Genomic DNA, 72089 nt, shown 5'->3' with positions numbered 1-72089 from the left:
TGGGGGAATCCCCGAGAGAGGCTCAAAGTGGCAGTTGGAGTCTGCCCCATGATTTTATGGTGCGTGGGGGGAAAGGAAGAAAGGAGAGCCTCCAAGGCATCCAGAATAGATAGACCTTGTTGTCGGGGAAAGGGAGATGAATTTAAGATCAGCCCTACGAATGGGCTCAAATGGGGACTTCATGAGTTGTGCCAACACAATGTTCAGATGCCAAGGAGGAGGCGGGCGTCGAATTGGAGGGAACATCCGAAATAAGCCTTTGAAAAATTGTTGAATAATTCTTGAAGAATAAAGAGAATTGGAGCCATCCTGCCGGAATCTGTAGATTGCGGCCTGAAAAACATTCAGGGTAGAGTGAGCGAGGCCAGATTTTTCTCATTGTAAGAAAAAAGGCAGAAGCTGCTCTGGCGTAGAGTGAACGGGGTGAACATTTGAAGCTTCGCACCAAAGACAACCGTTTCCACTTGAGTTTGTAGGTTTTGATAGTGGAGGGTGCTCTAGAGTTAGTGAGGACCACCCTGCAGTCGGAGGAATAATCCAATCGGCAAACTCATAGTGTTCAGGCACCAGGCTGCCACTCGCAGAGAAGTTGGATCCAGATGGCAGATCAGGCCGTGGTTCATAGTAAGAAGATTCGAAATTGGGCGCAGCCAAATTGGATTGCACTCCGACAGGAGGAGGAGCTCTGTAAACCAGAACTGGCGAGGCCATCTGGGGGCTATGAGACAAATGCGGCAGGGTTCTTTTGCATTTTCCAAAGTACCCTAGGGACTAAAGGAGCCGGTGGAAAAGCGTAAGTATACATTTTTGACCAGTTCCTAAAAAATGCATTCCCGCACGATTCTGGGTGGGGAAGCCAACTTGCATAGAATGGGCATTTGCGCTTCAGGTTGGTCACAAATAAATCCAGATTGGGGCGTCTGCAAAGCTGAAAGATGCGGTCCAGCGTCAGCTAATGAAGTTCCCACTCGTGGTTTGATGAGACCGACCAGCTCAGGAAGTCCGCTAGAAGGTTGGACACTCCCGGAACTTGGACTGCTGTTAAAGTGATCTGATGTTGAATCACCCTATCCCAAATTTGCTGAGCTTGTAGGGATATCATTCACTCCACACTTTCTACCACTGACCGTACGTCATACTTTCCTCTAAGATCACCACTTTTGGGAACACCCTGCTACTTCACTTACTGCCCCTCTTTAATCTCTTTGCTAAACACTCTCACTTTAATTCTTTTTTTTTTCACCTAGCCTGCATAGAACCCATTTCAATTTTAAAATCAGCCAATCCATCTTCCACACAATCTGACCTCTTCATGGGCATGAATGTTAAACACCATTTTGGATACATTTCGCGGCTGAACCGCACTACTAAATCTCTCCAGCTTAACTAATATCTATTCACTGCTTCAAAACTGCTATTGTATTATCCCTTCTCAAAATCTTACTTGTGACGGTTTGTCACATGGCTCAGTTAGGCCCAGGGAGAAACGCTGCCGTTTTAACATGGACACGTTCGACAAAGTTGGCTTTTCTTTCACATGATGACTTTTGAAGCATTTGCATATGTGAAAGTGAAGGATTAGTTTCCATGAAACTACTTTGCTTACGAATTTCACTTCGTAAGAACATTATCACTACACCTTGACCAACTCATAAGGTCTGAACATACATTGTGCAGATGAGACGGTTTGTTATTCGTCCATGAGGCGAAGCAGCTATCAATAGATCATGAACAAGGGCGGCCTGAGTAAGGTCTCAGCCTGGAAACAAGAATGCTTTTTGCTATATATAAATAAACAAGCATTTCTCGGTTGGGGCAGAGGAGCACTTGCTATCGTTGCAAGGTCACTCCCTGCTAAAACCTCAACTCAGCTGCTTGCCAATCACTCTGCGAGGAGGGATGTCCAACCTGTGAGCAAGACGGGTGTCAGGAAGCCCCTGTAGTACACAATGGGATAGAGGATAAGGAGTGCCATGCCATCTCTTCATATATTTCTCCCCTCCTATATTCACAGTCCCCTGTTACCAGTTGGCCGCTTTGCTGCCAGCAAGAAGTGGAGAGAGGGGAATCGGCAGGAGGCCCCTTTAAGCCGGTAATGAGGACAGACTTCACACGATACACGATTCAAGAAGGCGGGACGGAGAGCACGTCAGGTTGGTCAGTAGTTGGTCCAGCTACACGCAGCAAGGGAGCGCGAGGTGGAGAAACCAGACGGAGAAGACCTAACAGCCTTCCGAGAGAGAGAACCGGAGCCCAGGGGAGGTCACAGCTTGTCTGCGAACAGAACACCCGAACCCGGCGGAGGAGGAAAAGCCGAAGAAGGAGACCAGACCTCAATGAAGGACGCATAGTCACTAAGCCACGGGCCCAGAGGGACGTGTGACTTACAGCTGCATGGGCGTCTAAAGGGGTTTTGGAAAGGGGCTGAGTCAGAGAGGGACGGGAGGGGAGGAGGAGGGGTGAAAGGGACCCAGGGAAAAGGAAATAAGTGAGACGGAAAAGAAAGGCAAGAGAAGAAATCATTGGCTATGCTTTTTATTTTTTGTTACTCCAACCTCTACCCCCTCCCTTCACATGAATGCATAGATATTATTTATCCCTCACATCCTCCCTTGTCTAAATCATGAAGCAAAAACACTTACCTGAGTCTTTTCCTTCTGTCCGAGGGACGACGGCGGCCGAGGCTCACCTAAGGGACTGAAGTGAAAGACCCTGTGGGAAAGAAGTATAAAAAAGAGACAATCAATCATTGTGATTTCCTGTAATACTAAAAAAAAGTGCACACCAAGAAATTATTCAATGCAGTGAGCTCCTTCTTGACCGACTCTTTTAAATACTTGGTGTAGAATGTGGGCATAATTCCATTAGTCCAAGATAATGGAAGGCCTAATACAACAACTAATTTGTGGTCAAGAAAAATTGGAATGGGCCAGAGAGACAGATGACGACGGCCCAAGCGGACAGGGAAATGTTCAAGGCTTCGCTCACCCAGCAGGTTCAATGCATACATAAGGTTGCTGACGGTCAAATACGCTAAACCATGAGTCAACAGAGCCACCATGGGGTACATGCAGGGCACCCCAACATATCCCTCTAGAAATATCAACCGGGAGAGGACCCGGATGCCTTCCTTACGAATTTCGAAAGGGCTGCCCAAGCTGTGGGTGGCCGGGGGGGGAAGTGGCCTTTCTTTTTAGCACTGCTATTGACAGGGGAGGCCCAGGCTGGGTAGCAAGTGGCTAACCCCACAGGAAACACTCCTTACAAGGACATTAAGACTGTCATCTTGGACCATTTGGGAATGGATTCAAAAGCATATCGGTCAAGATTCTGAAAGGAACGAGGTAACCCTGGAGATACCCCAAAGACAATATTTTTAAAGTTAAAGGCGGCTGCGAATAAATGGTTAAGACCCACAGAGAACAGCAAGGAACACATATTGGTGGTCATTTATCTGTAGCAGTTTCTTGAGGCCTTACCAACACCCACCCAGAGGTGGTTATTTCAACAGCCACATCTCTCTGTGGATCAACCTGTGGAGATGGCAACGTCTTTTGCTCGGGCACAACCAAAGACACTAGCTTTTGAACCTGATAGGTCCTCATGGTATGCCACAGGATGCATGCAAAATGAGAAGACAACCGTCAGGCCACCCCAGGAGCCTCTGAAAGGCAAGCCCTCTAGAGGTGAGGCTGCTCCGTTCCAGGGACCCCAATGCTACGAGTGTTGGGAGTGTGGGTATATAGCTAGGACCTGTCCTCCAAAAAAGTCAACGGAAGAACCGATGGATGTCAGTTGTATACCCAAAACCATTGTATATACAGAAGAAATGGGTTCTGGCTTCTACGTTAGTCTTACACTCAATGGAAAAAATGTGATAGCCTTACTGGATTCGGGTTGTAGGCAGTCCGTCGTACAGAGCACACTGGTGAAAGACTTTCAGATTTGCCCAGAGCAGTGCTTAATTTGTAAAATATTAGGTGCAAGTGCCCACATTTTTTTAGGAGGCCACACCCACCCCTGCCCCGCCCTTTCCTCAGTGGCCCCACCTACTTCACTTATTAGCCCCACCCACACCCATAAGCCTCAACATATCAGAGCCGCCTCCTCACCTCTTGAGTTCCGCAAGAAGCTGAAACCCTGGCTCTTCACATAAGTACCTTCGGGGGCCTCACACCTTCACACCTGTCCAAGCGCCTGGATACCCTCTTGAGTGATTAATGCATTATGCAAATCAATATAACATAATATCATTATATGCGAACGAGGCTGCAGTGCACCTGGTTCTGTGTATAACCGATGGTTGAGTTGTGTGGGAAGATTGTTTGATGGATAAGTGACCGCCAACCTACCGCCAAGGAGTCTTCAGCGGTGATGGAGGCTGGCGTGGCTGCCAGGATGTAAACACAAAACCTGCTGTGTATCTTTCTTGAAACATGCTAACACTTAGCAAATATTAAAGCCAAGATATGGCACCAATGCTTCTATTGATGAAATATTAACTTCTATACTCAGCTTCTTAAAGATATATATTTTTTTAAGTTTTGAGTTGCGGTCTTAGTGGTTACAAAAAGCTAGTGATTATGATTTTGTGTGTCAAGCCAGGTGTGAAGTCACACCTAAGTGTTTATTTATTGAAATGGCCAGAATGTCAACTTAGTTTTTGCCTAATACGCACAAACTGTACTCCGTCCTTTTCGCTTTCTTTTGACAATGCATTGTGTATTTTGTAAAGGAACATAGCTGGTAAGGTTTCAAAAAAATCAACGTCTGTGAGGTTAACTTTTTTTCTCTTGCCATGATTGGTCATTCTTCTGTTCTTGTGTCCAAATTACGCAGTTTGGTACTGATGCAATAGAGTTTTCCTCTACCATGTCTATAGATTGCCCACAGTGTAATCAATATCTTTTGAACCTGTTAACCATTGCAAACTTCAATTTTCACACATCATTCAGTAAATAGCTGTTTTTGCATATCAGGCAGAAGTGAAAATGTCGGTGCAAAATGGTACAGCAGGAGAGCAAAGTGTATGAATCCTGACCATGGCAAACAGAAGTGGGACACAGAGGTTGAGTAGCTTGATCAGGGTACTATCTTTTTGGAATAGGAAGCCAAGATTTGATTTTAAAACATTTTGTTCCAATAGCGTAGCCAGTGTGTCATGGGCCCTAGTGCAAAGCAGAAAATGCCCCTACCCACACCCCACTCCTAGCTGCTGTTTGGATTGTAAACAACAGCAGTAGGCCAACTGAATGAGCCTCAGTGCTACTGCACCTGTTGCACCAATGGAAACAACGTTCCTGATTAATTCGAAACCAAGAAAAGTAGTCCTAAGATCAGCCCCTGCAAGTAAAATCCTAAATAAATACTCTGTTAGGTCCTTTGATAAAACTGAGACACATACATCCCTCCGTGTCACCACAACAGAATCATAACTCTGTACGAGCTCCTCGCTGAGGAGTCACTGGACCTAGGAGGTAAGAGTGTGATTGAGAGGGTGGGCTGTGCCTGTGTGGAGCTTGTTCCAGAGTGTAACACTGCTCTCTGTGGGATGCACATTTCTGTGGTGGCCATGGTGGTGTGTTAATAATGCTCGTCATTGCAGCATGAATGACTGGCCGTGCACTCATGGCACTGTCCTGTGAAGCCCGGGTTCTGCAGCGCCCCCGTGTGCACAGAGCATAAGCGATAGTGAAAGGTAGACTGGAGTCCTTGGCACACGACATTTGCCTCCGCCAGCGCCAAGCACCATCTCTGACTGAGCACGCAGCACATTGGGCCTAAGGGCAAACTGCCCCTTCGGAGAATGACTGGAATGACTAGCTGGGGGTGGCGGTTAGAAACGCTGGGCTTGGACTGGTCTGTGTGCACCTTTTTCCTTTTATAAAATTCAGAAACAGATCTTTTGGGGGAACAACAGGCTCCAATATTAGTTAAGATCTGGCAAGAGGACTTTTTTCCCTTTTGCTCAAGAAAACACACCCCCCTATCTCCCAACACTCTTTCCATCCCTGCCTCTTTGCAACATTTTTTCCTAATGCGTACACAAAATATGGCATTTGACAGAAATCATTGGCTACTCTTTTTCTTTTGGTTACTCCAACCTCTAGCCCCTCCCTTCACATTTATGCATAGCTATTATTTATTCCTCACATCCTCCCTTGACTAAACCATAAAGCAAAAACACTTACCTGAGCCTTTTCCTTCTGACCAAGGGATGACAGCGGCCTAGGTTCACCTAAGGGACTGAAGTGGAAGACCCTGTGGGAAAGAAGAATACAAAAGAGACAATCAATCATTGTGATTTCCTGTAATACTAATTAAAAGTGCATACCAAGAAATTGTTCATGGCAGTGAGCGCCTTCTTGACTGACTCGTCTACAATGGGGAGCTACAAACTCTCCCCCCAGGGAATGGGGGACAGAGACACACACACACATACACACACACAGGAAAGCATCGTAGGAAAACACCGGATACAGTTTTTATATGCTGGCATATGTACATTGTTTTAGAAAGATGGTGGAACTATTAATTTTGTTCAATGTGCTTATACTGCTAATTACTTTTATCACCTCTTTCCTTATCCGGCAGAACCCAGAGAGTCCGCCTCCCCCTTTCCGATCCAAAGCCACCACGATCACCTGCGGCGTAACCCAAGGATCATCCCTCAGCCCTACCCTTTTCAATATCTACATGGCACCGCTCGCTAACATCATCCGAGCACACCACCTCAACATCATCTCATACACCGACGATACCCAGCGGATCCTCTCCCTCACCAAGGACCTAGCCACCGCCAAATCCAACCGCGAAAGGGAATGAAGGCTGTTGTAGACTGGATGAAGATTAGCCGGCTGAAACTTAACTCGGACAAGACAGGAGGTCCTCATCCTCAGATCCATCCCCTCCGCATGGACGACTCCTGGTGGCCGGCTATGCTGGAAGCTGCCCTGATACCCACCAACATCACATGCAACCTGGGGTTCATTGTGGACTCCACGCTCTCTATGGCCAAGCAAGTTAATGCTGTTTCCTCTTCCTGCTTCAACACCCTCCGCATGCTCTGAAAGATCTACAGATGGATCCTCACCAAAACCAGAAGGACGGTCACACAAGCAATCGTCAGCAGCAAGCTGGACTATGGCACCGCCCTCTAGCAGGAACCACGGCCACACTCCAGAAGAGACTCCAACGCCTACAAAACGCCTCGGCACGCCTCATCCTCGGACGCCCTCGCAACAGCCATATCACCACCCACCTGAGAAACCTGCATTTGCTCCTGGTCAACAAGAGAATCACCTTCAAGCTCCTCACCCACTGTACAGCAGCACTCTGCAGCACCACTGTACAGCAGCACTCTGCAGCACCACTTTACAGCACCACTCTGGAGCACCACTCTACAGCACCACTCTACAGCACCAATCTAAACCACCACTCTGCAGCACCACTGTACAGCACCACTCTTCAGCACCACTCTGCAGCACCAATCTAAACCACCACTCTGCAGCACCACTCTACAGCACCACACTGCAGCATCACTCTGCAGCATCACTCTGCAGCATCACTCTGCAGTACCCCTTTACAACACCAATATAAACCACCACTCTGTAGCACCCCTATGCAGCACCACTGTACAGCACCACTGTGCATCACCACTCTACAGCACCACTCTGCAGCACCACTCTACAGTACCCCTGTGGTTGTGTGTGGTTGAGTGTGTGTGTGGTTGTGTGTGTATTTTGGTTGTGTGTGTGTGTGTGGTTGTGTGTGTGGTTGTGTGGTTGTGTGGTTGTGTGTGGGTGTGGTTGGGTGTGTATGGTTGAGTGTGGTTGTGTGTGGATGTGGTTATATGTGGTTGTGTGTGAGGTGTGTGAGCATTTGTGGTTGTGTGTGTGGTTGTGTGTGGTTGTGGTTGTGTGTGGTTGTGTGTGGTTGTGGGTGTGGTTGGGTGTGGCTGTGGCTGTGGTTGTGTGTGTGGTTGTGTGTGTGTGTGTGTGTGCATGGTTGTGATTGTGTAAGGTTGTGGGTATGGTTGTGTGTTGATGTGGTTGTGTGTGTATGTGTGTGTGGTTGTTTGTGTGGTTGTGTGTGGTTGTGTGTGTGGTTGTGTGATTGTGAGTGTGGTTGTGTGTGTGGTTGTGTGTGATTGTAGTTGTGTGTGGTTGTGTAAGATTGTGGGTATGATTTTGTGTGTGGGGTTGTGGGTGTGTGGTTGTGTGTGTGTGTGTGGTTGTCATTGTGTAAGGTTGTGGGTGTGGTTGTGTGTGGGTATGGTTGTGTGTGTGGGTGTGGTTGTGTGTGTGAGTGTGGTTAAGGGTGTGGATGTGTGAGTGTAGTTGTGTGTGTGAGTGTGGTTGTGTGTGTGTGGTTGTGTGTGGTTGTGTGTGTGTGGTTGTGGTTGTGTGGTTGTGGGTGTGTGTGGTAGTGGTTGTGTGTTTGTGTGGCTGTGTGTGTGGGTATGTGGGTGTGTGTGTTGTGTGTTTATGTGTCGGTTGTGACGAAAGGCTAGGCAGGGAAGGGGGTTCGAACAGAGGAGGAGGGCTGCGTGGGAGGGGATGGAGGAGCATGCTGTAAGGCGTACTGATCCATGAAAGAAAGGAACAAGCAACTTAATGACTCGTGACTGAGGAGACAGATGGCGGCTGCAGCGTGTGCATGCTCGTGTGAACGCAAGGCTGTAGCCAGTCTGTAGCATTTTCAAAGCTCACTTACTAAAGCCTCTCCGAGCAGCGCATGCACGCTGACTCAGCGAGACCTAAAAACACACTGACATTTTTAATTGGGCCATTCCAGTTTGGACCCAGCCATATGCAAAGCAATCTTGACCCTGCACCCAATGGGAACAGTCCAACCAGAACAGCCAGGGCAGGCCCTCCCTGAACTGGAAATAAGCATCCTAGGACCGTTTCCGGTTTTCAGCCCTCATCAGCCAGGATAGCTTGACTCCAGTGGCATGGATAGTGTGGGAACCACGTCTGGGCATACCTGACACACTCGAGGTGACAAATGCAAAACAAGCCTTGCCATAGCCAATAGGTCTCGCTTTTGGGACCTTATAACTATTTAGTTATGCAGCACAATATCCTTGGTGCAATAACATCAAAGTCCCAAAGGCGAGACCTATTGGCTATGCCAATGCTTGTTAATGTATGTTGAATATCTAATTAACTGTAGTACACTGTAAACAAGCATTGGTAAATGCATTAGGTTTCTCCTATCTAATCTGTATGTCTTGTGTGACGTAATTCATTTATGGCAGGCTTAATTTTCCCAGATCATTGAGAGTGCACTATGGCGCTGCGGGGACTGTACGGATCGATTTGAATGCACTTTCTTTTCTTAAGTCACAAATGTATGAAACAGTTCAGAGTCTTGAAAGCACTATACAGTCACCCTAGTTGCATCAGATAAAAAGCAACGACTATGGCTTGAGTGTTTAGAATATTGAAAATGCTTCACTTCTGAAATGACGAGACTGTGAAAGAACTGTAAGGAGTCTCTTTGAATTGACATACATAGTGAAGGGTGGTCCTGCTAGATAGAGACCTGTCCCACTTAAAGCCCTGCGTGTGACACTATGAAAGAAGCATTCTGAACAGATACAAATACTATTCCTCTGTAGAAAGCACGCATGTTTACCTGCTAATAAACACAAAGCATCATTTCTTCACGGTGCTTACATCAAATGAAATTAATGCTTGCCCTGAATCTCTGCTTTAAACCCACCGACTTGTAAACTTGTGATGCACACTGTGGCTGCAGAGCATCCTTTCTGTCACCAGGCTGAACTCACGTTCACAAATGCTGCAATCCTATTATTAATAACCCTCCTGCCCAGAGGCTCCTTGCGGCCTCTGTTGTCTTGTGAATGTGCCTCCAAGCGCTTTCTGGTTTGAATCAAACCTTTGCTTCCTCGGATACCTCTGAGTTCAGTCTCTCTTCGGTGGTTGTTGTTATTCCGGGTTAAGCGCAGCTGATTCAGGGCTTGACTCCATCTACGCACGCGAACAAACATGGCGTCTCATGGCTGCGCACGCGCAGCACTGCACGTCACAGCTGCGCACGTGCGGGGCGAAGACACTACTTCCTATCGCCGAGATAGGACCTTGCACGGAATGCAGCCTGTGCCCTCTGAACTGCCCTGGACAGATATCTCAGTTTCAGTGCGCCTGCGCATGGGAAAGAAACTTACCCCCCCCCCTCCACATAGAGGAGCCAACCTGAGGACCTTTGCACGTAAATCTCAGCATGTGCTGTGGCGCGAGGCGCCTCGTGCTCCGTGGCGGGCGGCAGTGTCTGTCCTCCGCGCATGCGCAGTTAACCCCGCGCTCATGGTTCAGTCCTGGCCTCAGTCTCAGCAGGGCCAGCGGAGGACGCCCAAGCACAGCAGGGAGCACAGGCCCGTATGAAACTCCAGGTGAGGTCATGACCCACAGCAGGGAGCACAGACCCCGTATGAAACCCCAGGTGAGGCCATGAGATACAAAGATTGTCTGGTGCTTGGAGGGTTTCAAGCCTGCTGTACGAGATTCATGTTTGTTGTTGTTGTCTGCATCGATCGATGATTATTCTATATCAACAATGCTCATTGACCCTCATTGGTGGAGTTGGGTCACTCTTTTGAAGGCCTCAGCAAACGTTGACATTTTTTTCACCTGAAAAGTCTGTGTGATGAGAAGATTGACTTGAATTCCGTTTTTGGCTTTCACCAGAGTAAAGGTGGGCAGCCCCGTCAATTGAAAGTGAAAGAACGCACTCCCAGCCAGCACCGACTGCGCCTCATTGCACCTAGGCTGGGCATGCACAGCATCATCTGATGAGGCTAAAACTCCCCCAAATATGTCTCAACCTCACTAGGGCCTCAGTAACCAGGTAGTGGTCAGCCAATGCCCATCAGGTAAACAAGCATTGGCATCGCCAGTAGGTCTCGCCTCTGGGACCTTATAAGTGTTTAGTTATCCAGCACAATATCCTTGGTGCAACAACATCAACTGTTGCATGGCTAAACACTTATAAGGTCCCAAAGGCAAGACCTATTGGCTATGCCAATGCTTGTTATCATTGCTTCCTGTTCGTGCCTTTTAGAGATGCATGCTTCTGTTTCGTCCTCGTGTCAAACTACTTCCGCCTTTTGTTGATCTAGGTCACGGGTACTCATAAACATTTTCTCGGGGGCCGCAAAGTTTGGTCTATGATGTGACCGAGGGCCGCCCTGATGCCAGCGGGGTGTAAAGTCGGGGTAGGAAAACAAAGCATGTATATCTAGGGGCTGCCTTTAAGAATGAAGGTGTTCCTAAAGTTAAAGGCCTAGTTACCTCCTTTTCCTAACTGCAATTAACCTGTAAATAAGTGTTTGCTGTATATGTACGTTTCTTTTTCATGTTAGTGCTGAGTCGAGTAAACGGCAGTCCAGTGCTGCTGCTGCCCGGGGGTCCGCAAGTAAAGACCTGAAGGGCCTTATGCGGCCCCCGGGCCGTACTTAGAGTATCACTGATCTAGATCCTCCCGGCGACCACCCCAGCTACATGTGTATTTCCATGTTCTTCAAAAAGGGGTCGGGTTGAGCCGGGGTCGCTGTATCTCCTTTGCTCTCGGTGGTCCCATGGGAGTAAAAGCTGCTCATTCTGCTAATCCTTCCCTAACTTTCCGGAAGTGCCAGAGCAGACAGGCTCGTCAAGTCTTCAAGGAAGTGTGAGTGTGACGAGGCTGGTGTATTTATTCACCACTTATCTAATCAGTCTCCTGCACCTCCGTCCTCACTTAAGCCACAATTTGTGACACATTTGCTATTTTAAGGCTTGTAATAACATCACTTTTGTATATTTAAGTCTATACAGATACTGAAAACAGCAAACCACAAGTACGAGAATGCAGAGTACAGGGGGTACGAGCCCTAAACAAAACAGAAAATAGGTTTTAGAGGGGCAGGGTTTGCAAAGTAGCATAGGCAGTGTGCAGTAATGTCACAGAGAGGGACATTGCAAGTTTATTATACCTCTCTTTAATGGTAATGAACCATGATTCACGTATTATAAGCACGCCCATGAGCAGTGTATGCTCTCATGTACATAAATAAAGAAGGCTTAAATGTATTTTGGCACAACAATGTGGGAGAGTTTTAATGAAACGTGGGGAAACATGTTAACATTGACTTTTATTGAGCAGAGCAAGTTTCCAGTGGGAGAAAGCTAAAATATTGTAATGCATGATATAGAATGAATATAGTGCTCTCTAAATCTGACTTGCATATCTATGTACTTTTTTTTTTAATGCATTGCACAGATATTCTACGCAGTAGTCTATTATTAATTTCCTTTTGCATGATAGCTGTGCATTATAGTTAGCTTATAGATGCCACTTCTTCAGCTATTTAATTCAGTAATGGTGAGCATTTTTATTTGGGTGCCGGTAAATATTCTTTATCTCAGTGCGACTCTGATAGTGGGCAGCCCACTAGCGATTCATTTGATATTCACTAAATACCAGGCAGTTGGGGTATACCTGCTACTAGCTACCAAATGGGTAGTTGTTGTGTATATGTGGCAGACAATTCACCTTCTGTGTATGACGCTATTTCTAAATTGCACAAAATTGCTGCTGAAATATATCCGAAAAGGGTACATGGACATTTTCTAGCTGGTTTTGGACTTTGCTTAGTACTTGGGGTTGGAAGCTATTAACGATCCTATATGTGATTATTGGAATACTTTTCTTCTTTTGCTTATGTATTCAATGTAGCCCTACCTTATGTTCTATATGTATTACTGCATGCATTCCATCCAAACGAGCTATTGTTAAAAATGAGAAAATAATTAACAAAGAGATAGCAAATTTGATGCTGATAAATATTGATGACGAATATCCTGATTATTTTCATTATGAGGTAGCTTTAGCTAAATGCTAAAAGGGCCGTCTGTCGTAATTTGGCAGCACCTGAGTTAGCATTTAGCTCAGCTACACAAACTTTCTTATCTAACTTGACCAAAACGTGCGGGAGCCATTTTTGGATTCCCTGGCTTCCATTTTGTATGAACATGCTGCCTCGTGGTCAGCATGCCCTTTTGTCCTTTCTCTGTACCAATGACCATTTACCTTGCCCAGCAACAGACTATTTTTAGAACTGGTCAATCTTGCGCATGCGTACTCGCATGTTTAGACTACCGAGCGGTCATCTCTTAGGAATGTTCTCTTTCACTGACCAGTGGTACTATACTCCTCCCACATGTTGGCTGTGCTCCAAAAATGCCCTTATATGTACCTAAACTGTTGAAAAGTATACCGCCTACCTTTTTCTAACTGTTAAAACTGTATAAAAGAGGTCGCACATCGATGTTCGGTGTGATACTTCTTGCATTACCGAAGGGTGCTGTAGGATTGCACCACCACCCCATGGGGTCTTAATAAACTTGTCTTTTGCATTTCCAGTTTCCGTGCCAACTTCTATTCTAAGGTGTTCGAGAGTTTTGCAGATATGTAGGTCTGTTGAACCCGATACGACACTAGGAGTGCTCCATATATGACAGTGAGGACATTTAAAAGCATTGATGCATAGTGGGTAGAAAGAACATGTGGATTTCTTTCATGCAACTGCCAATGTGCGAAGAAAAGTTCATCAACAGTATCATGGGTCAGCTAAAGGTCATAGTGGAATAGCTTGCAGGGGTTATTTGATATTCTTATGCCACTTACATTTGGTATTATTTTCCCACCTTTCTGTTATCTGAAGATTCTGAAACCTAAGGGAGGCTCCTGACCAAATATATATGAGACCATTTTCATGAGGAGACATGTGGTTCACCATCAGACCTAGTAAATTCTTATTTTATCCTAAATCACGATGAGGACATTTAAGATATGTTTTAAAGACTTAATTAGGGGACTATCATCAAAATGATAAGGCTTAATCAGCTAACGGCAGACCCAGAATTCCAAACTGGGACTCACTTGTTGCAAACTACGGATTGCTTAAACATTCATGGTGTCAAGTTCATTGCAAACCACCATTTAATTGAACTTCACTTTGTTGCAACCCATCCCCCATTAGACTTCACAGTGACGGCAATCATGGCATCCGTTATGGTTCGATGTCAATCAGGGTTCCATCATGGGTCTCATATAAGACTCTGGTCTTCATTCCATTATGGGCATAGCATTAATAGCATTGATATTTCATCCTGTCTTTAACATAAACTCTTCTTTATAGCTGTTTATTTACCTTTACTCTTTTTACAGCACCATTCTTAATGAAAACTCAACCAATAGCTATCCATAAAAAGACAGATCCACAGTAGATGCAGCAGTGTCAACTAAAGTTTATTAATGCATTCAATGTAAAGTACAAAGCAGGTGTGTACATTTATGCTATGAGTTTTGCTACAGCACAAAGCAGATCAATCCCAGGATTACAGAGTGCATTAACATCGGGGCCATAAACTCATAAGTCTGTGGTAGATCTTGTCTATGATCTGATATTCGAAGAGGTGATCACCTCCAAGGTTAAGAAAGAGGAATAACGCAGGACTGTCCAGGAGCACATAGTAAGGTCTCACTAACAGAAGCTAGTTAGATAGTTGGGAGTCTCCTGTGAGTGGTCACTGATGGTCTTCAATGTGGAGAAGAAGAAGGATGAACTCAAGGAAAGCCACAATGGATAATTATTAATATCTTGATCCAAAACTTCCAACTGCTTCGCAGAAGGGAGGGTAAACCTTTTCTATCTGGTTCTGGTACAGATTCACTTATAATCGAGCTGCGCTTACTGGTGGAAAGGAAGTTATAAAACTGTAGGAATTCAAAAATCAACCAGACTTTGAGCACGCAGCCGTGTGTTGTACTCTCTGAGTATCCCACATCAACACAGGGAGTTGATATGTAATCTGCATTTATATTTATTGGCAGGATATGCATAGACAAAACCATCATAATTCAGTTATGTTATTTCAAAATGGAGAGAGAACAGTTGAAACCAGTTTTCTTCAAGGTTACAAATTAAGCTAGCATTAGTATCCTATCAGAAGGAGCATCTTATCTGATCCCAAGCCATTCCCTTGGGTGGTTGCAGTACGAGGGCTTTAGTCTCTCAATGCACCAAGGAGAGTATTCCTTCTTAGGTGCCCGGGCACTATAAATGGCTGAATATAGAGGCCGGTGGTACATAAACAACATGGCAGCATAAACAGTACTACACACATTGCTTCCTGGTATTCGGTGTCCCAGGGTGGCTGACATGAGTTCTTCTGCTTCATTCTTACATTGTTCCTCTTCATGGCAGGTACTGGCAGAGCTTCGGGAATATTTCTACTGACTATTACTAAGCCGGGGTGAGACAGCATCAGAGGTGTGAATAATGGCCTCACAGCTTCTTGGCAGGTACACACAGTGATTCATCAACAAAGACTTGGGTCGCCACTTGGTCGAATATTTCACAGAAATCTGGAGTAGCACATCCTTTCATGCCAAATGGTGTCAAAGTGTAACCTATGAAAAAAACACACACACAATATTCAGTCATTAGCAATGGTACTACATAAATATGTGCTCCATCTAGTGAAGAAATCATGCCCATCCTGGCCCAAAGTTCCTAAGATCTCAGATTGGTCACTCACATACACACAATGATAGTTGTTCCAGGCTCTTGGATTCCAGGCCGAATTGTGACTGTCACAAAAGGTTTATAATTGTCCTTATGGTGGGAATCAAGAGCACTGCATGGAACAAGTACACGGTCGGCCAGACTGATAAGTATTAATTTCAACTGTAGATTGCCAACAATAAATATGAATCGCCTACATTATTTTACAGAGATTATCGATGAATCATTGAATTTGTATTACTGTTTTTGAAATCTTTGTTTACTTTTTTCTTTTACACTAAATATTGGACATGTTACATTAATTCAACTGATTTTCAAAACCCAAGAATGTTCACTTGTTTTTTCTGCAAATGTTGTAATGATTTGTACCTCAGTCCTAACTAAATAATACAACTATTTTATTTTTATATCTTTTTATGCTACCTCACCTTGGTGATTAACCTATTAGTGTGAGTTCACAAAAAGATCCATCCTTGTGGTTCATCATGCTGTTATCCTCTAGGCTACCAGCGTTGCAAAGTGTGAATAAACATGAACCATCTTTCTTTCTGCGGGGGGTATAGCAAGAACAACACACTCCTGTTGTCACTGTGGCTCCAACATGAACATTATTTGGAGACTGGCTGAACTTTGCAACCTAGAAAAGTTGCACAGCCTGCCCTACATGTATGGAATCACCTGGGAGAACTTGTCCTCTAAAATAGCTGAGACACACAAACAATGACTATGTAGGCATTGGTTATGTTCTTGGTGTTGCTGCTGGCTGTCCATTGAGTCTGTGTCCAGTGGTGAAATACAGAACCTACCATTGTTAGTATGTAGCTCTCTGTGCTCACAAGAGTGGACCATTGGTATTAGGAAAGCTGTGTTATCCCCATCCTGATCACCTGCCACATACTTTGTACTATAGCGTCCCATTATTTAGAAAATTATTGATTTTGCGTGGTGTATTCCTTTGGCATGTACTGCATGATGGACATTTATTCACAGCAGAAAAGTTGGCATTGCAGAGACAGAAAGAATCTTATAGTGTTCCGTGTACTTTTTTATCTTATCATCTATTTCCTCAACAGGCAGGACAACAAAAAATTATATGAAAAGCATTTCTCTGGATTTATATTGATTAGGTGGGACTGATTAGCTCTACAGTCATAGGTTGGAGAACTACATGGTCCCTCCTTCTACACCTAGCCATTCCTGCTCACTCCCCCAGTGGGAACATGCCTCACGGACATCTGTGCATGCTAGGAGCCATATCAAATGCTCCAACAACCTCCTCAGCTACAGTGGCCCTGAAGCCTTAATACACTACACGGTACTACAACCCCTTCTCTCCATCCGGGCCTGCTAGGCATCTATGGCTAATGCCTGTGCCTCCCAAATACATCACAAAATGCTGGTTGGAGCTGATTGGAGCTGGCAGGACTAATGTCTCCAGGGCCCATCACAGAGGACCTTTGCTGTCCTGCCAGGTCCACGCTGCTGGACTATCCCCCTCGGCTTCAGCAGTGTCTACCACAAGTGAGCCATACAATTCAATGCTAGGGGCACCTTTGAGGGACACAATTCTTATCATCACAGTGGAGCAGCTCAAATATCAGAACAATGGTGCAACCATGATTTCTATGGGCCTTGTTGAAGTTAAGCCAATACCCCTACTATTTGCTTAGGCATTTTTTCAAAAGGCCCTCCACACGAACTCAGCCCCAGTCTACAGGTTTCCCCCCATACCTTCCAGAGACAAAAGGACCTTGGACACTCACAGCAGTGACTGAATCCCCTGCACCTGGATGGTATTCAGTCACTGCTGTGAGTGACCCTCCTGCTCCTTTTCTATGGGCCCTGGTCTATAGGTTTTCCCCCAATGCCTCACAGAGATTGTTGGCCCTCAGACATTCTCACCAATGACTAGATCACCTGCCAATGGATGATATTAAACAGAGTTCATTGTTCGTCTTCCTCCTGTCCCTTTTTTATGGGTCAATCCACTTGAGTATCAGGACCTGAGATGATACACCTTTATTTATTGATGCTACTGCACTATTAGTCTTGGCCTGGCCGATTCACACTTTCCTGCAGTGAAGACCTACTGGGCAGCTACACTATCTAACCCCACCTGAACTGGACAGTGATTGCTTTCTCTCACCTGTCTCACATCCCTGTGCACCTGGACCTTGCCTTCTTTACTTCTGTTACTAAACCCGGATCCTAGTACAATATTCTCATTTAAATCGTCTCACCAGCTACTCTTCAAAGGTGTAGTGGGGGTGGCAATAAGAAATCAGCCTCTGCATCACCATCACTGAAAAAAACAGACACCATCCTCAAGAAACTTACCTCCTCCAGCTATCTTTCATAGGCCTGAAGATATTGCATGATGATGTCATCACAACCACATAGGACAGCATAAGCGTTATTCAAGCCCGAGTGGACATAGTTGCTGGTGGCTAGTCAACACAGAAGCCTGATTGGGGCACCTGGAGGTGCTGGAACTGGACAACCATCTCCCAATTATAAGTTGACCTTGAAGACCGGTCGCTTAACCTAAACATCTGCTATTATGGAATTCCAGAATGTCTAGAATGAAATGACACCCACATGTTCCTCTTGGATCTTATCTCATGCACCACTGGTCTGTCCTGTAGCCCCAACTGGAAATTCAGAGGGCCATTGAATGTGGTCTTATACTACTCACTCCTCTACTGTTTGTTTCAATAGACCTCCTCTGCTGATTGCCTATTTTCTACTCATGCCCATACCCATTTTATTAAACAGGATGCACATCACAGTGGACTTTTCATCAGAGACCAGCACTAAAAGGAATGTGTTTCTAGCCATGTGCCCGCAGCTTAAAATTGGGATATGAAATATGGCTTTCTTGAACTGGACACCATGTGCATTACTTTGGATCGCCGCGCCAGAGATTTCCTTGACTCCACCAAACTGGCCCATTTCATGGACTGCCTGTCCCTGTATGCCATGGACACCACCACCACTATCTCAACAAGAGGATGGGGCTGCACATGCATTCTACCAGACTAATCACAGAGGAGCTCTTCTGAATGTAGCTGTAGCAGAACTAGCTCAGACAGATTTGAAGGAAAAACTTGTGTTCACATGCTCCGAGTGTATCTGACCACGGCAGGCCATGACGAGTAGCATAATGAGAAACATGCAATATGTCCCTTCAACTATGAAATGGTTTTACATCACATCTACCTACTGTGCCCCTTTCTGGCATGATACTCTCTGCATGGTCTGTTCTACATGTTATGGCAGACAGTACATTTCCTGATCCCCATGGGATGTCGGTTTGTGGACTTGAGACCTACTAGTGGACCACGATGTTGATGTTAATGTTGATGCTGATGCTCCTGTTTGTGGTACTTTTTGTGGCCACGGTTCTGGTAGTGTTGCTATACTTGCTCACATCTGTTCTTGTAACAGTTCACCTCCCTAAGGCTGGGCACCCTCCTCTCCTTCCCCATCTTTCTGAATGGCCTCTGTACATCATCATACATTGACATTTTCTCATCCGTCATCTGTATTGTTGACTTAGCGACATATCCCATGGAAGGTCTGCTCTCTCACCATTTACTGCCCTGCCCCCAAACAGTTGCAAAGACTCTAGCTTGCCATGCCCCCTTGGCACCCATTGTATCATTTTCTCTCCTCTCTTCCCCAGTCGTAGCACCATGACCATACTTATCTCTTAAGAGTATGACTATCATGAATACTCCATACCATCCTTTGTCTCCAAGAGGGGTGTCAACACACAAGAAACAGATACTTAACACCACCTGGATATACATTTACTACTCATACCCTTTTCACTCTTTTTTTGCTTTGTCCATTCTGCATCATTATTGGCTCAACCTCCCTGTGGCAAACCCTCCTCATCTGCCTACCTCCCGCTCATGCCCTTAGATAATGTTGGGGTTTAGGCTCCCCTTCAACTGCGCCACTCCTGTGCACCCAAAGCACCTCACAAATACTGTGCTCTCCCTTCTCTACAATGTCCTTGACAAAATACACTTGCCTTCCTTCTTCCTGTCATATACTTTACCAACTTCACTCGCTAATGGCCACTACCATAGCCTGCTACCCCCTTACTTTCACCACGCTCAAAGTTAATGTGCTGCACTCATATTAAATAGGAAAATATCATATCCTACCTGATATCTAAGCACACTGACATTAGCCCTTTTCTAAGAGACACACCTTTCAGCAAGGGAGGCAGAGAAACTCACTGGACTGGGTGTGACAAGTCCTCTAAAGCTGCAAGACATCAACCAGTCATGACTCTACCATACTCAGTGACACCATGCCCAGCTCCAATTAACAAATCCCTTCAATGTAGTGTTCTAGAAAACTGGTCAGACGATGAGGGACAATATGTGTTTTCCAAGCTCTGGACTCGCACTATGGTGTTCAGCATCGGCTCTCTCTACGCTCCTAGCAGTGACATGTCCGCCATTCTCTCCCACCTTAACTGCCCCATCACTGAACTCCGCAAATACCATATCATACTGGGAGAGGATTGGAAAGAAGTGCTGGACACCGTTCTGGATGGTAAAGGCCATATCTATATAAAAACCTTTGAACAGACCCTACTGACCACCTCTTTAGACTTTACCCCTCCAGCGTCTTCAGACACTGAGGGGTGAGTGGTTCACGCTTCACAAATACCAGATTTACTGTTCCAATTCTTTCTCTTATGTACTCTGAAAATGACGTTCTCATTGCACTTACAGCGACTGGCTTGCAATTGCTCCTAGCTACTTTTATGGTCTGTATGGAAAGATTCAATTTAAAGTTGATCCTTAATAAAATATTCACAATGATTTAAGATGGAGTATCAAAACCCAACAGTTTTCCATTAAAGGTTATAGATACCCAAACATAATACCTTTTTTAACCTGAGAATTCTATTTGAAGGCTCTGGAAATTGGAAACCCCAATTCATTCTTAGGAACCAGCAGCCTGAAAATCACCTGTACGAGATTTAGATTTGCCTCTAAATTAGGGTCGGATTAGGGTCAAGTCGTGTGTAATATATAACATAGTAAATGTATTTCTGCTGCTATTTATTGTGTGAGTCTATGCTGATTGCCAACAATTGCATTGACTTTAAAGATTGCTTGCTGAACCTCTGGGTTGATCTAACACAAATAACTGGGTCTACCTTACATTGAGGTACAACCAATAGAGTCTATCTGGGCCAAATCTGAAACCAGTCTGAAAAGACTAATCTTTGTTTATTTGTCTCTCCCTTTATAATTCTTTGATTAGAACATTGCATATTCTCGTAGGTTTAAATTGTACTCGGAAAAAGGCATAATTAGTGGCACACTTTCAAAAGCAGAACTGAAAGGTAAACTAAGAAACAGTCTCTGACCAATCCATGACTTTATCTTGAGGAGGAATTCAGTTAGATTTGTTTATCACTTTATTTTCCCCTGTTTAACGTGGACCACTATATATTTTATGGTGGCACACCTTACATTGTGACACTTGTTTAAGGATCCTGACCTTGAGAAAGAGTCTCATTAAAAAGCACTTTGCATTTTGTCCTGCTCTATACATTTTAGCGAATCCCTAGGACTCAGTTTTTAAACAAATTGACCCTAAGCACAACTGCTCTTATTTGTCCTCAATCATTTCCTACTGTGCCCATATCTAACTTTGTACTGAGTTTTGTAAATAATGTTGTGCGAGTTAGAAAATGTTCTCTCCTAACAGTTTCTTCATCTTATGAATTGGTTGTATGTTTTCTTTTTCTTTTATGACGTATGTATGTTATTTTTTCATGCAATCACTGAACGTATTATATGTTTATGGTTTCACAAGTAAACTTAATAAAGATTGATTGATTGATTGGCTGATTTGAAATGAGTGCACGAGGCTGCTCTTATTAACTGACTCTGTTCAATCATACCTAAGAATTTTTCAAGGCTTTGTTTCGTCAATAGATACACCTAGTGCTGTTGTGCTTTGTCACTCCATTTCATGCTGTGTTATTTGCATTTTACTCAATGAGACTATCAATTGGTGGCCTTCTGGCAGTAGGTACTGAACGTTCACCATACAGCAGGTGGCTTACTTAATGTGAGATCTGCCGCACACACACGTAAACATCCATGCTCCACACAAGAAACGCCTCCATATGGCAGAGTAGAGCAAGCCAGGGACTCGCATCCCCTCGTATTGCTATGGATTTACCTTGTGTTGCTTAGAGAATCATCTGATTTAAGGATTCCTTTGCCCTTGCAATACCATGCAAAATGGAAGAGCAATAAAATCCAATTGTAGATCTGGCTTCAAGTATCCTTGAGTCCATTTTGTAAATACTGTGGTCATTCTAAATCTTAGTTTTGGTTTAGTTTGCCTCCAACCCTGTACAGAACGCCATTGCTCTTTTGTCTAGGTTGTTGTTATACACATACCACATCATCAGGGTGTATTTGGTGAATGGGACATGATTTCTACTTTGAAATTAATGGAACCAAGCTCACTGAAGACATTCAGGCGGATTCAAAGAAAAAATGTAAATCAAATAGCGTGAACATCATTTAGTTTGAAAGAAAGGACCAGAAACCAAGAAGATTGGTTCAGTGGGATATATAAATCATACTTAGAAAATCAGTTTCTCTCACCAGGTATGATTGCTTTTCCTGAGTAGCTGTGGCACGTGTTCTGCTCCCCAGTGCACTGAATTTCTCCAGTCGGTATGCAGGAGTCCGAGGACTCGTCGGTAAAACACTCGTCACATTTATAGCCATTGGGGGTCCTATCCAGAGCAGGCACTGAAATAACACAGAACAGAAATTGAGAAACCTAATGTGTTCAGAAATGGGGTGCTAAGTCATGGCTAAATTCTCCCACCCTAACAACAGTAGTATTAAACACTGCACTTTGTATGAAAATAAAATAAATGTTATGTTCAACTCATGATGCACAGAGTTTATTGACTTAATTTTTGCCCGGAATAGAAATTCTTTTCCATTGACTGCTGTAGAACAGTGTGTGTTTTGATCACTCACTAAACCTGTACATTGTGTGTGTCACTCATTTACAAGAGTCCGGCACCATTGCAGCGTATCTTTTCATGCCTCTCTGGTGGCACAGGGCTCTCAATATTACCTATGAGGCGTGGCTTTGCATGGCCTCATAGATATAGAGAAAAGCACGGCCTTGCCTTACTTTACATCAAGGAGGCGTTCCATGGGTGTTCCATGGGTGTTGCTGTGGGTGTTGCCTCTCAACACCCATGGAATTTGACACTGCTCCAGATTTACAAAATCACATAAACCTGGGTCAGCACCAAAACGTTCCTCCACAGACTACGTGTAACGAGGAGAAATGCTTACATTTCTAATAATTTTTTCCCCTTTCAATGTGTGCAGCCTTCTGCAGCTCACTTAGAATGATCAAAATGCCTCATGTGATTGTTTTTGTGCATGAAGGTGCCTCTCTCAGCATAAAAACAATTGTGCCATCAACACAGACACGCTTGTACCATGGTGCAATGGTGCCTGTGTTGGCACGCAATTGCTAATTGTGCACGGGCCTTACCTAAAAGGAGAGAGTTGTGCCATATTGTGTACATTTTGTACATTCCTTACCTTTCGAATTAGCATAGAGCAGCGCAGCAGAATGACATGAGCTGTTGTCCTTTGCCAAATCTGTGTAAATGAGGCCCAGGATTCTCCATGTCTGGGAGACTTGAGGCAAATATCCACCTGCATATCAACCATGCTCCCTTGGGTTTCAAGGGTACCCTTAACCGAAGGGGCTAAGATTAGGCTGCATGCCTTAGCGTGTATGCCGGCTCTAAACTCTACTGTGTGATTCTTGGTTTTAAATATTGACTTAGTTCTTTGAAAACAAGCTTTTAAAATTGTATCATTTTTTGGGGTAAATGACTATGAAGATGTACTGCTTACCTGGAGTTTGAATCTGAGCTCGTTATTGCCCGCACATCACACAGAGTTCACATGTTGCAGACGCTTCTTTCATTTCATCTCCCTCTTTGCATTTTTATTCCTTCCCATTCGAGGCGGAGAAAGATTCACTCTGAGCCGCCATGTTTGTGCTGCAGTGCTGTTGTGGATGGCAAGCACCAGTATTTCATGGGCCTTCCACTGAGGATGTGCAGCGGATGCACCCCTAGTGTGCCAAAAGCATGCCAAAGGAAAGACAGTCTGCACCCGTCCATGCCAGGAACACAACCAGTACCAGCCAAGCTGCCCAATCTCACCCAGGTATCTTTATGCCCTCTGACCTTCTCAAAACGCTTAACACAGCCGTAAAATGTAACTGCTATTTTATACCCCATAAAATCAAAGGCATACTTACGTGTCTTAATTGTAGAACCGAACTGAGAATTTCTTAGATTAGCCCTTTGATACCTGCTTGCTCTCTTTGAAAACATACCCAAGACTGCATGAGATGATCACTGACTTACAACTTTATTTTCTATTCATTACTGGGACATGGCTTAAGGAATGGTGTAACCTTAACATTGCATTAGTACTTCCTCCAAATTATACCATCTGTAGAGTAGACAGAAATGAAACATGGGGAGGAGAGCTGGTCATTATTCATCCTGACTCTTTGCAATGTATAAACTTTCACCTCTCCTCCCTGAAAGGACCAGAAACTATGGGTTTGTGTTTCAAAATTGATGTCTCCTTCTCTTTTGTAGGCGTCCTGATCAACCAACACTCTGGCCCCAGGTTGGAATTCCTGAAAAATTTAAGTGGTGCCTTGGGCCACCTTATGATCAGGTATTCAAATTTTACTCTTCTAGACAATTTTAATCTCCATTTAGAATACCAAAGCAATCCTGGAGGAGATAACCTCATTGAAACATTAGAAATTCTTGGACTTCACCAATTGGTTTCAGTCCCTGCCCACCAGGCCTGGCACACCATTGATGGAGAATGTTCAAATTTCACTTCTCTAACAGTCGGCACCCCGGAGACCCAAGTCTGGTTGGACTATATGCTAATTCCTTCAACATTAACCTTGGTCATTTAAACTAACCTTCTAATCAAAACCAACCCTATTACCAAGCTATAAATGGGCTGTGATGCTAGAGCTACCTTATCCACTATATCAGGAAACACCTTAGAGGACATCTGATGCTTTAACACATAGATAGCAACGATTAGTGATGAACTAGCCCCTATAGAGCAAGCTACACATAAAGAAAAAAAATTCAGCACCCTGTTATACGCATACACTAGCAGAACTCCCCCGCCAGTGCAAATAACTGGAACTCTGATGGAGAAGAGCATACAGTGCAGGTGAACGGAACCTCTTCAAATGAAGCGGAAAAAATACCATCCACAAATGAAGCTAGCGAAAAAAGAGTATTTCTCTAACAAACTCTTAGATGCTCAAAATGATCAGATAATTATTTTCACAGTGGTAAAATACTTTGCTTACCCAAAATGTTAGTTAAGGACATCCCTCCATCACAGATGTTATGTGACCAGATCTTTGTCTTCTTTAGACAAAACATTCTTAACATCCAAACAGAATGTAACGCTTCACACACACAGCCGATGGATGTGAACCCTACCATTGATGCTTGTAATCCGGATCTTCACAAGGTGGTAGAAATTGTTAATTCAGTAATTAGCAACATAATTAATTCATCACTAACTGCAGCATAATTCCTGCTGAATGGAAACCACTTAAAAAACAGAACATAGACCCTTCTGCACTTTCCAATCTTCGTCCTATATCACTACTACCCATCCTTGGCCATGATACTACACCGCAGCCAATCTGGCTTCTGTCCTAAACAACCAACTGAGTCTGCTCCATTGGACTTACCGGCCGCGCTTCATACCATTTCGCATGACATTCTTCTATCCAGAATCAAACAAAACATTTCACCTTTGCCTTGGCCTGGATAAAATCCTTTCTTACCAACCGTAGATAAACAGTAACCCTAGACTCTTCTCTCCGCCCTCTTTTATTCAACATCTATATAGCTCTGCTGATTTAGCTAATATTTTCTTTTAACACTGACACAACCTCATATGCAGATGATACACAATTGATTCTGACCCTAGACAAAGAAACAGCTAAAACAGAGCTTAATTTTTAGCAATGTATGACAGAGAGGTCATCCTGTGGATGAGATTCAATCATCTTAAATGCAATACGGATAAAATCGAGATCCTATTGGTAGGGAAGGACAATTCTTTCAACCCGAACCAATGGTGGCCAGAAGATGCACCTGCTCCACCTAATACAGTAGAGAGCGCCAAGAACTTGGGGGTAAAATTTGATGTTGCTCCCTCTCGTTTCGGTCAGAAGCTCTTGCAGTGTCAGGAATGTGCTGCAGCCTTATAAAAACCCTCAAAAGGTTTTCTGATTGTATTTCCTACTCTGCAAGGAAACCCATAACTGTAGCACTTATCCTATCCTGATTAGACTACTGCAATAGCCTTTCGCAGGAAGTACCAAACAAGTAATATAAAAGTTACAGGTTGTACAGAATGCAGTGGCCTGTTTAATGCTGAAAATGCCACTTCGATCATCTGCCACTACAGCCCTCAATCTCTGCATTTGCTGCCCAGCCCCACAACATTTTTTTTAAACTCCTGGTAATTACTTTTAGAGCCATTAGAGACTCGGGGCCTAAGTACCTAGCAGCTACATTCACTCCTTATGTTACTGCTAGGACACTCAGATCCTTCACATCCCACCTTTAGGAATAAAACCAAAAGAGAAAAATCTGCTGCAGTGTTGGGAACAAGAGCATGGAACCTCATGCTTGCACAGCTAAGGGCGATGGAATCAAAAACCCTTAATAGGAAATCACTGAAAACCTGGATATTCAGGGCCACATGTTCCTCAACGGGAACATCATGCCTACCTAATCACCTTCACTTCTTCCGTACAGTGTTTGGATTCCCAATTTGGAGTGACAGCTGTGCTCTATAAATAGTTAAATCAAATCAAGTAAGAAGTGTCTCTGCAAAGTGGTGATTTTGTTTTTAGCTCACCCATTTGCACATCCACGGTGCCACAGCAGACTGAGAAGTGTTAGGGCATGGACAAAGTAAGCTCATGACCTGAGCCAGCAGACAATAGAAGGCACCACAATGAAGTATTGATGTCACCTTCAAAAATTAACAATGCTATCAAGGAGCATGTTGTTTGTTTTTTAATTTCCACTCCCTTGTTGACATGTTGAGACTATAAGCAGATGTAGAGCTCACTGGTACATGTAGACATGTAGACCTGCCTGCCCTTAAAGAAAAAGATGTTGTGTGTAGAAGTGACACAACAGTTTGCTACTTCCTCTTCTTGTCTAGTCTCTCTTTTAAGGCAGCAGCTAAAGGTCTCAGCGACTCCACTGGCAGCTGCTCAAATACATTCAGAGAGTAGTGAGGGGGTAAAGCTAGGCCCTGGGTGAATGGAGGCTTTCAACTGGTGTTTGAAGGTTCCTGACTTTTGGTGTTCTGCTGCAGACTCAAACACATGTGAAGTGAGGGCCATTCACTCAAAACTGACACCAGGTGGTGAGCGGGCCCCTTGGAAGCCCTTGAACAGAGCATTTGGAGAACAGTGAGAGGATCAGAGGCAGAGAGCAAGATACCTGAGCTCCCTTGTGAGCAAAATGGCAGTTGCTGACCCTTTGATGTCAACTACAGCTGGAGCTGCTTAATAAGAAATGAATGGAGGCCATGGTGTGGCCCAGTGGCAGGAGAGCCTCTGCGACATGGGAGTAGAGGTCTGTTGGGCAGGGGGTCACGTGGAATATAGGCAAGCAATATGGGTGTGTAGTTACAAAAAAGGAATAAAGGTGGATAATTTAAGTAGGTCTTCATGCTACAAAGACTGCAAATGGCAACTAGACAGATGGGCCCACATCCAGGGGCACCATTCAGAAAACAGAAGCGGCAGCTACTACTGAAATGCCCATAAGGTGCCACTGTCCAAACGGACCACAGATGCCATGAACTCCTGAAAGCCAAGAGAGGAACATTTGAGCACTGGAGGAAAGTGAAGTGATCTCCAGTGACACACAATGACACAGGGTTTGGAAAGAGAGCCCCACTTTAGTGATAGAGCAGTGCATCAGAGTCGATCGTGAACCGGATCCAGGTATGCAAAGGTACCACTGTCCTGTGATATGGGGCAGCACCATGGAGAATCCTCTGGAGGAGGTGAGGTGCAAGTCCTGGAACAAGAGAGGTCAACTAGGATGCAGGGCCATGGAAAGGGACTGGGCCTAAACTAGCCTCATGGCCTGGCAGGAGTACTCTGGAATGGGAAATATAGTACCCAGACTTTCTGCAATTACCAGTGGCACCTCACCCTAACGAGTCTTGAACTTCTTAGTCATGATTCTCAGGTCATCGACAGGTCCCATTCACAGCACTGCTATGAACGATCACAGAAAGGGATGACAAGCAGCAAACTATCAATACTGCAGGAGCTCTGAAGTCAGCAGTGAGAAGCACAATGAATAGAGTTAGAAATAAGATGTGGATGGTCAGTATCTGATCTCAATAGGGAGGGAGTTTCGGACATTTTGAATATTTGTGCCTTGAGGAGTAATGCGCTCGTACTTCTGGTGGATCTATTTCCACCCGAATGGGTCAGTTTTTGTTATGGTGCCGCACTTTATTAGTTATGTAACCATTTTTACATACATCCCGGCTTCAAAAGGAAGCCAATTCAGAGCTCAAAGGTGAGGCGTGATGTGATCATTATTTTTAGAAACTGTGATGAGCCTAGCTGCCACATTAAGTGTAGCCTTATGAGGAGCAAGTGAGGTTTTTAGGAGGTCTACTAGAGCAGTGCTTCCAAAGTCTAGTTTTGAAAGCACAAGTTCATGAGTAAGGTCAGTTTGGTGAATGAAAGGTTTGAGTACCCAGGGATATGTAACTGATGGTTAGCTCCCTTGGTGATGGCACTGATGTGTTTTAAAATAGAGAGGTCATTGTCTGAAGAACTACCTAGGGATCTATCAGAGTCGACAATGTGTGGGGTGCAATTCACTGACTATCAGCCACATATGCATAACACAGGGCATTCTCACGGGGGTTTTAGTTTAGGTCATTTTCTTTATTCCTGGCTGCCCGTCTGCCTACCCATGTCAATCTGGGCTGCTCTTTAGCATCAGGTTAAAGGTATTTAGATCATATTAAAAACTCAAGCCACCTGAATAGAGGAGTTTGATCCATGGGCCGCAGGTTCCCACCTCAGTTACAGTTGCCCATTTGTCCCAGTTGCCTATGGGTCTGAGCAAGTGAGGACAGAATCACCTCACTTGGACTTATCCATAGGCATCCTGTGGGTACCAAGTCCTCAGTTATAACTTTATCATAAAAGCAAACCCAGTAAATGTAGACAACTGTATATTGCCTTAAATACCAAAGCTATACATGTGAGGTACTACTACAAACATACACACACCATCCTTTGCTAACTTAAAGAACAGAGATTGGGTCTCTTCCCCTTCATGCCCATCAAATAAGGACAAGCTCTGCTGAACTGTCTGTCAATAGTTTCAATGAATGTAAAGGTACATACTTATTATCTTAAGAGAAAGTAAGTACCGCCTAACTTCACTCACTATGTCTGGATGTAGCCTTTCATTAAGGAACACATCTTTGACTTTGAGAGTAGTAGATCATGCCGTGACTGGGTATAGAGAGAAGTTAATGCCGACAAACTTGATAGCATGACCCTTCTTGCCCCTCTTGCAAGTCACATCATAAAGAAGGAGTGGCGATCCTCATATAGATTCTGCTGGGAATATTTTGTCCTCATTAGGGGCTCAATGCAGATCCAGTCCATGATGCTTGGTTCTGCATATGGACCAATCACCACTAATATTGAGATGTTTAGGACCCTAATGGGAAATATACTTCAGTACCCACACTCAAATATAATGTTAAAGGGAGACAGGAACATTGCACCAGACCCATATCTGGACAAATCTGATCACCCAACATCCAGGAGGAGACAGACACATCCTCTTAGAGATCCAATCCAATTTCTCCCACTGTAACTCCTGGAGAGTAACCCATCCAACAGATGGACAATACACACAGACTTCCTGTGTAGACAGAACGTGTAACCAGATTAACTACCTCTTGACTTTGACTTCACTTTGTGTATGATGTATTTATTAAACCAAAAAGCACCTCAGAGCACAACACAATTCAATTTTCACTTTATGTGTATCTAAGCAAGCACACAATAGCACAATAGAACTGTAGTGGTTATCATTGAATGTTGAACTTGGTTTGGAATCTCCTTGTGTGAGGGATCCATGTCAAGCGTTGCTGGCTGTGGCAGGTTTCGGTCAGACGTTGCCTGAGCTCTGCCCTGAGGTGGTTCAACCACAGAGAAATAAACAAAGTGAAGAAACTTACCTTGCCTCCGTACTTCATTCCCACAGGAACATGTCTCATTACAAGTTATACCAGGAAAAACAATACCCACACACAACACTCCATACATAATTGACTGAAAACAACATATCAGTGCCCTCATCTCACATGCTATGGGAATGGGAAAGTGAGCATTAGAGAGAAATTAATGAGTGCCTCCACCATTTGGAAAAGGGAAGCATTAACCCACCAAAGAGAACTGGATATGTGAATGTTGGAATTGACCCAATCTATTGAAGCCACAAACTGTAAGACAGACTTGCAAGACTATTAAAAGTTCAATATAACCTAAACAATCAACTTATCATGAAAGTAAAAACTAAGCTCTCCTGACTCGTACAACACAACTGTGAGAGGTGGAAGATGGTGGGATGTTTGGTTAGCATGCAGTTACACTCCGAATTGGTACAATAAGGAGTCTCCTCCTTGAACAAGGCAAAGAGACAGATATTGATTTATTCGATTGATATACTTAATAGATTTAGAGACATGCTTTAGAGTAAGGCTCATTAAATATTCACACACTGCCACTTCGGTCGCTTACAACAATGGTATTCCTTTACTTAATCATGTGTTGCTAAATTATGATTTTATTTTATTTATTGAACTGGTGACAATACTTCTAGCTTTGCTATTTTCCTATAGAGTCAGGTTTCCCGCTCTCCTGCCGGGCTGTGACACACCGCCTCCTCCGCGGTCCACCACTGGATCGCCTGTTTGCATGGAGGGATTTTATCTGTGGTGTCTTCCCTTTGCTCACTCACTTCCTGTCTGAGAGGAGCCTAGGGTTAGCAGTCTATATGCTTTCTGGCTCTTCCCCGCGCGCAGTGGACGCAAGCAACAGGCCCGCCAAAGCTCCTCCCAACCTAGATTGGTGCCTCAGCCGGAAATACACCTATACTAGTACGGAGCTTATTGCTCTAAGAAAGGTAAGCATCCCCACATGCGCTCCTAAGGCCCCCCGATAATGGAACAACCTTTTGCCTCTAGAGACTGCCAATTCCACAGCTTGGAATTTCAGAAAGAAAATCCTCACCGGGAAACAAATCACCACCCCTCCCACTATAACCACTCCACCAGTAATCCCAGAGAGGGATGGAACTGCTTCTTGGCCAATTTTAGATCAGTGCCCAAGCACCCCCCTAAAATTTTGGACTTGCTCTTTTTAGGACATACCAATATTGGTTTCCTAACAGAAATGGGCTCAAGCCTAGTTTCACCTCAGCGATTACTATGGCTATCCCCGATGGCTACTACATCCATAAACTTGATAGGCCAGCTAAGGTCGATGGAAGCATAGCCATAGTTCACAAGGACTCCATCAAAATTACTATCCTGAAACAATACTGTGGCAATAAATTAAAAATTCTTGTGTTCCGAATCGACTTCCAACCCCTCTAATTGTTGAAAAAGTGCACTTATCTACCGACCGCCAGGCCCCCTTCAGGACCTTCCTCTACAACTCATGGAGCTTTTTGCCTCCCAGATTATCTTTAACGTAGCTAGCAAAACCCTTTCTAATGTGGACACCTTGACTCTCCTGGCAGATCTAGACACTCTATTGCTGGAAAAGTCCAAAACTGGCCCCACACATCTCACTGGACACACTCTAGACCTCATCCTGAACCACTTCCCCCAATGTCTGCTGTGAGGCACCTTGCCCTCTCATTTGGTCAGACCGCTCTCTACTTCACTTTCAAATAAAAGAAGTGGGGGCCTCTCCAAGCCCCGCTAAAACTACCTACAAACTGCAAAGACAATGACATAAAAACACGCCGGAACGCTTTGCAAATAGCTTTCCAATGAATGCCTATCTGGCTTCAGATAATTTGGAGGACTGTCTGGCCAGGTACAACAACATAGTTCGAACGAGCCCAGAACACTTGTCCCCATTTAAATCCTCTCCGACCGAGACCGGGAGAAAGCAGGCAGCATGGTTTTCCCCCAATTTGCAGAAGGAAAAAAGGCAATGCAAAAAATTGAAAAAGGCGCTGGTGTCTCTCCCACACCGATAATGACAAAAACACTTATGTGAGATCTCTTGCCCTATGCCACAAAAATCTTAAGAAAGCACACAAAAGGCGCATTGAGTCACAACTCAATCAGCCCAGTAAATCTTCTAAAGAACTCTTTTGTTTCTTCAATTCTTTCACTAATCCGAAAGCCTGTCAGAATGAGGCAACACTCTCACAAGAAGTTTGTGACAAACTAGCTTATCATTTTATCCAGAAAATTGAGTATATATATGACAAAATCATTAAGGACAGGGAACCTTAATGACATATGTACCCCCTTACAGTTTCCTCTACCACTACACATTATTTTGACTGCTTCCCTCCACTCTCCATAGATACAATGGAGTCGCTCATGAAAGCCATTAAATCAGGTACCCCCCAGGATATTCTACCTGCCAAAATATCCTCCCAATTCTACAAACAGTTGGCACCCACTATCTTCTCCATTCTTAATTCTTCCCTGGACAAGGGATCTCTTCCTTCTGAATGGAAGGCTGCCCAGGTAATTCCCATCCAGAAGAAACATAATGCCCTTCAGGATTATATGTCTAACTACCGTACCATCTCCCTGTTACCTTATCCGTGCAAATGTTTGGAAAAACACATTAAGAGTACACCGAAGCCGTTAGCTGTCTAGACCCCTCTCAGTCCAGGTTTCAACCCAAATTTAGTACGGAATCGGCTCTAATTGCAGTCACGGACAACCTTAGGCCCTTCCTTGATAATGGGCAAGCAGCATTACTGGTGCTGCTGGATCTGTCAGCGGAGTTTGAGACAATATACCATTCCATCTTACTCAATAGACTAAGTAACATTGGAGTTCAGGGCTCTGCTTTCCACTGGTATGCCAGCTTCTTAACCCACCGCACCCAAACCATCATTCTTTGCACTTTCTGCTCCCAAAGATCAGACCTGACTAAAGGTGTGCCTTAGGGATCATGCCTCAGTCCCACTTTATTCAACATTTATGAAGCTCCCCTTTGCGAATCTTGTAAGGGAACTGGGCTTCTTCCCAATCTCATATGCTGATGGAACCCAGAGTCTAATGGGATTTGACAAAAATTCTCACAATACCCAATCTACCTTCTGTAAAGGCATGATAGCCATATCAGCCTGGATGCCGAATAGTAGGGTACCAATCAGGGGGCCAAAGCCCCTGATTTGGCCCCCTGATTGGTGCCCTACTGACCTCGGTGTTGTCCCCATCCCGAAAACAGTGGTAAAAACCAAGGAGTACATAGATCAGAAATAAAATGTAGGATCAAGTTATGACTATTGCGAGCTCTTGTCTCCACATCTTGAACCTCCTGAGAAGGGTTTTTCCTTTTTTCCCCATGTCAGACCGTAAAACTCTCCTTCAGGCACTGGTTATTAGTCATTTAGGCTATTGTTATACCCTGCTGATTTCAGCCATTGTGTCTTCTCTTAACAGCCTTCATGTGGTCCAAAACACCGCAGCCCACTTAGGGCCCCATTAGGATGGCGGGCGGACTTTGCCCGCCCGCCATCCTCACGGTACTAGGGACCGGCCGCCATGAGGGCGGGGGTCCCGTTGGCAGCATTAGGATGTGCCCGCCACAGTGGCGGGCGCATCCTGTATTCCCATCATTGTGGCGGGCGGTGCACTCTGCACCGCCCGCCACAATGCTGAAAATGCTTTGCAGCATTTGCATGACGAAAGCGGCAGGCACCGCGCGGTGCCTGCCGCTTTCATTATGCAAATGCAGGGGGGTACCACAGGTACCCCCCTGTGTGCACCCCCCTACTGTGCTTCACTCTGGGGGCCCGCAGGGGGCCCCCAGAGTGAAGTCCGCCTGCCTTTCCGTGGCGGCATTGCCGCCACGGAAAGGCATTGTCAGATGCCTATTCTAATATGGCTGGCGGTGTCTGATAGACACCGCCACCATGTTATCACTTATCCGCCCCGGCCGCCAGGCGACCGGGGCGGAAAACAGGCGGGCGGTGTTTCCCACCGCTGCGGTCCCCTCCGCCATCGTAATATGTCGGGGGGGAATGCAGGGAAGGATGTCGGGCGGATTGCCTCCGCCAGGGTGGCGGTGGCCACCGCCACCCTGGCGGAGGCAATCCGCCCGACATCCTAATGGGGCCCTAAGTCTCCAACTCTCCTGCCAGGACCACCTCTTTGCCACTTTTCCAAGGTCTGCACTGGCTACCCATCCGCAAGCGAATAAGAACGGAGAAAGAGTCAAGAGGGATACAGAAATAAACAGGAGATGTGTAGAAATAAACAATGACTTGCAGAAAGAAGGAACAGAGGTGCCGAAAGAGGCAAGAAGGGTGCACAGAGAGGGAAGCAGTGTGTCAAAGAGGCAAGAAGGGTGCAGAAAGAAGCAAGAGGTGTGCAGAAAGAAGCTTGAGAGTAGCCACAAGAAACAAAAGAAGTACAGAAAGAAGGAACAGAGGTGCATAAAGAGGCAAGATGGGCACAGAAAGAGGGAAGAGGGGTATAAAAAAAGGCCCAAGGGTTGCAGAAAGAAGGAATAGAGGTACAGAAAGAGGGGTGAGGGATCGAGAAAGAGACAAGAGAAGTGCCGCAGGAAGCAACAGTGTCATGTAGATAGGCTTTGCTTTTACACTGTGTTAAGTTAGCATGAACTTATTAGAAGTTTAAATGCCATTTTACCTCTCTGCTGCTTTGGAACAAGGCACATATTGTTATTAATGCTTTGAGCCTAGTAGAATATTTTGCTTCACACGAGAATAGTATGTATCAGCTTTGCTTAGTAAGCTATGTCTGAACAGTGAGTGTAGAGGACTTCAAAGTTATTTCAACACAGCGGTTGTTGTTCGATCTGATCAGCACACGTCTTAGATAACACATAGGCAGCTGTGGTCAACTCTGGCTTTTGGTGCGTTTAATCATGCAGTGCGCAGAGCATGCATACACACTTTATGAATATTTGTATGCAGAGAGTTGGTGTAGAAGATGATGTGATCCCTTTCTACTAAGACCAGAGGCACTGGCCACCCTTCTAAAACCCAAAGAGACCTTCTATAATATAATAACATATACTAGCAAGGGAGGGTAAGAGTGAGGTGCTATTTAGACTTCTTCCCTTTAGCATTTTAACGTGCTTTCACCCTTTGTATTTTATGGACTAGTAACTATGCTGGCAACCTTGTTGCTTATAATATGTTTGCTTGTATTAGCCAAGATACTGCGCTTGAGAACACTGCATTAGAAATAAATATTTCAAACTTGCACGTGTCTTCATTTTCTCCTCGTTTTGGAATGGTATGATAGTATAACAAAAGAGTGTTCTTGTGTTCCACGTTACCTGAGGTGTTCTAAGTCCATGTTCTGGGTTGTCTAATCATTGGGAGTTTGTTAGAACCAATGAGACACTGATTGCTAGTCTGGTAGGGGATTTTGGCTACTAAGGTGAGTTTTTGGCACACCCTAATTCACTAAGGTTCCAAGTCTCTATGCGCAGTTCCTGGTAGGAGCAGAATCCCTGCGACAACAGAAATGCAAAAGGGGAACAGGGGAGAAATAAGTAGCAAGAGGGGTGAAGAAAGAAGCAAGAGAGGTGTAGAAAGTAATGGAAGAAATGCAGAAAGAAGGAATAGAGGTGCTGAAAGTGGCAAGAGGGGTGCAAAAAGAGAGATGAGGGGTACAGAAAGAAGCATGGGTGAAGCAGAAATAAGCAAGAGACGTGCAGAAAGAAGGAACAGAGATGCAGAAAGGGGCAACAGGAGTGCAGAAAGAGTGAAGAGTGGTGGAGAAAGAGGCAATGGGGTGCAGAAAGAAGTATGAGAGCTGCAGAAAGAAACAAAAGAAGTACAGAAAGAGGCAAGAGGTGTGCACAAAGGGAATAGGGGGTGGGGAAGAGGCAAGAGGAGTGTAGAAAGAAGTAAGAGGAGCGCAGAAAGAAGCAACAAAGGTACAGAAAGAGGCAAGAGGGATGCAAAAAGAGGGAAAGGGGTACAGCAAGAGGAATGTGGGGTAAAGAAAGGAGCAACAGGTTGCAGAAAGTGATAAGATGGGTATAGAAAGAGAAAAGAAGTACAGAAAGAAGCAACAAGGATGTAGAAAGGGGGAACAGGGCTGGAGAAAGACGCAAGAATGGTGCAGAAAGAAGCAAGAGAGGCTTTTTTGTTCAAATCTGCAGATTAGGCAGCAGATGATAGATTATGTGGCTAATGCGTAAAATGTATAATTGTGCAAAAGTCGGTGCAGTCACAAGATTCCAGTGGCCCTGTTCATACCTCTGACTAGGTCCAGAAGTGCTCCCCAGTGATTTCCTCTTTTTTTGTCTCATGGAGTTCATAGTTTTGCTTCTATGGAAACAAGGAAGCCTAAACCTGAGGTTACCAATCCACAACACAGACTACCATACCGCATAATTACTCCCCATAAATAATAATCCCACTCTACATAATTCCTGTACACTAAAGGGGAAACAACCTTTACAACACAGTCATTACATCACACTACTTTTACATAGCAGTCATAACATCGCAACATCCTGTACATCGCATGTCATTACAACGCAGCCATAACATTGCATGTCACTTCAACGCATGTCATTACAATGCATGTCACTAAAATGCAGGTATTACATTGCAAGTCATTACAACGCATACCATTACAATGCATAGTACCTTTACACTATCAGACACTTACCCTATTGTTGCACTCACTGGAATTACAATAGTAATTTTTACCCCTAGGCTGTGGGGGGCACATGCCCCCATACATTTAATTATTAAAGCCCCGGGAGGTGGCAGTCCCCATGGCTGCTTGGGGCGCTGCATGAGCCCCCCACCCATTTTAACTACAATAAAGCCACAGTGAGGTGGTGGTCCCCAGGGCTATGTGCCCCCTGCATATAATCAGCATAGCCCCGGGGAGGTGGCTGTCACCTGGGCTGCAAGGGCCCCTGCGGGCCCCTTTACTATCTTTTGTGATTGCCCCCTGGATCTGGGGCTTAAGTAAACAAAGCACAGGAGACCGCACTTCGGTTTTCTTTTTCTGCAGGATTCACGCACCCAGCGCATATTCTGCAGATTTTTTTTATTTATAGCATGCTTTTTTCACCACGGGTCCCAGAGGGACTGAGCATTCTTGTTTGGATTGTTGGCAGCCAATCAAAATGAAGCTTGTGCTCGGGAGGGTTTGTGAATCCTCCTTGATGCCCAGATATCAATGTCAATATATATATATATATTTTAATTTCTCAGGAGCTACTGAATAGATTTATACAATTTAAAGTGTATCACACTTTCTGGGCCAATACCTAGCTTTTAGTCAAAATTGGTGTAATTCCGTTCAGCAGTTTGAGCCATAGCTTTGTCTAAATATCCCATGGAAATTAGCATGGAGGAAGAGTAAACGTGTTTTGGGACCCCCCTTTTTTCACGGCCACTGTTTGACGAATCACCCCAAAACATTTAAGGCAGGAGCTGACCTGAGTGAATCATTCGTTTTGAAAAAGTTGCGAAGATTCGTCAAACAGCGCTAAAGATATTGGTAAAAAAAAAAGAAACGTTTTGGGTAGAAATGAGGTTCTAACTATAACTACCTACTGGTGACTGCCTTTCCTGGGATTCCCAGCGGTGGGGTGAGGAATACGGGAAGCTGCCCCATCACCCATGAGAAAGATCAAGGTCCTCCATGGGGAGAAGGGAACAGTGATGTCATCAGTGATGTAATTTTAGATGCCATCAGTGATGTCACTGACCATGTCATGAATGGTACAATATTTTACGTCATCAGCAGTGCATTGCTGGGGCGCGATTTGCAGTTAGCTCAACTAAGTATAACTGTGGAATTTCTATGGTTTTGTATGAGTGAAATGTCCAACTAACTATAACATGTCTGAAACCTATGGTTTTTTTGGTGAATTACTAAGGTTTTTTAAATGCTAATTTCTAACTACAACATGCCTGAAAACCTATGGTTTTTTCAGTGAATTTCAAAGGTTTTTTAACTGCTAATTTCAAACTATAATGTGCCTGAAACATATGGTATTTTCAGTATATTTCAAAGGTTTTTTTAATGCTAATTTCCATCTATAACGTGCCTGAAACCATATAATATCTTAATGTCGGGAAATGTGGCAATCGTTTTTTCAGTAAATTTGAATGTTTTTTTAATACTCATTTTTAACTTTAATGTTCCTAATACCTATTTTTTGTGAAATTCAAAGGGTATTTAAATACTAATTTCTAATTATAATGTTGATAAAACCTATGTTGTTTCCCAGTAATTTTGAAAAAAAGTTATATTTTGTAACTTTAATATCTGGCAAATAGTTTTTGTAATTTTTTTATTTGTTATTTAAACTATATAATGTCTTCTTTTTTTAAAACTATTAAACAACTACATACAGTATGAAAGGGAGCCCAGCCCAGAGCCACATCTGAAGACCTACACATGTCATGGACCTACTGATCAGGCAGCCCCAACACCCAAGAATGCCACAAAACCCACCACCACTTTCTGGACCCCCGTACCACCAAGGCAGCACAGAACAAACAAACAAAATAGCTGAATATTGGGACAGGTGTGAACAAACTATATGTGAAGGAAGCAATTCACCCATGAATAAAAATGCACACAATGCAAAATGTAGCAGTGATGTGCTGGACACATCACAGTATGCAGAACACACACCTCTCCATGTGTACAAATACTACTGGTGCGTAACCTGAGTAGGCTGATCCGACGTACGCCACTTCAGGGTAGGAGTATAAATAAATAGGTTGGTGCTCTGGACGTGATTTACTTGTGGGAATGCCAAAGCATCTGCCAGGGCGGCACCCCTCACCCTGCCATGAAGCCGCCATCGTGACCACCAGCCTCCTCAGTTGATCGCTGGCTTCTGCCACACAGGCCCCCAGTGGAACAGCACCATGGATTTATGTCTGTACAAACTACTTATTTCGATATACACTGTGGACAGCAAGGAACACAATTCAGATCGAGTCGCGATTGCAGATGACGCAGTCCAGTAGGCAACAGACATTGCTCAAGTCAACAACATGTGGCTTTGGACACTACCTGACCGCTGCCTCTGGCCTACACTGCAGTGAGTAGGGCTCACTCTTCAGATTGAGTCGCAATTCAAGATAATGCAGTCCAGTAGGCAAAAAACATTTCTCAACTCAACGCCAAATGCCTCTGGGCCCTTCCTGACCGCTGCCTCCAGTCTACAATACGGTGAGTAGGGCTCACAATTCAGATTGAGTCGCGATTGCAGATGACACAGTCCAGTAGACAACAGACATTGCTCAAGTCAACGCCACGTGCCTTTGGGCCCTTCCTCACCGCTGCCTCCTACCTCCACTGTGGTGAGTAGGGCTCACAATTCGGAGCAACACGCGATTGCAGATGACGCAGTCCAGTAGGCAACAGACATTGTTACCAGTACGGCCTGCCCGGACAACGCATTATCAGCACAGTAGATCCCACATGTGGAACGGTGTCCTGAGTCCTAAATGGCAGTGACCCCAAATCCCTGGTAGCGACCACAGCACCAGACTCCCTTCGATCAATGAGGCGTATTTCAATACGGAAGGCAGGCAAAACGTGGTGCCACTAACACTATTCAACACAAGCCAATCCTACATGTGGAAGTGTGTCCTGAGTCCTGAATGGCAGTGGCCCCAAGTCCGTCGCAGCGACCACAACACCAGACTCCCTTCGATCAGTGAGGCGTATTTCCATATAGAAGACTGGTGACACATGGTGCCACTAACCCTGCACAATGCAAGCTACAACACATGGTGCCACTAATCTGGTTCACCTCAAGCCGGTGACACGTGATGCCACTAACCCTATTCAACACAAGCCGATCCCACATGTGGAACTGTGTCCTGAGTCCTGAATGGCGGTGACCCCAAGTCTGTGCCAGCGACCACAGCACCAGACTTCCTTCGATTTGTGAGGCATATTTCCATATGCAAGGCCGGCGACACTGAACCTGAACTACGCAGGCCGGTGGGGCCACCAACCTATGCACGTGGCTGTGGGCCCTTGTTCACCGCTACCTGTGGCCTAAACTGCGGTCAGCAGGGCTCACAAATCAGATAGACTCACGATTGCAGATGACGCAAGCCAGTATCAATTATAGCTTTAGTACAATGACCAAATTCATCTTCAAGTGTAAACGAACACTCAGTAACAGTCTACACTGCGAACAGCAGAGGTCGCAATTCGAATTATAAAGGCTCATTTCTATCAACAAGATTGTACTCATAAAAGACAACACTTCGACAGAGTATTCTATTCATATTACATCTTTTCATGATACGCCTACGCTAAGGTTAGTAGGGCTCACAATTAAAATTAAGTCTTGATTCATTAATTACAGAGTCCACTAGGAAAGTAACTATCAGAGGCCTAAAACCTACATAATATCCTTTTAGTATCCTTGATTCAAGAGCTTTTTTTATATCAGTATAGCTTTAGTACAATCACCAAATTCATCTTCAAGTGCAAACGAACGCTCAAAAGCAGTCTACACTGCGGGCAGCAGAGCTCACAATTCGAATTTTCCTGAATGGCAGTGACCCCAGGTCTGTGCCAGCGACCACAGCACCAGACTCCCATCGATTTGTGAGGCATATTTCCATATGCAAGCCTAGCAACATGTGGTGCCACAAACCCTGTTCAACACAAGCCGATCCTACATGTGGAACCGTGTCCTGAGTCCTGAATGGCAGTGACCCCAACTTTGTGACAGCGACCACAGCACAAAACACACAATCACCAAATTCATCTTCAAGTGCAAACAAACACTCAAAAGAAGTCTAGACTGCGGGCAGCAGAGCTCGCAATTCTAATTTTAGACATGTGGTGCCACTAACCCTGTTCAACACAAGCCGCGACATGTGGTGCCACTAACACTGTTTAACACAAGCCAGTGACACGTGTTGCCACTAACCCTGTTCAACACAAGCCGATCCCATATGTGGAACTTTGTCCTGAGTCCTGAATGGCAGTGACCCCCAACTTCGTGGCAGCGACCACAGCACCAGACTCCCGTTGATAATGAAGCGTATTTGCATTTGGAAGTCATTGATGTGGAAAGAATTGTCAACGGAAATATGAGTCAAAGGATACATTTTACACAAAATGTCAATTTGGCTTCCTACGTCCAGTGATTTCCAAAGGAAGAGTGAACAGTTTTATGTCAGCAGTGAGGCATACCATCACTCGAAAAAAGAACAGAAGAATCGAAGTACATTAATGATTACAATCCGGTGAGTTTGAAGATGTGGAATGAAATATGGACATATATAGGGCTCGATTCACAGAACTAACTTAAGACAAAATCCTAAACTTACTACCATTTTGGTATTCACAGAAGGCACATACTCATTTTGGTATTCACAGAAGGCACTTAACTCATTTCGGTATTCACAGAAGTTAGGAGTCTGAACTTTAGGACTCCTAAATGCCTTCTGTGAATACCGAAAGTCTTAAAGTTAGGACTTTTTACAGTTTAGGAGTAGTAAAGTTAGGACTCCTAAATACCTCCTGTGAATACCGAAAGTCTTAAAGTTAGGATTTTTCACAGTTTAGGATTAGTATAGTTAGGACTCCTAACTTTAGGACTCCAAAATGCCTTCTGTGAATATCGAAAGTCTTAAAGTTAGGATCTTTCTCAGTGTAGGAGTCCTGAACTTAGGAGTCCTATTGTGAAGTCACCGCTATGCTGTGGGAGTGCATGGTATATAGTACTTTGGAAGAAAAACAACACACGCACACTTCCTTACAGCGGTAGCTGGTAAAATATAGTATCCTTTCTTTACAAAGACATAAAGTAAAAATATACGTGTGCAGTTGTATATACTCTGCTTTTACTAACTCTATACTATCTGTCAGATCACTAAACTAGAGGGTGCACTATGAACCGGCATGTGCTTGGACACACACCAGAGGCAAAAGTGTGAGCTACAAAGATGTTCTCCAGTATTAACTGCTCCATCTATAACTTTCTCTCTTTCAGTTTTAATGCCATTTTTTCTCTCTTTCTTTCTCTCCTTCTCTCTCACATAGTTTGTCTTTCTCTTTTAAATGTATGGATGTTGCTATCCACTCTGCTGATAAAAACATCAAGGGTGAATGTAATACAGTCTGCAGTGTACAACCAACGCTGAGTTCAAGTTGTGAACTCTGTTAGCCACAGTGTTTACAAAAGGTAAGCAGAGAGGACTAGATACACAATGCCTCCGATTAAATTTGTTAGAAATAAAGGGGCTTATTTACAAGCCCCTTGCGCCACTTTTGTATCATTTTTAACATGGGAAAAGTAATGCAAAAGTGGCGCAATGGGCTTGTAAATAAGCCCCAAATAATATTGTCCTACATAATGACTTGATCTCTCCCCTAATTCTATCTCATCTCTGAATCATTTTAAAGACCTGTTGGTCCATACTGTAAATCTGACGCAGTAGGCACTTCTGTACAGACACCTCTTGAACGTGGGCCTATAAGAGAGGTGGAATGTATTAGGCACACTGCAGACGTGTAAATTAACTTTAACTTGTAATCTTTGAACTCCTTCAGTCACATCGATCTAACTTTAAACACTTTTTTTCATTTTTGTTTTGCAGATTTCCTACCCTACTTCTATTGGAGTCCATATCACATTTTGTTTATTATATTGTTTTGTTAAGGTTATGTTTCTAATTATTAATTATATTGTTATCTTAAAGTTACGTTTCTAGTTATTTATTGTTGTTTTAATAAAAGTTTAAAAAAGTATATAAGTCGTCTTTTTCTGACAACATTTCACTATTATTTAGTGTGATAATCATATACTTAGAAAACATTTAAAAATGGGAATGATATTTATAAGTAGAAGTATAATACTGAGGCAAACGCTTTACCAGTTCTTTACCAGAGTCTATAGCTACGACTAACGTTTCATATGGAAAACTTTTAAAACTCCAGCACAGTAACTGTTTCGATTAGCAACATTGTGTGGTGAACTTCTAACCTCTGTGCTCACTTAAGTGTTCCATTAACTGATACTATTGTAACAGGCAGTAAGGAGTTTGGGGGTAGGCTTGAAAGGTACTGAGTGTACAAAAACCTTTTACATTTACCCAGGATCCTCTGCATGACAGAAGGGAAAGCAAAGTAAGACAGACCACTGTGTAGCAGATTTACAAGACCCTTCTTAAAAGTGATGCAATAGTAACGCAATGAACTTATAACTCTGCCCCTATGCTTATTACGAGCAAAAGAAGTACACAACTCTTTCAATTCTGTATTGATTACAATTAAACAGTGTTGCTGCACGGTTCACAATGCACTTCAATAATTACTTTGTGCCTATTTAAATGGGAGATGGGAATGTCGACATTACGAAACTTTAGGCATATTTACAAAGACGCTGTTAAAATCGTCGCCGCTTTAACGGCAGCAAAGTACAACAAAAACGGCAAAAATGGACTTCAAAATCCTGTGTTATCTCATCGGAAGATTTTTTTAACATTGCTGTTTGCTATGCAAGAGTGAGAGCCACCCCCAGGGGTTATAAAAGAAATGGTTGTGGGGGCTCAAATGTCCCCCTGCAAAAATAGTGGTGAGGGCCTCAACGACACCCCCAAGCCCCGGGGACCACCACCTCTGTGGCTTTCTGTATTGTGGGAAGGGGGCTGCGTTATCCCCATCTTGGAGACCTCAAGGGCCTTGGGGACCACCACTCCCCAGGGCCGGCTCCTGCAGTGTCCTGGGGTGCCGACCCCCGGGACACTGCTGTTTGCTATGAGAGGGTAGGAGTCTCGCGGCTCCCGCCCTCCTATAGCAAACTGTAGGGCATATTATAAAGCATGGCATTATAATTATCTCCGCTTTGGCGGCAGAAAACTGCCACTAAAGGTGCGATAATGGGCTTGATAATATGCCTTAGAGCATTCCCTTATAAGCCCATGTTCACACCAGAACATGGGCTTCTATGGGAATTCACAATTAACTGCTAACATGCAGCTACCCATGTGGAAAAGCAATCTGCTTTGGATTAGGAAAAAAGCATCTTTCCCTGCTCTCTCTTTCAAAATCCAAACCAAGTTTCCTATGGGAGGCGTGCGTACCCCGGGGCACTGCAGGAGCCAGCCCTGGGGAGTGGCGGTCCCCAGGGCACTTGAGTGCTCCAGGATGGGGGCCACGCAGCCCCCTCCCACAATACATAAAACCCCAAGGGTGGTGGTCCACGTGGCTTGGGGGCCTTGAAGCCTCCCCCAACCATGTTTTTCTCTAGCCCCGGGGGGTGACAGTCAAAGTCATATATCAAAGTCAAAGTCAAAACAGTCTTTATGTTGATCGTTCAGAGCGTAAAAGACACAAATAATATTTACAGTATTACATTAAGACTGAAAAGTTAAAATAGATTCAGGTACAAGTGCTATGGTACAATGACTACACTAGAAAATACACAATGTAACTCTTAATATATACATTGCATGATTATGACAAAGTAAAAACAAAGAACTGGGGTTAAAAGATTAATACAAACAGTGAAGCACATCGGTGTAGCTACTTTACTTAACTGCCATTCAAGTACATACTTCCATTTCATAAAATGCTAAAACATTTTATTTAATCAGACTTGTTCCTAATGAGTATAAAAACAGGTCCCACTAAGCAGAATGTATTAAGTACAAAGACTGTAATCATGGTTCTATGTGAGCATTGTTACGTTTCATTAGCTCTTGCTTCTTCAGCTTATTAGCACAAATACCCCACATCCAGCTCAATAATTTGGCCATAGCTATTGCTATGGGCTCTTGAGTATTGGTCTTCAGTATACAGAGAGCTATATTGATTGACCTGGTACCAAGGTTGGAGCATATTGGCTTTAGCCATTTGTCCCTGGGGGACTTGTATGCTGGACACACAAATACAATATGGAGAATTGACTCATCCTGCTCCGGACAGGATACACATTTCTTGTCCGATGGATTATGCCATTTCAGTGTGAACAATTTAACAGTGAGTGTGTCTACCCTAAATGGTGGAATAGCTTCTTGTCTCTGGGTTTGGATAAAAAATCCCAGTAATCCTCAAACAAGGTATCATGTTTGTGCTCCATGAAAATGCCTGACAAAGAGGTATTCTTAGAGGATCGCAAGCTATTTACTTTGATTGTAATCCTGTGCTTCCTTCAAATCTTTTTTATAGGGAAAGGGACTACCTGCTGGATCCTCCCTCAGGTGTCTCACACTCATGTTCACCAGTGTGAACTTTATCTTTTGTAACCAAGGGGCCTTACATGATAAATCAGCCTCTCTAACATCTTTTAACGCTTTTGCGTAAAATGACAACTCCGGGTTAGACCAAAGCCTTTTCCAGAATGCTAAAGGTCTATAACGGGCTTCCTTCTCCAAGGTACCACAACCCAGATCTGAGTAAACAAGCTTAAGTGGGTAGATTTCGGGAGACCAGTGAGGGCTCTGACAAATTTATTCTGGGCTGTAGCTAAAGATGTCAAATTATCAAAGCCCCAGAGCTCGGCACCATATAACATTGAGTCCCTAACCTTGGTATTATAAATCTTTAAATTGGGCCCTACTGGCCTCGTTTGAGAGAGTCTCTGTTCTTTTTTTAGTGCTCCTGTCATTCGGGCGAGCTTAAGGGCCATCACGTCGATCCGTGTCTTCCAGTTTAGATTCCAGCTTAGAGTAATCCCCAAATACGTAAATAAGTCAGTTTATTCAAGTTGTACCTTATTCATAAAACCCTCCCTTTAATCACTTTTTGTTTGTGGAGGACCATAAATTTGTTTTTCTCCACATTAACCACCAACTCATGGTCACCACAGAAATCCTTAAATCTTTTCAGTGTACCCTGCAACCCTGCTTGTGTTTCTGAGATAATAAGGGTATCATCGGCGAACATAAGTATGGGTACCTTCATACCAGCAAGAGAGGGAGTGTCAATAGGGTGGGTGGAAAAATTGTTGAGAACCCTATTTATGAATAATGAAAATAGGGTTGGAGCCAAAACACACCCTTGACGAACCCCTTTAGATTCTGGAAACCTGTCCGTAAGGTTACCCTGGGAGCCCCACCGGAACTGTGCAAAATTTGACTTGTACAGCTTAACTACAAGGTATAGTAATTCTAACGGCATCCCTACATCTTTTAATACCCCCCATAACTTGTTGCGGGGGACCAAGTCAAATGTGGATTTGAGCTTGATAAATGCTGCTTGTATGGTTCCTCCTGCTATTGTTACGACTCCCCAGTAGATTAATATGAACCTAACTCCTGGTCTATAGTGCTAACGTGTGGGTGAAAACCAGCCTCTAAGGGTGATAGTATACCCCATTTCACTAACTGCCAAAATGTGTGCATACCTTTTTCTTTGCTCGCCTGGAGGAGGGCATGCCATCTTTGTTCATCACACTCCTTCTTAGCTTTATATTGGGTTCTTTTGTACAATTTCAGTGCATATTTAATGTCACCGATTACTTTGGAATTAATGGTTAGGGACAGCTGCTTGTAGGCTACACTACAAGCCTTATTGTACCAGTTTACAGGCTTCGGATTGTCCCTTCGATTCGGTTTTTCAGATTTGACGAAGAAGGATTTTAGTTTGATAAACATATTTTCTTGGGCTTTGAGGAAAATTGAATTTTGCCTTGTTATATGTGCCTACGTGTTCCCCATCCTATGTTATATGTGCATGATCGATATGCATATATCCCCCTATGATCGATTAAAGACGCAATTATAGTTGTGTCCAACTCTAGTATGCCAGTTTCCAGTTCTCGTGAAAGCAACGAGTATTAGGCCTATGTTGCCACGTTTTACAGTGTGCACGTTAATTCACCGCATTGTCCCCGTTTCTAGGCCTCAATGGGCCCGGACACCAGATTCAAACTCCAGTCTCCTGAACCCACTCCGAGGAGCGATGCAGCCCCCACCTGCATCCCTGACCCTTCACTTACTTCCTGCCAAGCAGCGCGGTGCCCGGCCTGGCTCTGCCTGCCTGTCTGCCAAGAATATGTTATGCCTCTAGTTATCAGTTCAGCTTTTCGTCTTCACATTCCTAAGCTACTGAACCGCATAAACATCTCCAGCTATGGTCTAGTCTTTCTGTCTCCATGCAAGAGAGTTACTGTATTAATATTCATAGAAGATTCATAGCACACGCAATACATGTAGAATATATGCATGCACCAGCCTTAGTGTCAAGTAGCCTTTGCCCTGATAACTTCTAGATTCTATCAACATGTACTCCAAACACCAGATACCAGATATGCTATAGGTACATGTCGTCCTGACACCGCAGACTTTAGTCTCCTCTTCTAGTGCAGAAGTCATAGCCCCCAGTTCTCCCCGGTAACACGTCATGGCCCGTTTGCGCGCACGACTAGGTTAAAGGTCCCAGCAGTTCAGGTAGCCCCCTCCATGTTTCCGCCCATTCATGACACTTCTGTGACGTTCTCATCACATGTCTACGTGCACGCCCTGTGCACGCCTTCTTTTCACGCCCATGTGTTCTTATCTTACGCTTGTCACTAGTTACGCCTTCTGTATGTAATGTAATTATGATGTTTTACTATATATAAACCTTGTACTGTTGATGAAACGTTGCAGCTGCCTCTCTATTTTATTTCAGGCTGTCCCAATCCAGTCCCTTCCCTTTTTGCCTGAATAAAGCCCGTTCGACTCAGATTCCTCGGATCCTGCCTCTTATTTATTGAGCTATCTGTTATTATTAATGTATTCAAAAATAGTACCGGTAATTAATTATTTATTTACCACAGCTTGCATAATGATAGCATTAGTATCATCCTGCGTGTCTAGGTTTTGTAGTGCTAATAATGTACACTCCAGCGCTGCCTTCATTTGCTCTAATGAGGTGTCATTTTAAAAAATCCTGGCCAATTTGACTTTTTGGAGGTCATTGCATAGAATAATATCTGCAGTCACCCTCTCCATTATCTGTGTCTGTTTTTGTAGGAAACCAGATACCTGCAATGTTAACAACAGAGGATTGTGGTCACTTTCACTTCTCTCATGGACCACCATGACAATAGGAGAAGACCGTAACTCCAGGTTATTAAAAAAGTAGCCAATACGACTACTTCTTGGCCCATTACAATATGTATGAGAACCCATCGTATCTGAGGGGGTCCTCCCATTAACCGCCCTGATGCCCCCCTCCAGACACAGGACTTTTAATTGAAGTACAGCCTCTGTCCATTTCCTTGTCGGTGCTAAGTCTAGGAATAGGAAGCTCCATTGGACGTCCTCCTCGGCACTAAGGCAGCCATCCTCATAATCAAGGGGCTTGAATGACCAGCTGAAATCACCTGCAATCACCAGGTTACTACTGCCCATGTTGTTGTCTAAGAAGCTATTGAGTAGAGAGATGGTGTTTGATAATTTACCACCCACCAACCCTCTTGCATATATATTAATTACTAATACATCGGATTTTTCGGGCATAAGAGAATAGCCATGATATCAGGGTTATCGATTGGTACCTCCTCAACCCTATAGCCAGAGTGCTGCCTGATACATATGGTAAGCCCTCCTGAGGGTCTGCCATTTTGTCCACCAAGGGTTGGTTTGGAAACATTTAGATAACCTGAGAGATAGATTTGATTGAGTGACCATGTTTCTTGTGAGGCCCATATATCATGGTCCTCTATAAACGCTGAACAATCTGCTGATGATATGTTAGAGTGCTGTGCCGCTGTATTCCAAGAGGCAAAAGCCAACCTTGTTATAGTAGGTTTGTGGGTGATAGAACTGTGAATCTACCTGGATACAGTTCTCCAGGGCACTTACCAACATGTCTGGGTTTCGATTAATGAGGGAGGTGTTAGGGCTAACATTATTGTTATCTATGGACCTAGCCGACCTATTCACAAGCATTAGCCCCCCAGTGGGCTTTTTTATAAAAATAATGCATGGGGGTCCCACCCCCTATGCTGCCCCGGGGACCACCACTTCCCCGGGGTTTTATCAATTGTAAGCCGGGGGCACGCTCCCCCCCACAGCCCCGGGGAATGCCACCTCTCCAGGACTGTGTGTATATATATATATTTTTTTTAAAGTGTGTGGGGCAAGAGCCCCCCACATGCACCGGGACCCACCACCTCTCGGGGGCACTCTGTATGCAAATGTTGGTGTCCATTATGCCCATGGGGACGGCCACCTTCCCCGGGCTTTAAACATTGGGAGGGGAGCCATGCGCCCCCCCTCCTGGAGCCCTTGATGCCCTGGGGACCGCCACCCCAAGAACACTGCTATTTGCAATGACAGGACGGGAGCCGCGTGGCATGGAAACCTGCTCTCGCTTCATTGAAGCAAAGCAGATGATTGTTTTTGAGCGAGGGGAGTTGCATGTCAGCAGTTCCAATTGCTCAAAAGCAATGACGGCTCTCTCAGGAAGCCTGAAGCTGGTGGGAGGGTGGGTGCATTGGGGCTCCCCCCATGCTCCCCAACACAATGGGCCCCCTTCAATATTATTATTATTTTGTTAAATGAAGCACAGCTCCGGGGATGGGGTCGCCGGGCCAATAGAGGCCTAAGGAGGGGGGTTTCCTGACCCTGCTCTAAAATTAAAAATACCAAACAAAAAAAGTTAAAAAAGGGCAGGCCCTGGAGGACGGGGTCCCTGGGGACCAGATAATGTAAAAGGAGGGGGGGCCACACAGCCCCCCTTTTGAACCGCCAAAAAAGCCAGCTTTGTGCATGAGGCCCTGCCCCCTCCCTGCAGCACTCAGCAAACTTGCCCACCGGGTACCTCCAGTAAGTGCCACAGAGCTGTGTTGCAGAGAGGTGGTCTGAGGCCACACCCCTTTTTACAACACTCTGCAATGTAGCTTTATTGCGCTTACTGGAGGTACCTGGTGGGCTAGTTGCCCCCATGGACCCTCAGGATGCAAGGGGACTTAATCCCCCTACTTAGAAGACACCAGGGGCACCTTTGCAGAGTGCTGGAGGGTGGGGGTGGGCCTGATATAACAAGTTAGCAATCCTACTGTGTGGGACTTACTGCAGGAAATAAAAGGGGTAGTTGCCCCCAAGGTTGACGTCTGGGGCTCACTATCCCTCCTATTACGTCTGCTAAATCCCACACAGTGGATTTTGCTAAAAGTTGTTTGAAGGCCACGCTCACCTTTCTCCATCACTTTGCCAACGCGGCTGCTATGTTATAGTTAGAAATTAGCATTTAAAAGCCTTTTAATTTCACAAAAACACATAGGCTTCAGGGACATTATAGTTAGAAAATCACATTTAAAAAACCTTTGAAATTCACAGAAAACACATAGGTTTCAGGCACGTTATAGTTAGAAATTAGCATTTAAAAAAACTTTAGAAATTCACTGAAAGAGCCATAGGTTTCAGAGTCGTTATAGTTAGTTGGACATTTCACTCATACAAAACCAGAGAAATTCCAGCGTTATAGTTAGTTCAGCTAACTATAACTTGCGCCCCCGCAATGCACTGCTGATGACGTCACATATTACATAATTCATGACATGGTCAGTGACATCACTGATGACATCTCAAATGCATATATAGATTTCATGGGGTCAATCTATGTGAAAGTTGAAATTATTGATGTCTGTGTTGTGCTTTGATTCACAACCGTCAGAGGTTTGAATGCTCTTGATTTTGGTGTTGAGTGTTAGAGCAAAGACGAGTGATTTAGAGTAATGAACAGTATCGGTGAGAAGTCTTAGCACTTGCTAAGTGAAGTCTAGGTATTTTTCAAGTTCCTGCAATTAAATATGATGCCCATCTCCAATGTTCCTGGAGTCAAAGACACAGAATATACACTCCTTCCTTATATTCTATGTAGGAAAGTAAAATGTGATTCTTATGGTTACCCCCACTTTTTGCTTGATGTACTGCTGTTTCTGACTAGTCTGACTTGGATCCTGCTAATCAGGACCCTAGTCTCTTTGCTTTATCCCATGAATTGTTATGGTAAGTACTTAGGTACACCCCTCAATGAATACTGGGGTAGCCTGATCACTCCCTATTATATGGTACAAAGGTATCCAGGGCATAGGTATTCCAGAGTTCCCCCATGGGCTGAAACATGCATTATCCCACCTAAGGGAGACCATTCAAAATGAGCATGCCATTGTAGCGTATGTAAAGGCATACGTTTTCTTATATCTAGTGTCACTGCGCTTGAAACCTATAAGTAACCCCTACAGCAGGCCTTTTCAATCCTGAAGGCAGGGTGCTCGGGTCTAAGTGTGGAGGTGCCCTTCCATGAGCAGGACACCCTTACAGCCTTTGGAGTCCATTTTCCTGGGTAGTAAGTGAGAGAGCCATATAACATGTAGAGGGGCACTGCGTCATTCTGCGATGACCATCTCAATACTGGCTGCAACAAACCATGTCATGTTTGGTATCAAACATGTTGGAATCATAGCACTGGAAAGGGCCTCCGTAAGGTCCACAGAGATTCTGGTAACAGCCTTCCAGACCCAGGCAGCACAACATGGCTGCTTTCTCCCAGAGACACAGTTCTGCCCTCCTGCTGCTGAGCTGAGCTTGAGCAGGCGAAGGCAGAACAATCGGCATCCTGTCACAGAAAAATGTGACCACCTCCCAGATAGAGTGTATTATATTGCGGTCGGGTGGGATTGCTTGCCACCACAACATAGTCTGCGTGCAGGGCACACTTGTTGCCCTCCATGCATAGTCTGGTGCGAGACTGGACAAAGGACAGGGGAGTATCCTCCCCCTTGTTTAGCCATCCTTAGGGAGGGACCCCTGAATCGTCCCAAACTTCCATGCCTGTGCACCAAAAAGGAACCTTTCAAGGCCTGTGGGCACCAAAGACACCTGAAGGAATCTCCCTTGAAGTAAAGAAGTCAAATTCCTGCATCTGCAGGCACCTCAAATGAGCTGACCGGTCTGCTGATCCTGAGCTCCTCCGGACTCTAAAAAGGTCCAGCAATACAGATAGTAATTCTTCACATCCCACAAGGCCTGCCCTGTCCTCTCACCAATTTTGAGGCCTGTATCCCTCGTCTGAGCTACCGGAACCATACTCCTGTGAAGTGAGTTGACTTGCCATTGCTAAGGCTTGTTCACTTCTTTATACCAATATGTTTCGGCTCCAAGTTGCCCCAACCTTAAGCATATCCAGTGACTAAGATTTTCATTCCCACTGTATCACTTGCACCATGGGCCTGCATCTCTTAGTGAACTTCTTGAGGTTCTCCGTGACTCCAGTGCCACCAGCCTGTGGGTCCTCTTGAGGTTCACCTCCGAATTTTTCTGGGCTCCCCTGATTGCTTGGGCCTACCCTGAGTTCCCTACTTATGTTGAGTAATGTGATGTGATGTGATGTGAAATTTTTATAGCGCGCTGACACTCCAAGGAGTATCTTGGCGCTGCGACTCCTGATTACCAGCAGATAACCACAGCTGGACTGCCCATGTTGGAGAGGAGGGATCATAGCAGGGCTTTGCAGCCTGTGTCTGACAGTGTGTAAATCCATGTTTTCAGCATTTTTTTGAACCTTTGCTCCGTGGTGGCTTCCCGGAGGAAGTGGGGTAATTTATTCCATGCTTTAGCGCCGATAACTGCTAGGGATTTTCCTCCTTTGGTTGTCAGCCTAAATCTAGGAACGAGGAGGAGATTGGCTGTAGAGAATCTCAGGGCCACGTGCAACAAGCTTTTTTGCATTCGCAAACGGCGCGAATCGCAAAATTCGGCCGTTTGCGAATGCAAAAACCTTTTGTGGGATGCATCATTTTTTTTTCAATTTTCCCAATTTAAGAAATCGCAATTTTTGACGATTTCTCAAATTGCGTTAGCATTTAAGAAATCGCTAATTTTGCGATTTCTTAAATGCTATGCATGATTTTTTTTAATTTGCGAATTCGCAATTAGGAAGGGGAATATTACCATGAAGTAAACCTTCATGGTAAATTGCGAAAAGTTTCAAAAATGCAAAAAAATGCATTTTTGAAACTTATATTTTACACACACACATGCCCTTGGGACATGTGTGTGAAGAAAATGTACTTACGTGACATTTCAGGGGTGCAGGGGGGGTCCTTTTGATCCCCCCTGCACCCTTGAAATTGCATTCTCATTTTGCGATTCCTTAATTGCAAATTTGCAAAATGAGAATGCCTTCCCATTGATTCCTATGGGCCTCTAGGCCCATAGGAATCAATGTAAAGCAATTCCTTATTTGCGATTCGCAATTAAGGAATCGCAAATAAGGAAAATTAGGAAATCGCAAAAACTTTTGCGAATTCTTAATGCATAGGAATTTGCAATTCCTAAATTGAGATTCCTTAATTTTCGCAATTTAGGAATCGCAAATTCCTACAATGATGCATGTGGCTGTAAGTTCCTGCGTCGGGTGATATTGTATAAAGTGCCTACGCAGGTACAATGGCCCTGATGATGGAAAGCTCTGTAGGTGAAAATAAGGACCTTGAACAGGATGTGCTTTTGTACTGGGAGCCAGTGTAGGGCATCTAATGCAGCAGAGGCCGAAGATTTTATGGGCCGTCTGAGGACCATTCTGGCGGCTGCATGTTGGACCATCTGGAGTCTGTGCAGGGCAGATTTATTTAACCCTGCATACAGACTTTTGCAGTAATCTAGTCTAGATGTTATCAGCGCCACTGCAACCGTCCGTCTGGCACTCAGGGGGAGCAGGGCGAAGAATTTTCTAGGACCCCTAATGATGTTAAAGCAGACACCTGCCACTTCTTTGGCTTGTTGTTTAAAGGACAGGGTGTTGTCAAATTTGATACCCAAATTTCGTGCTGCATTGATAGTCTTTGGTGGAGCCTCTGTCTCCTTAGGCCAGCAGTCGTGAGGAGAAAAACAGTTATTGGGTCCAAAAGGCACAATTTCTGTTTTCGCAGAGTTACACTTTAAATGATTGTTCGTCATCCACGTAAAGGTTGCCGATAGGCATTCCCTCAGGGTCATTTCCGCATTGGTTTGGTTCTTATCAAGAACCAATACCAACTGGGTATCATCGGCGTATGCAATTGTACTAATACCGAAAGAAGAGATCAGTTTGATCAGGGGAACCATATACAAGTTGAACAATGTGGGGCTCAAACTGGAGCCCTGCGGGACCCCTGTTTTCAGCACTTTCTCCACAGAACAAAAATTTCCCAACATAATGATCTGGCGCCTGTGTGCCAGATCATTTTTAAACCATTCGAAAACGGTTCCCGCTATGCCCGCATTTGCTGGGCGATGTAGAAGGATAGCATGGGACACCATATCGAACGCTGCAGAGAGATCTAATAGGATCAGGACTGCCATCTTGCCCTGATCCAATGCAGCTCGAATGGTTTCAGTTGAGGACAACAGTGCAGATTCAGTTGAATGTGTGCTCTAAAACCTGCTTGACATGGGTGAAGAATTTCATTCTCTTCCAAAAAAGCCATAAATTGCTTATTAACATACAATTCCGTTAATTTGCAGAGTGCTGGGAGGAGTGAGATGGGGCGCAGGTTAGAAAGGGTCGCAGGGTCCTGCAAAACCTTCTTTTGCAGTGGTCTAACTGCTGCCACTTTCCATTATGGGGGGATTTCACCTGATTGGAGGGATGAGTTTATGATAGAATTAATTCCTGGGTTGACCTCTTCTATTATTGCTTTAAGCAACGTAGGGGGACAAGGATCGAAGGGAGATCCTGACTTAATAGCAGATATCCCCTGGTATGTGTCTTCCAGACTAATTTGATTGAAGGTTTCCCAGCAGGGTTTGTATATATTTGTGTTCGTTTTATCCTCTAACTCCTCTTTCTCAAACTGAGGGAAGTCTTTCATGAGGGTATCTATTTTCTGTACGAAATAGTTAGCTATCTCGTCACCGAGGGTCTGGGAGGGTGGATCTCGTGTGTTAAAACAAAACTTTGGGCTTTCTAAAGCTGTTAACAATTTTAAATATTTATTTCTGTTTATTGCTAGAGGCTTCAATTTGGGACGTGAAGTACTTGGCTTTCGCGCCTTTTATAGAGGCATGATAGAGCCTCCTTGCTCTCTTGTATACCTCCTTTTCTTCGTTCCCATAGTTTCGTCGCCACCTCCGCTCTAGAACTCTAACTTTATCCAACATTTCTTTTAGTTCACATGAGAACCAGGGTGCAGATATCCTCCTTTTTCTTGATGTAAAACTTCTACCTGGGTTTTTAATCTGGTTTCTGATCGCAGTCATCCATCCCTCAAATCTCTGTTTATCTATTGTGGTATTCCCTGAGAGAGCGGGTTTGCTCTCCTTCACCCATTCACCAAGGTCAGGGTGCTCTATGATTTTTCCCCAACAAGGTGAGGATATGCCCTTTTTTGATGTCTCCTTTATCTTTATCTCATTTCCCTCTATCTTAAGGCTAAATTCAATGAAATAATGATCGGTCCAAGATTGCCGTACAGGGGGTTCCACCGTCATTGCGTTCATATTGGAACCAATGCAGTTGAGAGTGTGTCCAGCCTCGTGAGTCACTTCTGATATCCTCATCGTCAACCCCAAAACATCCAGCATTTCTTTAAAACTGGAGTCTCCTGGACCTTGCTGATCCAGACATTGCACATCTTTCAACTTCCCTTCTGGTTGCATTTACCAATGTTTTTACATGCTCCCGCCAAACACTGATTCCTCAACTCTCAAAATCTGATGTAGGAAAGCTCATGTATGGCTCCTGGTCTTCCAGTGTCTCCTCGTCCACATCCCTGCAGTTCTAAGGTCACTGTCAGCCCTCCTGCAACCCCCGGCATCAGTGGGCATTCCTCTTCCGTGCCTCCGGGTCACTCCTGTGTGTCATAGACTCTGTCCCCTCTGCTTACAGGTTCTTCACATCTCGAATCCACCTTTGGCTTCTACTGGACAGTTTCACCTTCCCCAGCAGTGGCATTTTCCTGAAATCTCTCATTGATTTCGACAATGGTTTCCGACGCCACTTTACAACTATGCACCCGACCTCCTTGGTGCAGGTAACCTGGTTCCTAAGGTATCCACGGGTGGGGTGGCTCTCTAACCTACTGTCTTCCAAGGGATTTCTTCATGGTCCACTGGGAAGGGTCCTTCTTCTTTAAAATTTCAACCGCGACTTACCCATTGACTTTTATTGATCCAGCGGTAGTGTTACCACACTGCACGCGGCCCCCGTCGACCACTGTGTATTATGTTCTACGTACCTGTTTCTATTACAAAGTATTGTGAGTATTGTGTATATCTCCAGCTAGGAGATATCCAAACGTGTTAGTGAATGTCTTATAATAAATACATATTTATATAAATACATTGTGTGGTTCTTTTTCATTTAATCTATACCTATACGATCATGTTCAAGTAAAACGAGCTGCTTTACACGCCATCTGCACTGAAGGCTGCTCTCAACAACTACTACTCAGAGACATTTTTAAGGCTGTCTAAGACCACTAAATTCACCATATTGGTTGTCTGGACTGGTGCTGGGTGCCAACTTACATGTGTGTGCATCACATACCAGGCCAACCTCTCACACACCATGTCACTGAAGTGTCACACTGTGTGAACCTTGCAAATCCCTTTTATCACAACTGTCAGTCAAAACACTGCATGTCCCGTGCCCATCCCATCAGTTACACATGACATAATCACAGACTGCATGTCCCTGCACAGCCCCTCCTTTACAGATGACAGAATCATAGACTGCATGTCCCTGCACAGCCCCTCCTTTACAGATGACAGAATCACAGACTGCATGTCCCTGCACAGCCCCTCCTTTACAGATGACAGAATCACAGACTGCATGTCCCTGCACAGCCCCTCCTTTACAGATGTCAATGTCTTAGAATGCATGGCCCTCCGCAACCCCTCTACAGAGATGACATAATCACAGACTGCATGTCCCTGCACAGCCCCTCCTTTACAGATGACAGAATCACAGACTGCATGTCCCTGCACAGCCCCTCCTTTACAGATGACAGAATCATAGACTGCATGTCCCTGCACAGCCCCTCCTTTACAGATGACAGAATCACAGACTGCATGTTCCTGCACTGCCCCTCCTTTACAGATGACAGAATCACAGACGGCATGTCCCTGCACAGCCACTCCTTTACAGATGACAGAATCATAGACTGCATGTCCCTGCACAGCCCCTCCTTTACAGATGACAGAATCATAGACTGCATGTCCCTGCACAGCCCCTCCTTTACAGATGACAGAATCACAGACTGCATGTCCCTGCACAGCCCCTCCTTTACAGATGACAGAATCATAGACTGCATGTCCCTGCACAGCCCCTCCTTTACAGATGACAGAATCACAGACTGCATGTTCCTGCACTGCCCCTCCTTTACAGATGACAAAATCACAGACGGCATGTCCCTGCACAGCCACTCCTTTACAGATGACAGAATCATAGACTGCATGTCCCTGCACAGCCCCTCCTTTACAGATGACAGAATCACAGACTGCATGTCCCTGCACAGCCCCTCCTTTACAGATGACAGAATCATAGACTGCATGTCCCTGCACAGCCCCTCCTTTACAGATGACAGAATCACAGACTGCATGTCCCTGCACAGCCCCTCCTTTACAGATGACAGAATCATAGACTGCATGTCCCTGCACAGCCCCTCCTTTACAGATGACAGAATCACAGACTGCATGTTCCTGCACTGCCCCTCCTTTACAGATGACAGAATCACAGACGGCATGTCCCTGCACAGCCACTCCTTTACAGATGACAGAATCATAGACTGCATGTCCCTGCACAGCCCCTCCTTTACAGATGACAGAATCACAGACTGCATGTCCCTGCACAGCCCCTCCTTTACAGATGACAGAATCATAGACTGCATGTCCCTGCACAGCCCCTCCTTTACAGATGACAGAATCACAGACTGCATGTCCCTGCACAGCCCCTCCTTTACAGATGACAGAATCATAGACTGCATGTCCCTGCACAGCCCCTCCTTTACAGATGACAGAATCACAGACTGCATGTCCCTGCACAGCCCCTCCTTTACAGATGACAGAATCACAGACTGCATGTCCCTGCACAGCCCCTCCTTTACAGATGTCAATGTCTTAGAATGCATGGCCCTCCACAACCCCTCTACAGAGATGACATAATCACAGACTGCATGTCCCTGCACAGCCCCTCCTTTACAGATGTCCGTTTCATAGACTTTACATATTCTAAACATCCTCACGTTTAAAGGTGTTGGAGTAACAAACTGCCTAATCTCTCAGTTTCAGATATTGAATTTATAGACTCTAACCCCCCTGCACATCCCCAATGTTATAAATGTTGGAGTCACAGACTACGCATGCCCTGTGCATCCCCTATGCTAGAGATGTCAGAGTTAAGAATGTACGTGGCTTGCGTGCCCCTCTGTTACAGAACATACCCTGCACACCCCCTGAGTTAGAGATGTCACAGACTCTCTGTTACAGATGTTAGAGTCACAGACTGCATCTACCCTTCACATTACCTGTGTAACAGATTTCAGAGTCCATACACACACTCTCATACATACCTTCCACCTCCCCTTTGTTGCAGAAGTCAGAGTCACAGCATGTTCTACTGATCCGGAAAGTGAACACGGAGTTTTGGAAGTAAAGCTCTCTTCCACAGGCCGCTTCTTTGGAGGGATTCATACAGTCCTTGAACGCAGTTACAGCAACAAGATCTCCTGTTGGCACAAATACAAGTTTTGATTAAACAAAAAAAGATCTCAGTATGAGTTCCTGAGCAGATATGGTTACCTTTAAGGGGTCTGGGTGAAACAACCAAACCAAGAAAAAGTAAGGGTTTAATGTGTTCAAATAGCTTTTATTTCAGTGTTTATGCACCAAATATCCCTCCTCATTTTTTTTATGGGGTGTCACACTTTGCCCCTACCCCTGTGATGATTACTCCATTATTTCGCTAATTTTGAACTCAAATGCATGTATAACTTTGTCCACACTTCTAAACCACTTTCAATAGCTCACAGTAGATTTCCAACCCATCTTTTTATGCCAACTGTGCCACTCCATACAAAAGAAGCCGTTCTTATGCAAATCAGTACTGACCTGATACCCAAGAGAACAATCCAGCTTGAACTGCAAGTCAATACACTCTCCAGAAGGGAACACAAGCACCACAACCCTGTTACACCATTATAAGGCCTCCTTAGTGAGGTGTAGCTGAGTTAGGGCATCTGGCACCACAAGCAAGGGACCCAGGTAGGAATGTATGCCAGCCTACATCTTTTACACAATCAGTTACTGCCATGTAGATACAACAGAAGAGCATTCTGAAGTTCACAGAGACACCTTACAACCAACCACTAAATGGCCAGAATCAGTTCTTAATTTGTGCTGGTGTTTTCTGGTGCTTTAAACCCAGACTTATTTCACAGTGGCACACATTTATGACAACTCTCGACATGGTGGCTCTGTTAGTCTATTTTTGAAAATACACCTAAGAAAAGTGTTTAATATAGGATTAATAAAATAATAATACCAAAGTGCTTGCTCAGGTCCTTCTTACAGCTTTGGTTCACCTGGTATAGTCATACATTCAGGACAGTAATGGTATATAGACTCTTCACTCTATAATCCCCTCTTCCGTTGCCCTTTTACATTCCACTCGGTGCCAGAACACTCCATGGAGTAGTCATGTTCTCAAGAAATATCATTATTTATTCATTCATTGATTTATTCATTAACTCATGTAGGTGTGCCGTTGGTACAGGTATCTGGCAGTGCGGACAAGGACCACAGGTGGTGCAAGCTGCAGTGTCCTCCTAAGGACAGAGTTACAGATATGTGGCATGTGGCACTCACCAATTGTGGTATTCTCCACTCCTTTTTCGCAGTGAGTGACATCAGGAGGGCATTGCTTAAAGATACCTGAGCATTGGGTGGTGCCGCTAGCAAGACACTTCTCGCAAAGTAGGCAATCTGCAGGAAAAAGAAATGCAATCTAGAAATCCGAGCAATATCTGTAAAAAACAAGTATGGGGCTTTAGTCTTAGAGCGGGCCACATTCACACTTCACATGGAATTTTTTAGGAATAAGGAGAAGAGAAGAAAGTTCTGGTACTTAGTGGTACAAAATATAACAGAAAATAGGTAATGTATCAGAGAGTTCCAATTGTTTGGAGAGCAGAAAAATGAAGTAATATAAACACAAGGGTGCTAAAGAAGAGGCGAGAAAACACTGAGGCAGAAAGAAGATTATAACAGAATGAGACAGAAAGAAACCAATAAAAACACACAAATGGCAAGACTCAGGCACATAGAGACAGACGGAGCCTAATAGAAATAGATGACAACAAATGCAAAGATCTTGAGATAACTAAAGCATTGACACAAACACATTTGATGAGCTGTATTGTGTCAAAGAGAGAGAGAAATCAGAACAGCACCATTTTGACTAATATATTGTGTTTTTCTTCGTTCTGTGCTGGAGCAAAATTGATTTCAGTAGGTCTGGGAACAGGGGAAATAAACAACAGACTATGAACTAGAACAGTAGAATTCCCTCTAGACCTAAATTACTTTAAATACTGGCAAAGATTTCTTAGAAATGGGGCATCATGAACATTGAATTACAAAAAAACATGTTTTTTTTAATTTCTCATTACGTATTTTATATTTAATTTTCTTCTTATATACTTTTTATATTCGTTACGCTTTGTGTTTATTATACTTTTCAGGCTTAGCAAGAAATTTTCCCAGATACAGAAGTATTTGTGGCTTCTGAATTAAAACATTATCCTATTCACATCTATATTTTGGAAATCACATGTGATGAAATTATATTACAGTCATTCAGCAATTCCCCTACACTCAATCACACCTCTTTCACCTACCACTCATGTCTCTTACACTCACCACATTCATACTCTGCACCACCAGAACAACACTGCATGTACAGAAGAGAACCAGGTGATATGATCAACCCTGAATAGCTGTGCTGTGAGCTGGGATGCCACACTCTATCTCTTAGCCGACGCACGTTTCAATGGTACTATTGCTTTTTAAACACCTTCTTCAGGACTTGTTTTTATAATTGCTTAAAAACGGAGGGAAGGAGGGGAAAGATGATCTATTTGTGATGTTCTTGGGGTACTCTGGCAGTACAACTTATCTGTGCAGCTAGTGAAAAGGATAAACTCAAACTGCTAGTAATGAGGGAACCTTATTGGTGACGTCTTGTGCTGTCACAGAGGTTGGTGTAATAGGTACAATTATCCTTTGCTATCTCTAATGATGAAGTTAGGTGGTTGCATCTATCAGTACTTGACTTGGAAGATCCTCTACAGAAGGCCTTAGTTGGTATGTATATGTTTCTTTGTTATTAAACAGGGATGAATGGTCCTCTGTCCTTATCTTTGCATGTCCTTCTTTGATAATAGACGCTACACCTTGACAGTCTATATAATCTTTCAAGAAGGTCGCACGCCCTTCACTTGTCAGCTCGCCATCCGCCATTGCTAAGCTTTATAGTGCAACGCCATCTCTGTAATGTGCCGCGTGGGTTTCGGACTGGAAGTGTACCCTTCCACTATAAGATTCTGTGCTTAGAGATAATTAAAAAATGTTGTTCATTAGAGCACTCATGGAAAGTTGGAAATGTTTGGAGAAATGGGCTTATTTACAAGCGCCTTGCGCCGCTTTTGCTTCATTTTTAACATGGAAAAAGTTATGTACGTGTGGCACAAGGGGCTTGTAAATATACCCAAAAATATTTAGAGTGATGCATGTACAATGCAAAGGCTCCAGTAATATTTACAAACCCTCACACAGCCTGATTTCACAGCATTGCATGGATTGTTTCATCACCGTTTTTTAGCTTGCGCTATATTCTGTTACATTTCAACTTGGGTGTCGTTACATGATTGGAGCATGGGCTTTCCCATGAATTCTGTCATGGATTTTGCTGCATTTCCAGATTCTGTAAGAGTTCTGAACCTGGGAAAGTGATGAAATGCTACGCCTTGCCAAGCAATGGGGATTGAGGAGGAATATATTTATTTCTCTTTGTTATTCCCTCTTTTCATATGTGCTGCATTCTGCAGTATGCACAGAAAGAGGAAAACGCCCCTAAAGATCCTCCCTGCACCAAAAGAATCCTTCCAAGAATGCACTGTAAGTGTTTGTGCATCTCCTTCTGAGACACTGAGGACACAAGAGAGCCCTGTAGTAAGAGGGTCTGGTGGCATGGCTGGTTCTGTTATTTCTCTGCTGCCAGCAGCCATCCTTCCTCTTACAATCAACTTTCAGGCAAAAATATTTTCGTGATCATCTAATGGTCACCGTGACAACAGGTGCCCTGAAGATGATTGTGATCATTGTTCCAATGCACCTCTTGCATTGTATATAAAATTAACATGCATCCAGCGCCAAGACACCTCCGGGTATATGTGCGCTTTATGAATCACAGTAACATTAACATTAAAGCAATCCAAAGGAGCTCGGTTTCTATGAGGTCATTAGATTGCATTTTCATAGGAAGGCTAGCAGGACAAGCCCCAAGGTACAGAACTCAAAACCATAGCAAGGTCCAGCCTGGCCGAACCAAAGCAGAACCTAAGGTACAGTTCAACACACCCTAAAGAATACAAGTTATTTCAATATTACCTATAGGCCCCTCCTAGAGTTTGTGGTTAGGGAGGGGGACCCTGGCATTTACAGGCTGTCTAAAACTGATATAAAGAATGAACAATAGAGGGGAAGACAGAAACAAGAGAAAAGGACAATGATATGATAGAAGATAAAGAAGGCCGGGGACATTTAAACTTACAGCAGATTTCTGGAGTGAAGTAAGCTCTGTCCTGATCATTATTCTCTTAATATCTATGTGCACCTTAGTGTATAAAGGTTGAGTGCGCTACAGGAGTGTAGGCGCATCCCTGTGTTGGGCACACTTATATGGAGCTGTGTGTGGTGAGACAACACAGTGTGTTTCCAAACAATTGTAGTCAATAAAGTATCGAAGTTGAACGTTACAGGTAAACGTTTAATCCAAATTTGTCATGTGCAATAAACCATATTATATTCAAATGGATTTGCAGACCATCAGTTCATATCGTTTGAAACTGTACATAGCTCCGATGCATTTCGGACAATCTTTGTCCTTTCTCAAGGAGCTCTAAAACAAAAAGGATATATGACCATATCAATATCATGGAAAGTTAAAGAAACAAAAAATATTCAATACATTTCGATATAACAAAGTTAATGTAACGGTTGTTAGGCATGCATTAAATTGTGGTGCAAATGGAGTGATGAAATCAAACGGGGATGACTAAAGAGACATAGGTGAGGGAGACTGAAAGAGCGTAAGGCCAACGGCAATGGCACAGGTAAAACAGTTCAATGAGACCCAGTATCATGGGTTAAAAGCGGGAACACAATAATTCAGGAAATGATCAAGAGGTGGTGTGAGAGCGGGTGCAGGGTGATTCAAAGGTTCACGAGCTGCAAAAAAGCAGTTCAATAAGCTAGCGGTCCCGTAATGGTGTACCGCTCGCTCGGATTTTAAAGAAATGATGTGGTGCGCTCAAAGGGCGGTTGGCGGGCAAAGGTAGTCAAGCTTACCGGGGTAGTCTCATCGACGGAACCTATGATGGAGGTCTGTGAAGGTGAAACTCCGCCGAATGAATGCGGAGTTTTGAAAAAAGACTGTGGAAATGAAAAGCGGACTAGGTGAAGTGTAAGTTAGTCTGGTTGCAGCGTAACGGGGGTGGCCATCTTAGAAGGGAGATTGGAAAAAAAAGGGCATTAGAAAAAGGTGAGGAAAACATGGTGTCAATTGCAACAGCGAAACAGTATTACAATGCATCAATAAATGCCCAAAGGCGGCATTATAAATAGCAGCTTAGCTCAGTCCGGTCATTAAGACCAAAAGGTTTCTGTGTTTGTAGCCTGTACATCCAGGCTGTCTCTCTCTGTAGCAACATTTTGTTGTTGTCTCTGCCTTCTTTTGGTTGAACAATCTCAAGGACCAGATATTTGAGTTGAGATATGTTGTGGTTCGCTTCATTGAAGTGAAGCGCAATGTTAGATTTGGAATTCTTGGTCCTGATATTCGACTTGTGTTCGTTCAGTCTTGTTTTAATCTTCCTACTTGTCTTTCCCACATATGTTTTTCCGCATGGGCACTTGAGGAGATAGATTAGATTTGAAGAATCGCACGTGGCGTCAACATTCAACTTGATATCAAACCCTCTCATTGGGTGGCAGATCGTGTTACCTTTAATTACATTATTGCAGTTGCTGCAATGGTAGCATGGTCGAGTTCCAGTGAAGGTGGTGGATCCCTTTATGGCAAGAGGTTTTGAAAGGATTTCCTTGAAGTTCATGGGCCTGGTGTAGGCGAAGATCGGGGGATCATGGAATAAATCACCGAAATCCGGTTCCGATGATAAGATGCGCCAGTGTTTTTTGATGATCTGTTTATATTGGTTGCTTGAGGTCGAATACCTTGAAACCAATACCATTCGATGGCTTTCCGTCTTAGGTTTGCTAGCTAAAGCATCTGTTCTTGAGATGTTAGATGCACGGTCCATTGCGTCTTTAAGAATGGTTTCCGGATATCCTCTTCGTTGGAATCTAGATGCCATCTCAGTGATTTGATTCCTTCTAATGATCGGGTCAGAAACTATCCTGGTTACTCTCAGCATCTGGCTGTAAGGTAAATGTTGTTTGAGGGAATCTCGATGAAAACTGCTGTACAGTAACGCATTGTTGCGGTCTGTAGATTTCCTATACAGATCCGTCTGTATGCCTTGTGGGGTTATTTGGATGAGCACGTCCAAGAAAGCAATTTCTTGGAGGTCAATGTTCCAAGTAAAGTCTATACGATCGTCCTTGGTGTTGAGGTCCCTTAAGGCCCGTTCTAAACTTTCTTGGGGGCCTTTCCAAATGAAAAGTAGATCGTCGATGTACCGTGTATAAAGTTTGAGATTGTCCATCCATGTTCTGTTCTGGTATATGTAGTTATGTTCGAAGTTACCCATGTATAGGTTCGCGTAGGTAGGGGCCGCACAATTGCCCATAGCCATTCCGGACATTTGTAAATACCAGGTTTGGTCGTGTTCAAAGTAACTATGGTATAGTGTGTATATCATCAGTTCTAAGATGAAAGGTTTCAAAGGGTCGTTGATTCCTGACGTGAGCAAGGCTTGTTCCACCGCGTTAATACCTCCTTCATGCGGAATGGAGGTATATAAGCTTCTTACATCTGCAGTGCAGAGTATCAGTTTCTCATTCTCAACAAAATTCAGTGTTAAAAGTTTATTGAGTAGGTGTGTGGTGTCCTTAATGTAACTGGGTAATGACTGAACCATTGGTTGTAGGTATCGATCTATGAATTTACCTGTAGGCTCATGAATTGATCCTCTAGTTGAAACAATTGGGCGGAATGGTGGATCCAACAAGTTTTTGTGTATTTTCGGGAGCATAGTTATTGAAGGGCTCCGTGGATGTTCCGTAATCAGGTATTTCTTCGTTCTTTCTTCGATAATTCCATCCGTTGCGGCTTTATTAACAATGGACACTAATTCCTGTTTGTATTCTTGCGTGGGATTACCGTCTAAAGGCAAATAAACGTCCCTATCCATGACATGTTCCATGGTTCTTTGTCTGTAGAGTTCCATGTTGAGAATAACAAGGGCGCCTCCTTTGTCGGCCTTCACACATTTTATCGCCGGATTTTTGGCAATATTTCTGAGGGTATCCATGTCTTTCGTCGTGATGTTCTTATGAGTCTTTTTACGGAAGTTGATTCTGGAAATATCCTGTTTCACTAAAGTTTCGAACATGTCAATACTTTTGTGACTAACTGGTGGTATGTAGGTACTAGAGGGACGTAAACCCAGAAGTTCATCAGGTTTTGGATTAGTGGCTGGCTCTAAAACTTTTTCGAAGAAATGTTTGAGACGAAGTTTCCTTGTGAGTTTGAACGTGCTGACGTCCAATTCAAGGAGGTTAGTGTTGCTGGTGGGAACAAAAGTCATGCCTTTTTGAAGGATCTTAATTTCGTGTTCGGTCAGGATGGTGTTCGAGATGTTAATTACTAGCGGTGCTTCCTGGTTTTCTTGTTGGGCTTCTGAGGTTGTTGGATTTCTCCGTTGTCTTTTTCCAGCCCTCTTTCCCCGTCGGGGTCTGCGGTTTTGTCTGTACCTTCCCCTAAAAAAGACTCAGTGGAGGTTGAGTCGATGTTTTGAGCTGTAGGTGTTTCTCTAGATGCTTGAGCAGACGTAGTTGGCCCTGCGGGTGTCCTCCTTGGGGGTCTGTTGGTGTTGTCACTCCCTGAGGATGAAGTGTCTGTGTTGGGATTAAAGGGTTTGTTTCTCCGACGTTGCGCATAAACGTCGGCCCATGTATACACCTCCCCTAGCTTGTAGTCCAGGGTATCCCGTCGAAATTTTCGTATCTTCCTTTCATTGATTTCTCTTGTGTGTCTGTCCAGTTGAGCGGAAATGTCTTCTAGGGTGGCTTTTAGTTCTTCGGGGGTGCTCAGCTCTTTTAGTTCACTTTCAAGAGTTGTGATTTCCTGGGTAAGATCAGTGAGTATGCCGGATAGTTCCTCCACAATTAACAAGATTAAGTCGAGGCTGCACTTGTTCAGGATGGCGTTCCATCTCTCAATAAATTGTTTGGAATTCTTACAGAGTGAAGGTTTCAATGCTATCCGAAGGCCACGGGGAATGCGGAGTACCTTATGATATTTTATCAAGGTGTTGGCGTGTAACTTCTGGTTAATTTGGCGTCTTGATAGATAAAGCAGTTGCTTGATGCATTGTTCCTTTGTTTTGCTAGTTGCAGTTTGTGTTAGGTCATCGCTAATCAAAGCGTATATCCTCTCTGTGGCGTCTGTGTCGAAAGCTAATGTTTCAGCTCGAGCTTCAGTGGATTTGGATATCTCTTCGTACTGCATGTTGTTAGATGCGTGCTGCCTGCCCCTTGAACAGAAGAGGAAAGTATACCAGAGGTGATGGGCGTGGCGCGCGGCTGATTTCTCAAAGTTTTTTATGAGAAGGTTAAACAAGGTATCTAGGTGAAGGTGCTCCTACAGGCGACGTAACTGTTCAAAGTGCGTCAAAGTGGTTGAAGGTTGAGTGCGCTACAGGAGTGTAGGCGCATCCCTGTGTTGGGCACACTTATATGGAGCTGTGTGTGGTGAGACAACACAGTGTGTTTCCAAACAATTGTAGTCAATAAAGTATCGAAGTTGAACGTTACAGGTAAACGTTTAATCCAAATTTGTCATGTGCAATAAACCATATTATATTCAAATGGATTTGCAGACCATCAGTTCATATCGTTTGAAACTGTACATAGCTCCGATGCATTTCGGACAATCTTTGTCCTTTCTCAAGGAGCTCTAAAACAAAAAGGATATATGACCATATCAATATCATGGAAAGTTAAAGAAACAAAAAATATTCAATACATTTCGATATAACAAAGTTAATGTAACGGTTGTTAGGCATGCATTAAATTGTGGTGCAAATGGAGTGATGAAATCAAACGGGGATGACTAAAGAGACATAGGTGAGGGAGACTGAAAGAGCGTAAGGCCAACGGCAATGGCACAGGTAAAACAGTTCAATGAGACCCAGTATCATGGGTTAAAAGCGGGAACACAATAATTCAGGAAATGATCAAGAGGTGGTGTGAGAGCGGGTGCAGGGTGATTCAAAGGTTCACGAGCTGCAAAAAAGCAGTTCAATAAGCTAGCGGTCCCGTAATGGTGTACCGCTCGCTCGGATTTTAAAGAAATGATGTGGTGCGCTCAAAGGGCGGTTGGCGGGCAAAGGTAGTCAAGCTTACCGGGGTAGTCTCATCGACGGAACCTATGATGGAGGTCTGTGAAGGTGAAACTCCGCCGAATGAATGCGGAGTTTTGAAAAAAGACTGTGGAAATGAAAAGCGGACTAGGTGAAGTGTAAGTTAGTCTGGTTGCAGCGTAACGGGGGTGGCCATCTTAGAAGGGAGATTGGAAAAAAAAGGGCATTAGAAAAAGGTGAGGAAAACATGGTGTCAATTGCAACAGCGAAACAGTATTACAATGCATCAATAAATGCCCAAAGGCGGCATTATAAATAGCAGCTTAGCTCAGTCCGGTCATTAAGACCAAAAGGTTTCTGTGTTTGTAGCCTGTACATCCAGGCTGTCTCTCTCTGTAGCAACATTTTGTTGTTGTCTCTGCCTTCTTTTGGTTGAACAATCTCAAGGACCAGATATTTGAGTTGAGATATGTTGTGGTTCGCTTCATTGAAGTGAAGCGCAATGTTAGATTTGGAATTCTTGGTCCTGATATTCGACTTGTGTTCGTTCAGTCTTGTTTTAATCTTCCTACTTGTCTTTCCCACATATGTTTTTCCGCATGGGCACTTGAGGAGATAGATTAGATTTGAAGAATCGCACGTGGCGTCAACATTCAACTTGATATCAAACCCTCTCATTGGGTGGCAGATCGTGTTACCTTTAATTACATTATTGCAGTTGCTGCAATGGTAGCATGGTCGAGTTCCAGTGAAGGTGGTGGATCCCTTTATGGCAAGAGGTTTTGAAAGGATTTCCTTGAAGTTCATGGGCCTGGTGTAGGCGAAGATCGGGGGATCATGGAATAAATCACCGAAATCCGGTTCCGATGATAAGATGCGCCAGTGTTTTTTGATGATCTGTTTATATTGGTTGCTTGAGGTCGAATACCTTGAAACCAATACCATTCGATGGCTTTCCGTCTTAGGTTTGCTAGCTAAAGCATCTGTTCTTGAGATGTTAGATGCACGGTCCATTGCGTCTTTAAGAATGGTTTCCGGATATCCTCTTCGTTGGAATCTAGATGCCATCTCAGTGATTTGATTCCTTCTAATGATCGGGTCAGAAACTATCCTGGTTACTCTCAGCATCTGGCTGTAAGGTAAATGTTGTTTGAGGGAATCTCGATGAAAACTGCTGTACAGTAACGCATTGTTGCGGTCTGTAGATTTCCTATACAGATCCGTCTGTATGCCTTGTGGGGTTATTTGGATGAGCACGTCCAAGAAAGCAATTTCTTGGAGGTCAATGTTCCAAGTAAAGTCTATACGATCGTCCTTGGTGTTGAGGTCCCTTAAGGCCCGTTCTAAACTTTCTTGGGGGCCTTTCCAAATGAAAAGTAGATCGTCGATGTACCGTGTATAAAGTTTGAGATTGTCCATCCATGTTCTGTTCTGGTATATGTAGTTATGTTCGAAGTTACCCATGTATAGGTTCGCGTAGGTAGGGGCCGCACAATTGCCCATAGCCATTCCGGACATTTGTAAATACCAGGTTTGGTCGTGTTCAAAGTAACTATGGTATAGTGTGTATATCATCAGTTCTAAGATGAAAGGTTTCAAAGGGTCGTTGATTCCTGACGTGAGCAAGGCTTGTTCCACCGCGTTAATACCTCCTTCATGCGGAATGGAGGTATATAAGCTTCTTACATCTGCAGTGCAGAGTATCAGTTTCTCATTCTCAACAAAATTCAGTGTTAAAAGTTTATTGAGTAGGTGTGTGGTGTCCTTAATGTAACTGGGTAATGACTGAACCATTGGTTGTAGGTATCGATCTATGAATTTACCTGTAGGCTCATGAATTGATCCTCTAGTTGAAACAATTGGGCGGAATGGTGGATCCAACAAGTTTTTGTGTATTTTCGGGAGCATAGTTATTGAAGGGCTCCGTGGATGTTCCGTAATCAGGTATTTCTTCGTTCTTTCTTCGATAATTCCATCCGTTGCGGCTTTATTAACAATGGACACTAATTCCTGTTTGTATTCTTGCGTGGGATTACCGTCTAAAGGCAAATAAACGTCCCTATCCATGACATGTTCCATGGTTCTTTGTCTGTAGAGTTCCATGTTGAGAATAACAAGGGCGCCTCCTTTGTCGGCCTTCACACATTTTATCGCCGGATTTTTGGCAATATTTCTGAGGGTATCCATGTCTTTCGTCGTGATGTTCTTATGAGTCTTTTTACGGAAGTTGATTCTGGAAATATCCTGTTTCACTAAAGTTTCGAACATGTCAATACTTTTGTGACTAACTGGTGGTATGTAGGTACTAGAGGGACGTAAACCCAGAAGTTCATCAGGTTTTGGATTAGTGGCTGGCTCTAAAACTTTTTCGAAGAAATGTTTGAGACGAAGTTTCCTTGTGAGTTTGAACGTGCTGACGTCCAATTCAAGGAGGTTAGTGTTGCTGGTGGGAACAAAAGTCATGCCTTTTTGAAGGATCTTAATTTCGTGTTCGGTCAGGATGGTGTTCGAGATGTTAATTACTAGCGGTGCTTCCTGGTTTTCTTGTTGGGCTTCTGAGGTTGTTGGATTTCTCCGTTGTCTTTTTCCAGCCCTCTTTCCCCGTCGGGGTCTGCGGTTTTGTCTGTACCTTCCCCTAAAAAAGACTCAGTGGAGGTTGAGTCGATGTTTTGAGCTGTAGGTGTTTCTCTAGATGCTTGAGCAGACGTAGTTGGCCCTGCGGGTGTCCTCCTTGGGGGTCTGTTGGTGTTGTCACTCCCTGAGGATGAAGTGTCTGTGTTGGGATTAAAGGGTTTGTTTCTCCGACGTTGCGCATAAACGTCGGCCTCTACAGACAAAGAACCATGGAACATGTCATGGATAGGGACGTTTATTTGCCTTTAGACGGTAATCCCACGCAAGAATACAAACAGGAATTAGTGTCCATTGTTAATAAAGCCGCAACGGATGGAATTATCGAAGAAAGAACGAAGAAATACCTGATTACGGAACATCCACGGAGCCCTTCAATAACTATGCTCCCGAAAATACACAAAAACTTGTTGGATCCACCATTCCGCCCAATTGTTTCAACTAGAGGATCAATTCATGAGCCTACAGGTAAATTCATAGATCGATACCTACAACCAATGGTTCAGTCATTACCCAGTTACATTAAGGACACCACACACCTACTCAATAAACTTTTAACACTGAATTTTGTTGAGAATGAGAAACTGATACTCTGCACTGCAGATGTAAGAAGCTTATATACCTCCATTCCGCATGAAGGAGGTATTAACGCGGTGGAACAAGCCTTGCTCACGTCAGGAATCAACGACCCTTTGAAACCTTTCATCTTAGAACTGATGATATACACACTATACCATAGTTACTTTGAACACGACCAAACCTGGTATTTACAAATGTCCGGAATGGCTATGGGCAATTGTGCGGCCCCTACCTACGCGAACCTATACATGGGTAACTTCGAACATAACTACATATACCAGAACAGAACATGGATGGACAATCTCAAACTTTATACACGGTACATCGACGATCTACTTTTCATTTGGAAAGGCCCCCAAGAAAGTTTAGAACGGGCCTTAAGGGACCTCAACACCAAGGACGATCGTATAGACTTTACTTGGAACATTGACCTCCAAGAAATTGCTTTCTTGGACGTGCTCATCCAAATAACCCCACAAGGCATACAGACGGATCTGTATAGGAAATCTACAGACCGCAACAATGCGTTACTGTACAGCAGTTTTCATCGAGATTCCCTCAAACAACATTTACCTTACAGCCAGATGCTGAGAGTAACCAGGATAGTTTCTGACCCGATCATTAGAAGGAATCAAATCACTGAGATGGCATCTAGATTCCAACGAAGAGGATATCCGGAAACCATTCTTAAAGACGCAATGGACCGTGCATCTAACATCTCAAGAACAGATGCTTTAGCTAGCAAACCTAAGACGGAAAGCCATCGAATGGTATTGGTTTCAAGGTATTCGACCTCAAGCAACCAATATAAACAGATCATCAAAAAACACTGGCGCATCTTATCATCGGAACCGGATTTCGGTGATTTATTCCATGATCCCCCGATCTTCGCCTACACCAGGCCCATGAACTTCAAGGAAATCCTTTCAAAACCTCTTGCCATAAAGGGATCCACCACCTTCACTGGAACTCGACCATGCTACCATTGCAGCAACTGCAATAATGTAATTAAAGGTAACACGATCTGCCACCCAATGAGAGGGTTTGATATCAAGTTGAATGTTGACGCCACGTGCGATTCTTCAAATCTAATCTATCTCCTCAAGTG

At 44.1% G+C, this 72089-nt stretch overlaps 1 protein-coding gene across 1 annotated transcript; it reads right to left on the bottom strand.

The window, feature by feature from the left end:
* Window positions 1–14297: 14297 nt before the first annotated feature.
* Window positions 14298–61466, bottom strand: LOC144804675 (phospholipase A2 inhibitor and Ly6/PLAUR domain-containing protein-like). The gene is made up of 5 exons (XM_078671924.1): window positions 61275–61466; window positions 59814–59952; window positions 58520–58675; window positions 22252–22401; window positions 14298–15480 (listed from the first exon to the last, which is right to left on the bottom strand). The coding sequence occupies exons 1-5, from the start codon at window positions 61464–61466 to the stop codon at window positions 15356–15358; spliced, it is 762 nt and encodes a 253-aa protein (XP_078528050.1). The 3' UTR covers window positions 14298–15355.
* Window positions 61467–72089: the final 10623 nt, after the last annotated feature.

This window comes from Lissotriton helveticus, chromosome 1_2 (genome assembly GCF_964261635.1).
Source record: "Lissotriton helveticus chromosome 1_2, aLisHel1.1, whole genome shotgun sequence".
Lineage (NCBI taxonomy): Eukaryota > Metazoa > Chordata > Amphibia > Caudata > Salamandridae > Lissotriton > Lissotriton helveticus.
Note: the sequence above shows the minus strand (reverse complement) of the source record. Positions and strands in the feature narration are given on the sequence as shown.

Bases quoted from the DNA above. Each gene is read 5' to 3' on its own strand.
- LOC144804675 (XM_078671924.1), bottom strand. From the start codon at position 61,466: ATGGCGGATGGCGAGCTGACAAGTGAAGGGCGTGCGACCTTCTTGAAA. The intron at 59,953-61,274 runs GTACTGATAGAT...TCGGATTTCTAG, and splicing joins TAGAGGATCTTCCAAGTCAA to ATTGCATTTCTTTTTCCTGC. The intron at 22,402-58,519 runs GTATGTATGAGA...GTGTTATTTCAG, and splicing joins CAACAAAGGGGAGGTGGAAG to TGCCTGCTCTGGATAGGACC.